Raw genomic sequence first — 72089 nt, 5'->3', positions numbered from 1 at the left:
CTTTACTTATAGTCTGGGTCTGTGGGCTTGGTTAAGCTTCTTAAAACTTTTGGACTTTTATTTTGTTTTCATTTGTACAATTCACATGATAATACATACTCCAAAATGATAACTATAAGTATCAAATAATTTTTTTGAAGACATTTAGTACGATGACCAGCTATAATAATTGCTCAAAAGCAGTAGCTTTCTTTGGTGTATACTTACTAACACCTAGTGCTTTTTCTACTAAAATACATTGTCTAACAAAATAAAAGGATATCATAAAACTATCTATACTGCATGTGGTGAGCCATCTTTTATTTAAAAGTTCTTATCAGAAAACTTAAAATGTTAAGAGTGTATAATTTTTCAATGGGGAAAATGTATAGTCTTGAAGGATGCAAATGAGAAAATTGGCACTAAAAAGTTAATACTGGGCGGGCCACAGTGGCTCAGCACGCAGAGTTCTTGCCTGCCATGACAGAGATCTGGGTTCGATTCCCGGTGCCTGCCCATGCAAAAAAAAAGTTAATACCTAAGCATATTTGGTAAGAAATCACATGGAGCCCTTTTTCTCATTTTCATTTGTTATCCTTTTTAAAATCCAAAGACTAGTTTCTCTTTTTAAGCAACACTCAAGGTAGGTTTTATTATCATGCTCATTCTACAGATGGAGAGCTCCAAAACTCTGAGAGGTTAAATATCTTGTAAATGTTCTCTCCGATATGTTCAATTTACTCCTGGCATATGAGGCTCCCAGACTGATGATCAGAAAATAAAATAGGGGAAAGCACGCTGTTTTGATGTGATTCTAACTTGGAACCTCTTTTTAGGAGGATAATTTGGCTGTATCTATCAAATTTAAAATATACATGTATTTTGACTTAGCAATATCCATTCTGTGAATTGATCTAATGAATGTACTCACAGTGCATATATAACAATTGTTCCCACATATCTGCACACACACACACACAATTCATTGCCAATTGCAGTATTTATAACCAGAAATTGAGAGATGATTAAATAAATCAGTATTGCTTGTATAACGTAATACCATGCAGCAATGCAGCAATGAAGAAGAATGAGATGGCAGAATAAGGGCTGAACTGACATAAGACAATATAAATTATTAATTCATTCATTCAATGAATATTTGAGTTTATACTAATATTGGGCACAAGTGATACAGCAGTGAACAAGAGATAGTCTATACCTTTATGGATTTTATGATGTAGTGAGGGAAGCAGAAAATAAACAGTAAAGCAAATATATAAGGTATGCCTTATAATACAATGTAGTGGTAAGTACCATGAAGAAAATAGAAAAACGTATATATTGCTCAGTAAAATAAAGAAACAAACAAGCAAAAACCCCGACTCTGATATTATACTCTTATTTGTGTTACAAGTAAAGGGAATATACAGATTTAATAATATATATGCATATATAGATATGAGACTATTTTTGAAGAATATATAAGAAACTGTAAAATAATGGATACTTCTGAAGAGTGAAGCTTAGGGATTAAATTACGATAGAGCTTCACTTTCTGTAGTATAAATTGCATACAATTTTGTATATCCAACTTTTTTCCAATCAGGTATGCACATACCTTTTCAAATAATAAAGCAAGATAAATTAGAAGATGCCAGGAGCTTGGATGCATGCAATCCAAAGGCAGCAGAATAGTCTTCATTGGTTTGCAAGCTCAAATGCCATCAGTAGCCATTCCAAGAATAGAAATGTGTATATCAGTTTGCCTAAAAATATAGGGGAGACTACAGGGTAATGATGTACGAAATGCAATCTTTATAGGAGTCATCATTATCATCATTTTTTTCAGAAAAATAAACAGAAATTGTGGGAAGAGATATAATGTTTCAATTCTCTGCCCTCCTCTTGCTAGAATTCTTCGTAGTAGTTCATACTCTTGCCCACAAAGTCCACCCACAAGCTCTTTTGAAGGTATTCTTGCTAGCAGGTAAATTATATCCAATTGTTCACTATGAAAATAAAAATTATTAAATAGCCTTTCACTATAGGCACAACAAAATATCAGGTCATTACAGTGGCCCTGCTCTCCTCTCTTTTCTCATTTTTCCCCACTCTGCCTTTCTTTTTTTCTTGAACCTGCACACATAACATTAAGTCTCTCTGGTATAAATTATTTACAACTCAATCAAACTGATGCAATATTAATTTTTGAGGATTGTGAGAAGATGGCAGGGTATAGAGCCCCAGGATTCAGTCCTGTCAGCAAGATGACTATTAAACAGGCAGGAACTGACTGAAACAACAATTTTGAAACTCCCGAGGCCAGCAGAACATTGTATAGCATCCAAGTGATAGGGAGAAGCTGATCCATGACAGTAAATTACTCTCTCTATGCAGCAGCGACAATCGCCCATTCCTCACTCTTGGGACAGGTTGTCATGGGGTCCAGTCCTTGGCTAGCTCACTGGTGACAGAAAGTGACATAAACATCTTCTTCCCCAAGACCAAGGATGGCCATGGCTGATCACTGATCATGGATTTTCATTGGCGATTTCCTATCACCGAGGGCCCAGCTCTGAGAGAGGCCACTGTTTCAACCTGCTCCAGACCAGGGCCACAACAGAAGAGACTGAGGAATGCTGCGCTTCCTTGGGGTAGTAAGCATCAGCTAGTTGAAGGCCTGCATGTACTGGGCAGGCTAGGAAAGCTCAGCTTTGGGGAGCCATGGAGGAAGCTCTCGGCACCCTTACAAGCCGCCTCCCCAGAGCATTTGGAGTTGGTCTGCAGACCCTCCCGCATCCCTGGCCCTGTTTCGGCTCGAAAAGACTGACTTGGGAAAGTCCTTTTTTGGCATGCCTCCCTCCCAGAATTTACCCTCCAGGCAAAAGCTGCTTGAGGCAATGAAAGGAGTGAAAACAAAACAAAACTGTAGAGACTGACAATCTGGGCCAAAGGCTTGCAGACTTCAAACACCTGGGAGAGAGAGAAATCATTTCCTGGGAAATAGAGGGGACAATCAAACTCCTATAAACAGAAGAACTCCAAAGCAACTAAGTAGCAAAAGCTCAGTAAAAGAAACTGGCCCCAAATGACAGGGAAGACCTTGCACACTGCATCCACCTTGGACAGCTGTTTCTGATAAGAGGACTGATAAGAATACCCCTGTCTTATCACCAGCTGGTTACAAAAGCAAGAAACAAACATCTCAGAGAATAAATCCCAGACGTATCATTTAAAATATATATTAAAATGTACAGTGTGTAACAAGAGTATAAGGCAAACAAAGAAACAAGAAATGATGGTTTATCCAAAGGAAGAGGATAAAAATCAGGAAAACACCAATGAGGAAGCCAGAATGTGAATATACTGAACAAAATCTTTAAAAACCTGATCTTAAAAATGCTCAAAGAGATAAAGGGAGATATAGAGAAAGAACTAAAGGATATCAGGAAACAATATAATGAAGAATATGAGAATCTAAAAAGGAACCATACAGAATTACTGCAGTTGAAAGCTACAATAACTGAAATGAAAAAATTTCCAAGAACAATTTCAAGAGCAAATTGGAGCTGACAGAAGAGAGAATCATCAGAGAACTCAAAGACAAGACACTTGAAATAAGTCAGGCTGAGGAGCAGAAAGAAAAATAAATTAATTATAAAAAGTGAAAATAGCCTAAGACACTTCTGGGAAACCATCAAGCTACCAATATGCATATGGGAATTCCTAAAGGATAAGAAAGAGAGAAAGGGGCAGAAAGACTATTCAAAGAAATCATGACAGAGAACTTCCTAAACCTAGGAAAAGATGTGAAAATGCACATCCAAGAAGTCCAGAGAACACCAAACAGGATAAGCATGAAGAAAAATACACACCATCATATATTGATCACACTTTCGAATGCAAAAAACAAGGAGAGGGTGGGCCACGGTGGCTCAGCAGGTAGAATCTCGCCTGCCATGCTGGAGATCCAGCCTCGATTCCCGGTGCCTGCCCATTCAAAAACAACAACAGCAACAACAAAAACAAGGAGAGCATTCTGAAAGCTGCAAGTGAAAAGCAAAATGTTATGTACAAGGAAGCCCCAATTAGACTAAGTGCCAATTTCCCATCAGAAACCATGGCGTTAAGAAGGTACTGGGTTGAAATACTGAAAGTGCTCAAAGAAAAGAATTGCCAACCAACAATTTTATATTCAATGAGACTTTCTTTCAAAACTGGGGGTGGTGGGGTGGAGGGTATTAGACATTCCCAGATAAACAAAAGCTGAAGGAGTTCATCACCACTAGACCCTCCCTATACATAAAGCTAAGGGGAGTTCTTCAAACTGAAAGAAAGGACACTTGACAGTGGTTCAAAGTGACATAACAAATAACAACCTGTGGTAAAGGTAGCATTTGTGTAATTTTAGATGCCAGTATTATTGTAATGTATTGTTATATATGTAACTTTATTTCTTACTTTCTAAGGGTGCTAAAATACAACTGCATGAAAAGTAATGGTACAATATACAAAGATATTGGACCTACAATATACAAAGATTAAGTGATAACAATTAAACAAAAATAAGTAAGTGGGGGACAGAGAAGTATAGGAAAAGCATATATGTATGCTATTCATGTTAAGTTGGTATCTAACCAAATATGGTTGTTATATATTTAAAAGGTTAAATTTTAGCTCCAACATAACCAAAAGGAAAATAGATGAGACAAATACATCCAGTTAAAAAAGAGAAGGCACTCAATATGGCACTATACAAAAAGTCAAATAAACATAAATGTAGGCATTAATGGAGGAATTGTGGGACAAAATTTATAAGACAGAGGGGGGCCACAATGGCTCAGCAGGGAGAGTTCTCACCTGCCATGCTGGAGACCCGGGTTCGATTCCTGGTGCCTGCCCATGCAAAAAAAAAAATTATAAGACATATGAAGGCTAAATAGCAAAATGGCAGAAGAATGTCTTGCATTATCAATAGTGACTTTGAATGTAAATGGATTAAACTCTCCAGTCAAAAGGCAGAGATTTGCAGAATGGATTAAAAAACAAAACATGATTCAACCATATGCAACTATATGCAAAAAGCAAGAAGGAGGACACCTGCCTTACACTTTACACAAAAATCAGTTCAAAATGGATGAAAGACCAGTACTATCAAACTCCTTGAAGAAAGCATAGGGAAGCATCTTCAGGACCTTGTGTTAGGTAATTGTTAGACTTTACACCCAAAGCATAAGCAACAAAAGAAACAATAGATAAATAAGATCTCATCAAAATGAAAAACTTTTGTGCCTCAAAGGACTTTATACTGACAATAAAACAACAAACTACACAGTCAGAGAAAATATTTGGAAACCACATACCCAATAAAGTTTTTTTATCCAGAACATATTTTAAATATCCTTTAACTTAACAACAAAACCAACTTAAACATGGGCAAAAGACTTGAACAGACATCTCTACAAAGAAATTATACAAATGCCAGAAAACACATGTTCAACATCATTAGCCATCAGGGAAATGCAAATGAAAACCACAATGACATACTATTCCATATACATTTAGAACGGCCACGATTTAAAAAAAAGGAAAATGATGTGTTGGAGAGGATGCAGAGAAATTGGAAAACTCATTCATTGTTTTTAGGAAGGTAAAATGGTATATGTGCTGTAGAAAACAGTTTGGCAGTTCCTCAGAAAGCTAAATGTAGAACTATCATATGACATGGTAATCCCTCTACTTAGATATATACCCAAAAGAATTGAAAGCAGGGACTTGAACAGATATTTGTACACTGATGTCATAGCAGCATTATTCACACTTTCCAAAAGATGGAAGCAACCCATGTGTCTATCAACCGATGAATGGATAAACAAAATGTGATATTTACATGCAAGAGGATATGATTCAGCCATAAAAAAGAATGAAGTCCTGACACATGTAACAACACGGATGAACCTGAAGACATCATGTTAAATGAAATAAGCCAGACATAAAAGGACAAATATTGTATGCTCTCACTGATTTGAAATAATTAGAATAAGCAAATTCATAGAGTCAGAATCTAGAATATAGGGGACAGGATGGTGGTATGAAATGGGAAATAAAGGCTTAGAATGTACAGAGTTCCTATTTGAGATGAGGGGAATATTTTGGTAATGGATGGTGGTGATGGAAGCCCAACATTGTAAACGGAATTAACAGTATTGAAATATATATCTGAATGTGATAAAAAGGGGAAATGTTAGATTGCAAGATGTTAATAATAGGGTAGTATATGGGAATCTTGTATTTTATGTATGATTGTTTTGTAGACCACAACTTCTCTAATAAAGAAGTAAAAATACTTAAAATGCAAAAGTACTTATAATAACCAATATTCCTAAAATGTAAATAGTTTGAAATTATTTTTTACTTAGATGGAACTATCATTTGGGGAGACAAAGGCCCCATGTCCATTAATATTTCCATGTGTCACTGAGTTCCACTGAAATAAGCATTTTTTTAAATGAAGGATGAAAACACATTTTCCTGTGGCAAGCAATTTTTCTGTATTTCTCTGCACAATTACCTGAAACTTCTTTAGATAAATGCACATTTATCATTCTATCAGAATGACATTTAATATATTAAGGAAAAAAGTTAACAAAATATCATTTTAAGGTCCAAAATCAAATTGTAGCAATTCATTAACTTCATGAATCTAACAAGGTTATAGCTCTTCATAAAGCAGCTGATTTTAAACTACAAATTAGTTTTAGGTTAAATAGATGTGTTATTTTTTTGCCTCATTTATTTCTGGAAAGTTGTTTTATGAGAAATGTGGTTAAGATATTACAAGTTTCCTTGACATTTATAGGGTGAATTTAAATCCATGTCAGGATGGGAAAAATAGATTTATTTGAAATTCATTAAGAAATAAAATAAATACTTAACAAATTCTCCATAAATCATTGTTAATAAAGACTGATACTAGAATATTGGTTGTTGGAAAGAAATGATAGGGTCAAATGTGAGAAACGTCAAAATATGGATAATGATAATTAAGCCTTATTGAGACATCTGTTTCTATTGCTTTATCATTTCATTAGGAAATGATTTTTATCATTTTCATTAGGAGTATGCATGTTATTATTAAAATTTTGGGCAATGGAATATCTAAGGAATTTGCAAGTGATAATCCTCAGAATCATCTTATGAAATAGCTACTATTATCTTTAGTTTACAAATAGTAAATGTGAGTCTCAGAAAACTGCCTGTAGTTTGCCAAAAATTGCTTGCCAGCAAGCATGTGGCAGAGATTGAACTCAAACTCAGATAGTCAAAATCTAAAACCCATGATACTATGTAAAAAGATTGAATAAGGGAGGTGGTGCCATGTGAGGCAGAGGGAGTGAAATTGTCTTCTGAGATTTCAAGCCTAGGAGATTGAAAGTATGGAGCTGCCATTATTAGAAATAAGGTTTTCAGTAGTAGAAGGGGTTTGGGTTTGTGAAAATGTTAATTACAGTATCAATACATTGATTGTAATTTGCTTCTGTTGAAGATACAGTTGATAAAATTGATATAGTTGAAGATATTTTGCAAGTAGCTGGAAATGTAAGAGTATTGATTTAGAATATAATTCCAGAGGGGAAAAGATGTAGTTTATTTTATGGAGCGACTGGCAGTTGAAACGCCTTCCAAATAAAATTACTCTCCTCCTTGCTTTATTTGTATGGGCATACCTAGGTTTACTACAAAATTGCTTGTCACTGAAGGTGTTACATTCAGATTTCTGGTTTCCAGAAGGTATGCACTTAAATTTCAACATAAACTTAATAAGAATGTCAAGGGGGAAAAATAACTGCCTGACGTGGACTTTCCATAGCATTGTGAGAAAGACAGGAGTTACTTACCTGCAGACACAGAGGATGTGACTTGATTGGCAGTTAAAATTATTTCTTGGTGTAACAAAGAGTTTTGTAAAAATATTTTCTGCATGACAGACCTAGAAAATATGCACTTTCCTTCATCTTCACATTTTTTCCTTATTTTATTCAAATCCCTTATGTTTAGAAACATTATCTAGAGTAGATCTGTTAAAAGAGCATGGAGGGATTTAAAGGTCCTTGATCCTCATGATAGAATAATCAATATGCTGTTTCTGTGTGAATTTTTCTAAGGAGAGTTAGTTAGATTCTCAGGTGGGTCCACAGTGGCTTAGAGAAAATAAGAAGAGGTCAGATAGCTTGCTTATACTATAAACCCAGTCGTTTTCGACCTGGCCTATTTTGTCCCTAGAGATCGTTTGGCAGTGCTTGGCGATACCTTTGATTGTCACAGCATTGAGGGGGATTGCTACTGGCATCTGGTTGGTAAAGACCAGGGATGCTAAATATCCTGCAGTGCACAGCTGGTCCCCCAACCCCAAAGAATTATCTGACTCCAAATGTTAGAAGTTGAGACTTCTTGCCCTAACCCAGGCCAGCCCCTATGATAATAAAAAAGAGACAGATTCTAATGTTTTGTTTTTTTAACATATGTGCCAGTGTAGGAAACAATTACTTTAACCAGGTCACTGATAAATGTACTTCATTGTATAATGAGCCATAAATGAGAAGGTTATCATTTTCCTAGAATCTTATGATTCCAAATGACCCTTCCCCCCCCAAAAAAAAACACAGATATTTGAGTGGGTCTTTTAGAGGCTGCTTAAAATGTATGGAATTTAAACTCCCACATGCTTTGTTTAATTGGTAAAACTGTAGAACCTACAGAAAGATGGCTCTGTACATCAGGGAATTTGTCATGTGCAGACACTACGGCATGTCTGTGAGTGTCTGCATAACTAAAAATGAAATGTTAAAAAAAAGAAATCCTGCTTAATTATTTTATTTACTCTGATATATAACTTCTCTTCTATTCTGCCATATTTACATAATTTAATATTTTTAAAATATCCCTTGTTATGGTTATGTTACCCAAAAAGCCTGTTCTAAAATTGTTTCATTATATTTTTAATAATTTCATTTACATTTATTTTTGAGCATCTCCATTTAAATATGTTTTGATTTATTTGAAAACTTGAAGAACATTAGAATTTCTATAAAACTACTCTTTTAGTAAGGTAAATAAATATCATGAGCAATGTCATTTATCAAATCCGCAGTTCAGTGTTAGTGCATATATGAAAGAGAATGTTACTGTTGTTTATTTAAAACGTGTCAAGTAATAGCTACTGCCAAACTAACACTGAAAGTTCAACCATTTGAAAAGATTCTCTTTCTGTCTACTTTATTAAAGACTTGGGACTGTGTTTTCCTTTTGGGTGCATCAGTAATTCACTAGACTCAAGTTTTAAAATTATATTCTACAGATAATTTTCAGGTTTACAAAAAGCATCAACTAGATCAGAAATGGTGACATACATTATTCTTCTCATATATCTATGAGGTTTTAAGCTTCCCATGCCATCCTTGTCTCTCATTATTATGACGATGGAAACATGATTATATTTGAATGTAAACATGCCTAATATAATAACACTCCAACTACATTGCAAGATATTTTTATTCAGGAAGGATCACTTCATAGAGTTCAATTCTGCCTACATAATGGGTTTTAAATTGCTCTTTTTATCCTTTTGTACCTCAACTATACCAGTTTGTACAGCATACAAAGAAGATAGAAGAGTTTAGTTTTCAGATCTGACCTTCTGTGTGAGCTCAAACCAATCTGAATCTTAGCTGGATGCGTGATACTTAACACAAATAGGTTTCAATTTCCCCTTGTGACAATCATCAGTTTATATTTGATTTTTTAAAAGCCTACTTCTACTTCTTGATATAACTTTATATATCAAATGAAGAGAAGGCTAAGAGGAGGGAGTGATATGAAAACCATTCTTATAAAGTTTATTGTTATATTTTGCAAGTTGGGTTTATGCTTTACTTGCCAATAGAGAAGAAAAAGTGTATGAACTAGAATGCTCGCCCAGCCCATGCCCTTCCCTGCCCCCCCCAAAGAAAAACCAAGCAAACAAGCAAAAAAGAAAGAAAAAAGCAAACAAAAATTCAACAAATGGTTTTGCAGTAATGGGATACTCACACGGAAAAAGAATGAAATGTGACCTCCACCATACAGCATACAAAAAAATAAAGGGTATGAACAAGATTTAAATTAAACCAGACAAGAAATAAGTTTTTATTCACTAGTGGCATGGGATACAGAGAATGGCATTTAGGGGTTATCAAAACAGATAAGAACTTGGACTTTGAAATCAAAAAGATCTGAAGTGAAATCAGTTCTCTGTCACTCACCAACTGGGCATCTTTGAGAATTCCTTTGCATTTCTGAGTCTCAATGTTCTGGTCTAAAATATCTGTATAATGGTACCTAGTTTTCAAGATAAAATATTTTGTTTATGGTCTAGCATAGTTCCTTGCATTTTATGTAATCGTAGTGAATAACAGTTATATATATTATAAGATTTTCTATAATTAAGACAGTAATAAGGATAAGACTTTATAAAAGAATCTGCCCAATCTATTTTCAGTGGTGTACCAGGAACTATGATTTAAATTTCAAATATTACATTTAAAAAGTTATGTTAAAACCTGTATTGTAAACTTGTGTAATTCAATACAAGTAGGCGAATATTGCTAAGAAAAATTAAAATGTTGGGCATTGGGTGGCATGCTAGAAAGGACACAGCCAAAACTGACTCTAAACAAAAGAAGAAAAACAAAATAACAAAAAACAAAAACAAAAAAAACCTGACTCTGAACAGCTGTGGGGCCATGAGCAAGCTGCTTCACCTTGTTCAGCTGTATGTTTTTCAATAAAATGAGGATTTAGACTGGATAATTCCCAAAGCTACTTTTTGTTTAATTATATAATTCCATGAAATCTAGTCAGCATAATTACTATTTAAGGGACCTTGACAGTTTACCAAAATCTATATACAGATGTTTCTTTAACAAGTAGATATAAAGAATATAAGCATAAACCGGTTATGAGTAAATGACTGTTAAGGTTTGCTTTCCTTTCCCCCATAAATACTAGTTTTCCAAGTAAAAGGCCTTCAGATGATTGATAAGCCACTTCCTGTCTGTTGCAATAGCGAATCTTGCTAAGGGACTGTCAGTGGGTTTGATTCTGGAACGTCTCATTAAATACACTCTATAGGCAATCTGGACAAAGAACACAATGGCAGGGAAGACATTTGGAGTCAAGTTGGAAAGCCTTGTGTCCTTTGGAAGCAGTAGCATTTTATTTTTTTTTTGTACAGAATTAATAATAAGTTCTACAAGCCTTCCAAATCTAAATTGGGCAGCTCTATCTGACATTAGCAGTTTATCAGGTCAGAAGGGGTTGAGGAGAGCACCACTGCATGTGCTATAAATAGTTTGAAAATATTTTCTTTTAAAAATTGTATACAATATTCCCTTAACCACCCCTCACCCCTGATACTTGGGTAAAAGCAAAATGGCACTTCTTTTCAGGTAAAAATTTCCAGCAAAATAAACTAAGGTCACAGTTTTGCACTAGTCTGATTGACAGGGAAAAGGCCTAGAAATAACTTTACGGAGGTGATTTAAAAATATGCAGTGGTGAGGTCATTAAAAAATGCTAAAGCAAATCTACTTGTGTCGGTTTTAATATTTGTATTTTATAGCAACTTTCATTCTTAATATAATCCTCCCCCTCAAAACCAGAGGCCCGGATGTGTACAGTGTTCATATGGATGTGTTCATGTTTCCGGATACCTTTTGGGGTGGGAAAATGACAATAATTTCCAATAATGTATGATAAAATTCGATACAAATACATAGTCGATATACCTTTCAGTAAGTGTTCTTAGTGCTTAGCTACATTTATATACTAAAATGCAGAGTAAGACGATTGTAATTTTTATATTTTTCAGGAACTCCATAAGCAAATTGAAGTGAAATCAAACATAGATGCATTTTTAAGCTAATTTATCAATTATTCTGTTCCTTTGTGTTTATCTTTACTAGCCACAATAAATATTAGTATTTTCCTTAATGTTTAACTTATAGAGAAAAGAACATTAAAGTTTTAAAAACAGACTAACTCTAGGTAGAGCAGAATGAAATAGCAGCCAACAATCCATACAGAACCTCTATAACCAGGCATATATATATATGTATATGCGATAATAATATAATGCGGGAGATGAAAAACAGAAACTGTAAGTGGCTGTGTTCTTTTAAGGTGTTTTTAATGTTACTAAGGAAATAAAGTATATGAAAGAAAAGAGAGGGAGAAAGAATGTAAGAAATATTATATTAACATAAATGTGTATGAATTATTGTTATAAGCATATGTACTCTATATCTTTCAGGAGCAGAAGGACTAAGGGAGAAAACCTAATGGTTGAATATTGCTTTATGAATGTAAAATTATTTTTCCTGTTAATGGTTTCATCCTTTCAGTCACTTCATTGTTTATGCAAGAGAAACTGTCCCGAATGTGAATGGTGGGGGCAAAGAAACCTTGTTTAAATAATGCTTTTAAATTCAAGAAAAATGCTTATAAGATACTTATTTTGATTTTTTTCCTTTGATGAATTTTTTTTTAACATTGGAGTGTGGGATGTAAAGAAGTGTTTTATTTTATTAATGTGAATTATTAATCTGCAGGTACTATTAGTTGACTCACAGCTATTGCATCCTTACTCTCTCTTGCTTTGCTCCCTGGTAGAGAGGCTGAAAATTTTAGATATTCACTTTCAGAGCCTCTTGGGGTCACATTTCATTCTTTATCCACGTGAATATCCTGTTATCGTAGCACCATTTGTGAATGTGTGCATGTGTATGTGTGTTTTTGGAAGTGCATGGGCTGGGAATCAAACCTGGGTCTCCCGAATGGCAGGCAAGCATTCTACCACTGGACCACCCCTGTACCCGCTAAGGTACCAGTTTATGTCTTTGAGGCATATAAGGGTTAGACTATGAAGGGACTTCTGAGACTGAATCTTTTCCATGCAATTGGAGCCACAGATGAGAGAGCTTTGTCTCTTTAATCTTGACTTGCTTCCTGGAGACATTGCAGTTTGAAGATGATGTATTTGCCATACTCAACTTGTTACCATGATGGCTGAGATAGATAACCTGTATTCTAGATTCTCACTGCATAAATTTGATTATTTTGCTTATTTCACATAAGTGTGGTCATACAGCATTTATCCTATTGTGTCTGGCTTATTTCACTCAAAGTGATATCTTTATAATTCATCCATGTTGTATCATGTCTCAGGGCTTTAATCCTTTTTATGGCTGAATAATATTCCATCATATATATATACCACATTTTGTTTATCCATTCATTTGTTGATGGACATATGGGTGGCTTCCATCTTTTGGCAACTGTGACTAATACAGCAATAGCATATGTGTGCAAATATCTGTTTGAGTCCTTGCTTTCATTCCTTTGGGTGAATATCTATAAGTGGGATTGCTGGGTCATATGGGGATTCTATATTTAACTTTCTGAGGAACCACCAAACTGTATTCCACAGCTGCTGCACCATTTTGCAATCATACCAATAATGTACGAGGACTTTTATTTCTCTGCATTCTCTCTAACACTTATTTTCCATTTTTTTAAAAAAATAATAGCCATTCTAGTGGGTGTGAATGGTATCTCATTGTAATTTTTATTTGCATTTCCTTAATAGCTAATGATATAATTTTGTTCTTTCTCTTTTTCCTTTGGCAATTTAAACATATTGAAGATCATTTTTAAAATGTCCTTGTCTGGTGTGTCCAAGGTCTGGTTTTCTTTGTTGATGGTTTCTGAAGTTTAATCTTTTCCTTTGGATCAGGCATACCTCATTTCTTTGTTCATATTTTAATCTTTTGTTTCACACTGTGCATTTTAATATTTTAATGTAGTAAATCTGGGAGTCAGTTCCTGAATTATCTTTTATTTAAGTTTTTACACAGCTGATGATATGACAGATGTTTCCTTGGGTGCAAGGAACTAACAAAAACAAAAAACACCACTCACTCTTTGCAAATAGTCTCTGTTTTGACCAGTGCTCTCCTTCAGTGTTTAGCCCTCTTATAGAAGATCAACCCAAGGAGAAAGCATGGGGTCCCCTCTGTCTTTACTGAGCCTGTGTCTTGTCCTGGGTATGCACTTGTGGCCTTAGGAATTCCTCCATTTATAGGAATCCTAATGCCCCCACTATTCTCTATGATATAGCCTCCCCCACCCTCCCTCACCCTGCTCTGGATGCTTTATTGTATTTCTTGAAGCCAATAATCCTTTGCTCCATGCCGCTTTGATTTGATTGTTTCTTAGAATGTTTTAACTGTATCCAAGCTGTTTTAGCCTACAAGGCTAGTTCTGGAAGGGTTAGAGACCAGTGATATGGCTCAGTCTTTGACTCTGCCACCTGATGTGTTGGCACCGGCAGAAAGACACTCTAGTGTGCCCACAGGGGTTACTCTGCTCCCTCCGGAACTGAATCAGGGGCCCACAATGAGGGTGCAGACTGTTTCCTTATGTGGTAGGGAGAGGGTCGGGGACAGGCCAGCAAGGCACCACAAACTTCTACCATTTTTAAGCTGTGTTCTCTTGATTCTGCACTTGCCCAGTTACTACCCTTTAACTCTTTTCTGGTTCTCAGAGGAAGAAGATTCTGGCAGTTTTTGCTGGTTGTGGGGAAACAGAAACCTGGAACATCTTGTGCCCCCATTTTGATTGACTAGAAATCTAAGATACAGTTTTTATGAAATGGTTGAAACGAACTTTGTAATGGATTCAAGAAGCATAGGCAAAAAAAAGAGTTGCAAACAGCTAATATACAAGTATTTTGAGGATATTAGCTATAAAAGGGGGCATAGAAATTGGGAAGTAATTAAAAGGAGGAGAGTGGAGTCAAAGGAGGTATTTTTTTTAATGGGAAATATTACATTGCTTATTTGCTTATGGGAATAATATAACCAAGAGACAAAACTGAAAATGTAGGACAACACTTGGCAAACATTTTTTTCTAAAGGGCCAGATGTGAGATACTCTGGGTTTTGCGAGTCATACGGTCTCTCAGTCACAAGCACTGAGCTCTGAGATTGTAATACAAAAGTAGCCATAGATAATACATCAATTAATGGGCTTGGCTACTTTCAGATAAATCCTGATTTACAAAAACAGACAAAGGGTAGGGTCTGTGTTGTATTTGCTGATCTCCAATGTAGAGAAAATAGGATAAAAAACAGAAATGAAGCTCTTGAGGAGGCAAGCCTCAATAGGTTCCAGTGAACAAGTGTAGAGATGGTCATTAGCTGGAAACACAGTTCATTCACTGTAATACAATGTAAAGTGAAATATGGGTTCTGATGCAGGTAAAATGATAGCTTGTAGTCATAGAAGTAAGTAGAAAGTTTCTTCTGATTGCTTCTATTTTACCATATTAGGAAATATTTGATCATCCACTAGACCTTAATTATTCAATCCATCTCTACTGGATATCTTTTAGCTTTGTCTACCCCAATTGCACCCCATGCTACCAGTAACAGAATCACTATTTTCCCTTTGAAACATTTTTGTTCTACTTATAAGGTTGTAAATCACGAATTTGGCCTTATCAAAATGAAAAACGGTAACTTCAGATCACCTTACTCTTTTTGTCACATTTTGGCTCTAATTTTCTCTGTATTGGCTTTGGTATCAGGCAAGGAGTCACCAGTAACAAGCATGACCACTGGCTGTTAGAGCTGACTTCTATTATTCTTATAGTAAGTGCTTCAGAAAAAGTAAAGCCTTTCCTCTACTTGAAAAAAAGTCAAGGATGGGTCTGAGTGGCTCGTCTTAAGGCATGAAGATAAGTATTCAGATTTCCTGCTTGCGTCCTATGATCCCTTTCCATAATCTATTAGCCAAATTTAATTGATGTTTTTCTTCACTGCATGCTTTACGCATGCTATTATAGTATATATAATTTATGTATATACTAATTTTAACTGATTAATTGAATCTATATCTACTTTGATATTTGATATATATTTCTACTTCACTGAAATGACAGTGACTTGAAACATCACTGGCCTAGAAAACCTAAATGCCTGAGCAGTCAAGGAGAAATATTGCTGGTGAACTTGGAATGGTATTTACTGCAATGAATATATTGAAAGCCACCCTTTTCAGTTTGTTTCTTTCTAGTAAGCTAATTCATTTTTTTTTAGGATAAACAGAACACAATGCAAAATAATGCCTTATGATGGGTTCTCACATACCCCTAACTCTGCTCCTTATTCATTAAGTCCCTAGAAGAGGCCCAGGTTGGTTTAAGAAATCAAGATACTAGAATTACTTTTAACCCTTAATTGCAACAAACCGGATTGTAAAAATGTATGCTAGCCCTTTAGGTTTGTTCCACCTGAGACTGTGCTGAAGGTGTACCTAACATGTCTTTTTTCCTAAGTTCACATATCACAAAACATAAAGAAACTTGCTCAGCAATTCTTTCCCTAGCCATATGTTTTCAACTTCAAAGACCTTTTCTCTATGTGTGGTTACATTAGTAGAGAAATGTTTATGCCCATCATATAAAATGAGTATTTTTCAACATCACTAAGATGTTAGAAAGTATTTTATTTCGGTGGAGTACTTCTTTGGCAGGCACCATTACATTACAGGAGGTGCTGTAAATTACAGATATTCCAGACATAATAGCAGTAAGCAGATATTTGAGAAAATCGTGTTTTCTGAGAAATTGAAAATATTGACAAGTACTTTCCTATCTCTCTAAATTTTGAAATAATTGCAAATTTTGGTGCCCTGAACACTATTACAAATATTGGTGGTCTGTAAACTATTAGGTTTGAGGATATATTGGATCAACCTTATAGGTAAGTAGCCTGCAGTCACCTTATAAAGCATGCTTAAAGTAGAAACAGCATATATAGATATCAAAAACTTCAAAGGCAAATTTTTCTGGGTACAGAAAGAATTTTCTGAAAATAACTCCTCACCTGCATCCTTAGGTCTTGAAATGCTTTTACTGTGACACTAATATATTTTCCCACGATGCTCCATAATTCCTAAGGAAAATAACACGTTTGGTGGGAAATGGAAGTAATAATTAGCTGATATCAGATTCATTCTTGGTATAATAAGTGGAGCTTGGAAAAAGTATTAAAACACCAAGGGACTTTTACTTAATAGGTGTAAGCGCAGGTTCTGGAGCCAGATTTGTAAGCTTAGGAAAGTTACCTAATGTCTCAGAATTGCTGTTTTCTCAATAGAGATATTAATAATACTCCTCTCATAGGGTTATTACAAGGAGTAGTGTTTAATATTTGTCAAACACTTAGAACAGTACCTGGCATAATGTGTCAGATAAATTTTTTAAAATTATGTGTGAGAGGAAGTTATTGATGCAAAAGAAAGTAGCACAGGAGAAGAGTATCATGGCGTCTCTACTGCAATCTATGTCATAATAAGAACTAAGCATATGAAAACTGAAATTTTTTGTTTTTGCTCCCTGGTCATTTATGCCTCCATCACTTCAGCCACAAGTACATCCAGACATCTCAAGATGCCTAATGGTAGATTAATGATATATCCCTGCCTCAGAATGGATAGAAATCTTTTGTGCTTTTCTAAATCAGAGTTTTTAGCATTATTATTATAGAACATTTTTGAACCACACATTTAGAAACTTACATTCCCTTTTCATTGGTATCAGATAAGGTGAAATGCCATGGACTCAGCTGCTTTATTAACATTATTAAAAAATCTGATTTAGACCTGCACTGAAACAATTTATTTGATCCTGCTAGGAAGTTGCACTGTTAGAGAGGACCATTAACTCTTTCAGGATATGGTGAAATCAGGGAGGAAGTAGCTAATTGCTACTGGCACAGGTGAGTGCCATGGGTACCAAATTATGCATGGCAGCAGCAATTTCCTAAAAGACTTGAGATTTCTAAGTGGTCAATCCTTTAACGTGCCTCCAGTGCCAGAGTCATTAACAGAATGATTTAGGCACAGTGAGAAACTAACTGAAATGTAAAAGTGTGAAGGCATTACAAATAATAGTGTACCCAATAAAACTGTTTGAACTTCAGTGTCAAATGGAAACATTTTCCCACTAGCTATTGTATGTCAAGGCAATTGAAAGGCACAAAGTGAAACTTTGTTGTAAAATTTGTTTACACCTTCCTCATATTTGTAAAATCTTCAAGAATTTAAAATGATTTCACAGTCTCAATATTATTCGGTTTCCATACCTTACCATCAGCTCCTTTAGGAAATGTTCTATTCAATTTTAAAAATAAGGGAAACAAAATGCATATACAAAAAAAATTTTTTTAAATAAGGGAAACTAAAACTATATGTATTTCTTAGGCTGTGAAACTTGGGGTATAGAACTATTGAATCTTATTTAGAAATACATTTATTCTTAAAACAATTTAAAATGAAAATTAAAAATATATAAAAATTTTACTGCCATAAAACAACAATTTGTATATATCTATGTTCTTCTTTTGTTCTCCATTGAAATGTGAAACTTTTTTAATGGTTACAGTCACAGCATGCAGTATTCCAGATACATTTTTTTATTCCACCATCTTCATGAGTGCATAATATTTCATTCAATTGAAATGCCATAACGTGGTCATTTCTTTAGGATGAAATGTTCTATTTTTAATCTCATAAGCAATTCTATAATTGATATTGTCTATTTCCCAGCTTCATTGAGACATATTTACATACAGTAAAACTCATCCATAATAAATGTAAAGTTGGATGAGTTTTGGCAATTGTATGCATTTGTGTAGCCATCAGACAATCATGATACAGGACTTTTAAATTAACCCAAAATTTCCCAAATGACTTCTTGGATTTGATTTCTTCCTCTGATCCTCCACTGGAGGCAACCCCTGATCTGCTTTCTGTCACTATTGGTTTGCCTTTTTAAAAATATCACAAAATGGAATCATATTCTATATAGTTTTTTATGTTTGACATTTTACAATTTTTATAATTATTCAGCTTCTTATTAACCAATGAGAATATAAACTAAATAGACATGGAATACCCAAGTCATCCAAAATATTATATAGCTGAACTCTATTCAGTTATATTAATTGGTGATATTTCTGGGTAGAGGAGCATCATTGCCTGATATCTCTGGTTTATATAACCTACATTGCTTCAGGTTTTATCTCTGTAGTTTTCTTCTTTTTTAAAAAAATGCAATTTTATTGGGATATATTTACATACCTTATAATCATCCAAAGTGTACAATCAGTGGTTCACAGTATCATATAGTTGTGCATTCATCACCACAATTTTTTAACATTTTCATTATTCAAGAGAAACATATAAGAATAAAAATAAAGTGGGCGGGCCATGGTGGCTCAGCAGGCAAGGATGCTTGCCTGCCATGCCAGAGGACCCGGGTTCGATTCCCAGTGCCTGCCCATGTTAAAAAAAAAAAAAAAAAGAATAAAAATAAAGTGAAAAATAACACCCAAAACACCCCATGCCCCATTGTCCCCCCATTATTTATTTATTTTTGCCCCTATTTTTTACTCATCTGTCCATACACTGGGTAAAGACAGTGTCAGCCACGAGGTTTTCACCATCACATGGTCACATTGTAAAGGCCATATAGTTACATAATCGTCTTCAAGAATCAAGGCTACTGGAAATAGTTCAACAGTTTCAGGTATTTCCTCTAGCCATTCTAATCCACCAAAAACGTAAAAGGGATGTCTATATAATGCTTAAGAATAACCTCCAGAATGACCTCTCAACACTTATTTGAAATCTCTCAGCCACTGAAATTTTGTTTCATTTCTTTTCCCGGTTTTTGGTCATGATGCTGGGTCCAGTCTCATCTCCAGAAGTCATGTCCCATATTGTCAGCTGGATTTACACCCTTGGGAGTCATGTCCCACGTAGGGCAGAAGGCAGTGAGTTTACCTGACATGTTGGCTTAGAGAGAGAGAGAGGCCACATCTGAGCAACAAAAGAGGGTCTCTGGTGGTGACACTCAGGCATAATTATAAGTAGTCTTAGAGTCTCCTTTGCAGGAATAAGCTTCATAAGTGTAAGCCCCAACATCAAGGGCTTGGCCTATTAAATTGGTAGCCCCCAATGCTTTCAGGAATATCTAGAATTTCCTAGTTAATATTTCCACATTTCCCCCCAGTCCCTCAAAGGGGCTTTGCAAATACATTTTTATTCTCTGCCGAAATTACTCTGGGATGTGTCGGGGCATCACACTAACCTGTACAGACCAACAGGATCTCACTCCCTACTCAAGGTTCCATGTAATTATGGTATTCAAATAAACAGACCATACAAGGTAGATTAGATAATGTGCTATAGAAAATATAAATTTTGCACCAAATAAACATGTCTACCTTTGGTCTCACATAGAAGTTGAAATTTTAAAACACAGTCCATATCATCCTTTATCCTTTAGTCTGATTTACCTTAATCATAACCGATCTGCTTCATTCATATATCTAAAGTCTAATCTCTTTTTCAGCTCTTTAAACAGTTGCTGTTTGGGATAATGCTGACTTTCTGAGCTTCAGAGCTCTAACGCTGAGTCTCAGGTGTCACAAAGATAACTAAAGTTCCAGGGACTGACCAGGTTATACACAAAGAGCTCAGCATCTCAGTATTTCAAAATAACCATTAAAACTCAGGAATAGCTGTGACTGCTGTAAAAGCATACAATCTAGGAGCATTTACAATAAGCCTTCCCTTGATAACCTGTGCTCTCCGATTTAATTATCAGAGTTCGCACATTACAGCTAGTCCGTGGCAAATTGTGAATACTGCCGTTATGAACACCAGTGTGTGCAAATGTCCATTCATGTCCCTGCTTTGAGTTCTTCCAAGTATATACCTAATAACAGGGTTGCAGGATCATATAGCAACCCTATATTTAGCCTCCTGTGAAGCCACCACACTGCCCTCCAGAAGGGCTGCATCATTCTACTTCCCTACCAACAGTGAATAGGTAACAGTACATCTTTCTCTCTACATCTTCTCCAGCACTTGTATATGTCTGCTTATTTTTTAGACAGTTTTATTCACACACCATATAATGCATCCTAAGTAAACAATCAATGGTCCCAGGTATCATCATTTAGTTATGCATTCACCACCACAATCTGTATAAGGACATTTCCATTTCTTCTGCAGAGAAAGAGGAAGATGAATAAAGAAGAATAAAAAGTAAATAAATTAAATTAAAAGAAGAAACACCAACACCAAGAATCCCATACCCCTCCCTTATATTTCCCTTTTACTGACATTTGGCATTGGTATATTGACTTTGTTACATTTAATGGAAGCATATTATAAGATTACTGTTAACTATAGTCTCTAGGTTGCATTGATTGTATTTTCCCTTATACCATGTCATTTCCAACACCTTGCCATGTTGACATTCATTTGTTCTCCCACATGTAAAAGCATCCTTATATTTGGTACATTTAATCACTATTAGTGACCACTCTAGGTTTTACTAAGTCATACACTCCCATTCTTGATCTTCTGTCTTTCCTTCCGCTGTCATACATGCCTCTAGCCGTCCGCTTTCAATCATCCTCACACTATCTTCAGACAGTATTGTGCTATCCATTTCTGGATGTTTGCAATCAATCCTGTTGAACATTCTGTACTCCTTCAGCTTCAAATGCCAACCTCTGCCCTCTTTCTATTTCCAGAAAACCTGTGTTCTCAACTTTAACTCTCAAACTTCACTCATTAATGTTAACTCATATTAGTGAGACCATACAGTATTTGCCCTTTTGCTTCTGGATAATTTCACGCAACATAATGTCTTCAAGGTTCATCCATGTTGCTCCATGCTTCATGACTTTGTTCTGTCTTACCGCTGCAGAATATTCCATTGTATGTACACACCAGTTTGTTTATCCACTCGTCCACTGATGGACATTTGGGCTATTTCCATCTCTTGGCAATCGTGAATAATGCCGCTACAAACATCAGTGTGCAAGTGTCTGTTCGTGTCCCTGCCTTCATTTCCTCTGAATACATACCTAGTAATAGGATTGCTGGATCATATGCCAATTCCATATTTAGCTTCCTGAGGAATCACCAAACTGCCATCCAGACTGGTCGCACCATTCTATGTCCTCTTTCTTCACATCCTCTCCAACACTTATAATTTTCTGCTTTCTAAATAATGGCCATTCTAGAAGGTGTGAGATGATAGCTCATTGTGGTGTTGATTTGCATTTCCCTACTAGCCAATTAATTTGAGCATCTTTTCATATGTTTTTGAGCCATTTCTATTTCCTCTTCTGAAAAGTTATCTGTCCATGTCATTTGCCTATTTTTAAACAAAATTCACATTTTATTTAGATTGAAATAAACCATACAAAATTGATTTTCTTCACCAAAAAATAACAGCAATATTTTCTGTATTATTCCTTTATAAACCACAAACACTTATTTTTGTAGGCTTTCCATGTTTTGTTTGTAAATCAAGATGAGGCAATAGATATATTCATGGAAATAGAAGAAAATAGACAAATCAGCTGTCAGTATGCATGGTCTCTGATTCTGTCTTGACCATGAAACAGTAGTGTTCAACACATGCCCACTAAAAAGCCTATGATGATTCACTACACTGATGTGTAGGCTCAACAAATGAATGTAAACAGCAGCAACCAAAAGTGGAAAAAGGCATTAAAACTTCAACTGTAACTTGTTCCTTTAGGTCCTTTTGATAAAGACAAAATCTACACTAAAATTTTTGCGTGGCATGCTCAGTTTCTCTCACTTTCTGGTAATTCCCTTAACTGTCCAATACAAATTTTTAACATACTTAAAAGTCCTACTAATTAAAGGCCAATTGTGAGCCTCATTTTAACATTTTACAAAATAAATTTCTCCCTTCCACACCTCCTTACAATTTATTTCTTCAAGGTACTGATAACTGAACTGACAACTGGGTCCACAGTGATGATTAATGTTATGTCTAAAATGACTTCAGGTAATTCCAGAGTGCCACTAACAAAGACCATGCGAAGATAAAACATGGCTCCTTCAATGCTATCTACTGGAGGAATAGATGGGTCTTCAAACCATGAGAGTTCAAACAGGGGCCCTTTAAATAGGTAGATTATTAATGACTTATGTATTCAATGGGAGACCTATAGGTAAAGATAGTCAGTGATTAAGGAGCTTACATACAGCTCACAGCTTTGCCTCCAAATGTAAGATGAAAACATATTTTAAAATTTCTTAAGTATATTCAATGGTTTCTGAATTACCTGCTGGAAGCTCTGACTTAGTTGTATAGAGTTTGATATGTGCCCATCATTAAATCCAAAACATGTTGTTGTTTTTTTTTGGGGGGGTGGGGTGGGGTGGTTCATGCTCAGGGAATTGAGCCCGGGTCTCCCACATGGAAGGCAAGTATTCTACGACTGAACCACCCATGCACCCCAAATCATGTTTTATATCAAAATTTATGTTAAGCAAAGCCAAGTTAGTTGACCTTTGATCTGTCAAAGTGTTCCTCAGGTATGCTTTGAGACACTTTTTATGTTTTTGTAGCTTTGATTCTCAATGTTCATCACAGGAAGAATACATAAGGCCTTCAACAAAGCATAAACATTCGGAAAGAACTTGGTGTCAGGTAGATGGAGGGCTTCATAAATGGTAGATGGAAGCTCTGTATCTTTCCCTCTGTGTTTCCACTTGATTCTCCAACAGGGAAGCTTGGCTGAGAGTGTGTCCGGATTGGGTAAATTACTTTTGTACATGTTAGTATGGTGTTCCTCCCATGCATTGAATTTGAGCTGTCCCATGATAGAGGGTAAAAGAGATAAGTATTTAAGAGCTTTGAGGTGCTCTTCTGAAAATATAGCTTCAAGTTCCTGAATGATGTGCTCCACTGTTGGAACACTTAGGGTTTCTTTATGGTAACCCCCAGAGGTTAACTGAGATTCCAAGTTACCTTGCTGAGCTCTATGGAATCTGCCAGAGAGTTTCATGTGAATATCAATTTGGTTGCCAAATCTGTGGCTTCCTCAAACCAAAATGAATGATCAACTTCAATATTTTCCATCACTTCATTTAGTGAAGGCAGTGCTGCAGTCAAGCTGCTAGCTGCAAAGAAAACATCAGAGGTTTGCCCCTGGAGATTTTCCCCAAAGGCTCTTGTAAAAGATAGGACGTTCTTAAGAACAACAATAGTAACAAGGAAATCAAAATCTGTTATTGCGCTACAGCGTACAAATGCTCAGCCAGCTATACAGTTATTCCATCTAATATTTGTGTCACTATTTATACCATCTAAACATAAAACAAGCGCTTGCAGGAATTCCGCTAAAATTTCAAAAGCATCATACCTGCTTGTCCGCTGAGAATGACAAATTTCCTTCAGTCCATTACCCCTTTCTTCATTGCTCTGAGAAAGGACCGAAATTATGTTGTCAACTTCTAAAAGTAGTTGCGGTGATCCATGGAAAAAAGAAACTTCCTCAATGGTTCCCAATGCAACAGATACTCCCGTAACAGTCACTGATTAGTTAACCACCTACTTAAGGCACAGGAAGAGCATAGTTTGTAGATAGCTTGGGAATATTTCTCCAGAAGTCTAGAAGCAACAACTTTCATTTTGGAAGAAAATGCATTGGACACAATCTAAGCCTGTCCATGAGAGTATTTCTTGTTTAGTCCCCACTTCTCAGTTATTGCAGTGTGAAATTTCACAGCCCAAATTTCTGCATCAGCTTCATAAGGGAAGAAGCCCACAAATTCCTCTCTCAGGTTTTGAGATTCATCCACAAACCTCACCAACACAGAAGCAGGTGCTGTTCCCTGCTGTGTCCATTCAGAGATATGTTTTATTTTCCCATAAGAATCAAAATTTCAAAGATTTTAGGTATTCTTTCTTTGCAATGGTTAAAGATAAAATATCTTCAGCCTGTTCTTCATCCCCTATGTCTGCATTTGGGTGTGAGCATTGCTGTTTTTTGTTTCTTTGTTTTTGTTCCTGTTCAGAAGTTTCATCGATTTTTTTTTCTGTTTCAGTGTCCTGATCTTCACTCAATTCTTTTATTCATTTTCTGTGTCTATTATGTGGATCGTTCCAATGTCTGATAAGATCAAATACGTTGGTATAGCATTATCTCAAAGAGCTCTCCGATAAGGACCAGTTCTACAGATCATAGAGGTCTCAAAGCATTTGGCACATAACTGATAATGTTTATTTAGTTGATGAGGTGTTTTATCTTCCAAGTCTGCTCTCCTACAACTCCCCACCCACTTCTGGCATCTGGCTGGGTCCTGTTGATAATTATGGAATGGGGGATGGAACCAGTTGATGTCCTGTTGATAATTATGGAATGGGGGATGGAACCAGTTGATGTTCTGGCCTCTCAGCATTTCAGGACTTATCTGGTCCAGGGATCCATTTGGAGGTTGCAGGTTTTTGGAAAATTATCCTAGTGCATGGAACCTTTGTAGAATCTTACATATTGCCCAAGGTGTTCTTTAGGGTTGGCAGCAGTGCTTTTGGTTGGGGTTTGGCAAGTTATGATAGGTAGCAATGTCTAACTGAAGCTTGCATAGGAATGACCTCCAGAGTAGCTTCTCAACTCTCTTTGAACTCTTTTAGTCACTGATACCTTATTTGTTCCACTTCTTTTCTCCCTTTTGATCAAGATGGCATTGTTGATCTCACGATGCCAGGGCCAGGCTCATCCCTGGGAGTCATCTCCCAAGCCATCAGGGAGACTTTCACCCCTGGATGTCATGTCCCACGTAGAGGGGAGAGCAATGGCTTCACATGCAGAGTTGGACTTAGGGAAAGAGAGACCACATCTGAGCAACAAAAGACATCATCTGGACGTGACTACAAGATTAGTTTTTAACTGAAAGAAATGCTTTCTCAAAATGCCTGTACCATTTTGCATCCCTGCCAGAAATGCATGAGAAATACAGATTCTTAATATCCTTGTCAAGACCTGCTATCTCAAGTTGTTTAGGCTATAAGCATTCTAGTAGATGTGTAGTGGTATGTCGTTGTAATTTTAATTTGAATTTCCCTGATGACTTTGAACATTGTTTGATATGTGTATCTTCTTTTAAGTACATGATCAATCCTTTTTCCTTTAAAAAAACATGCTACTTGGTTTCTTAATATTGAGTTTAATGTGTTCTTTATAAATTCTGAATATAAGGCACTCGTCAAATAAATGATTTGCAAATATTTTCTCCCATTCTGTGGATGGCAATTCCATTTTCTTAACTATGCCTATCAAAGAAAAAAGTCTATTTTGTCTTTATTTTTATTTTATGCATTTCAATAAATACAATGAGCATAAATGAACTAATATTTTTTAAAGTTTCAGATTGAACCCCAAAGCAAAACTTAACTTTAGCATATAGGGGGACAAAAGACAGAGACCACAAGCAGAAATTGAAAACAAATTGATGGGCAATGGAAATTAAATATTTAAAAAACAAAAACTACAAAATTAAACAAAGACTAGAAAAAATCAGTAGAATAAACCATTAGCATCCCTAATAAAGAAAAAAGGAGAACACATAAATATGAAAGTAAGAAATAATAAGATTAAATATTCAGAATCACTAATAGAACTAAAAAATTTATTTATAAAATACTTCATATAACCTCATGAAAAAAAAAAAAAAACCCTAAATGAAATAGACAATTTTCTGGAAAAAATAAAACCTATCAAAAGCAATACCAGAGAGAAAGTTGAACTAGGAAAAATTCCCTAGAGAACTGGGGAACTTTGTAAATAAAATAAGGTCTTTCTCCCTGTGAATAACTCCAAGCTTGAATAGTTGCACATGAAATCTTACCAAATCTATAAAAGAAAAACCAGATCATTGTGATGGTAATTCACTTTCTACAGAGTGCATAAAAAGAATTATTTTCATGCAGCATTAATACTATTTAATCTATAGCTTGAAAAAGAATGCAAAAAAAAGAGAAAAGTTCAGAACATTTTCATTTAGGAACATTCATGCCAATTCATATTATTCTTATCAGAAAACGTAAAAAAGTCATTTTGACTGGACATAAATCTATTCCTTCTTAAAAGAAAGGAAACCAAACAAAACATCCATCTTTATAAAATAGCATTCATATGATACTCTATTAAGATGAATTTATATATATATTATATATATTAACTATGATCCATATTAAGTATATGTAAAATATATATTTAACCTGGAACCAAGCATTATATTTAGTTCTGATACAATGGAATTGTTCCAGTTAAAATCAGGAACATGAAAAAATACTATCACCACTACCATTTAACATTATATAGGATGCACTTTCCAATGAGATTAATAAAAGAAAGAAATTAGTGATATAAAAATGTAAAATGAGGAGATACATGTATCTCAAATGACAGATGCTAAGAAAGTGGACCTGTTATCTCAGGAGAATGAACTGAAAATTACTAGAAAAAATAAGTTATTGGGATATAAAATTAATATTGAGAAATCAGTGGGCTTCCTCTACACAAAAACTCACTAAAAAAATAAAAGACTCCATTCATTTAAAATAGCAACAAAAAAGAGAATATGTCCAGAAATCAACCTAAAATGAAATCTGTATGTTTTTTGAAGGACCTAAGTAAAGTTGAACTGGGAAAATATACCATATTTTAGATAAAAAGATGCAACAATATAAAGACGTCCATCGCCCCCTTAAGTTAATTTATAAACATCGCAATTTCAGTAATTTTACCAAAAGATTTGTTGTTGTTGTGTTTGTTTTTAAATTAGGCAAGTGGGGTTGAAAGTTCATAGGGAAAATATGAATGGGCAGAAATAGAGATAAAAACATTATAAAAGAAAATTAATAAAGGAACATTAGTCCTACATGAAATTAAAACATGCCATAAAGTTTCAATAATGAAAATCACATTGTATTTGCTTATAAATAGAGAAAGCAATTGACTAACATGGAAATAGATTGCAATGAATATGGGGATTAATATATGATAAAAGTGGCATCTATACATAAGTGGCTGAAAGTGAAATTTTAAAATAAATGTTGTCTGAACAACTGGGAGCCATTTAGAGAGAAAATGATTTTGAATCTATCTCTCACACTATATATCAGGATAAGTTTTATTTGACTAAAGATTTAAATGGAAAAAATAAATGAACCATGCAAGTATCAGAAGTAAACTATTTTTTTTTGTAAGTTTGTAGTTAGGTAATGTTTTCTAACAAAGAGCCAAACTCCAGGAGCCTTAAATGAAAAGAGTAATAAATTTTACTAAATTATTTTAAAATCATAATCAAAGTCAAAAAATGAGTGAAAAATGTTTGCAGTTTATACCACAGACAAAACACTAACTTCCTTAAGGTATAAAACACTTCTAGGGATCAACAATAAAAAGTCCAACATTCAATTATAAAAATGGGCAAAGAGCATGAACTAGCAGTTCTCAGAAAAGAAAATACAAAGGTCTTTAAAAATGATAAATGATTTTCCAATTTTTCACTTATTGTAAGATAAACGCGAACACAAATTATAAAGATGACTTTTCTCAAATATCAGATTCCAAAAGTTTAACAAAACATGGTTGGTGAGGCTGTGCGGAAATAGCATTCTCATACATTGCAGGTAATAGTGAAAAATGATTCATTTTGGGGGGGAATCTGACATTATTTATCAAAATACAAATGCAAATTACCCTTTCACCCATATGTTCAATTTCTGGGTATCTGTCAAAAAAAAAAAAACCTACATGCAACATGTATTCTAAATGATATGTGAATAAGGTTTACTACTACAATCAAAGCATTGTAATAGTAAATAACTAGAAACAAACCATTTGTACATCAATAAAAAAATTGATTAAACAACCTGGGCTACATCTACACAATGGAATATTATGCATCTGTAAAAAGAACGAGGAGAGATCTTTATGTGTCAAGATAGAGTGATCTCAAATAACATTTTAAAGTGTGCAAGATGCAATACCATATATGTTCCCTTTTCTAAGAAATGAAGCTAGCTAATCTACCTTCCTATTTGCATGTATTTATATAAAATGCTGGGAAGATTAGAAAGGGCTAATATAAATTTTACTGGTACACAATGCAGTAGAATGAGTTGGAAGTTTGGGATGATACCAAGACGTCCAAGCATATTTGTATTATTTTGAATTCTGAATTGCATAGCTAAATTATCTACTCAAAAAAATTGTGTTAAACATAATCAGTAGGAATACGTACCTGCTGTCTACATTTGAAGTTTCATTGTTTAAGGAATAGTTTAAATTTACTTTTCTACTTGATTATAGATCGCATGGTTTTCTGTAGAGAAAAAAATTACTGGAGAAATTTGATATTAAAGGATTTATATGCCTCCCAAATATGACAACATGTTCTATTAATTATTGTCTCTATCTCTTTTAGGAAACAGTGTTCCTTGTTTTAATATCATCGAAGACTGAGATAAGTTACTGGAAAACTGAGTTTGTAACAGTTTGCTATATAGAAATTGTTTAATTTTCTTCTAGGAAAACAAAGGAAAAAAACTTCTTTACGCCAGCGAATAATTACAGTACAATTTTGTGGGTTACTCAGCTACTAACTTTGCTGGAATATGGTAAATTCATCAGGCAACAGAAAACCAGGTAATAAAACTCATTTTCTAAAAATTCATATATATTTTTAAAACATAAAATACATAAGAAAATTTAGTCATTCACTGCTACAGAACAGGTTCTCCATAACAGAACTATATTCACATTTATTAAGAAGTTGATAGACTGTTAACAGATTTTTATCTAAATGCACTTGATCTGCTTGCATCTTTTAGGTATATTTCTATATATTGTTAAATGGGAGGAAAACAAGTAATAGCTTAGCTAAAAGGAAGTATCTTAGAAAGAAATGAGAGAAAATGGAGTAACAGCTTGCACATCTAAATATATCTAACTCTAGGTAATTATCAAGGAAAAGAAATAAAATATTAACATTGTGATAAGATTCAAAGCAAATATTTATTCAGATTCTGTGCTTACAATTTCGTATTCATAAATCTTTTTTTTAAATCAGAGACTTGACGATAAGTTGTAGCACATACTAATTGCAGGATAGAAAATTTTCATCCACAAGGGCAAAGTGCATGGATTGCATCATAATCTTTAGCTGAATCTTTCAGCAGCCCTGTGGAATTCATACCTAGTGACAGTTAATTGGTAATATGTAGGAAAACATAATCAAGTTCTAATCTCATTTCCAAAGGACATGCAAACTGTCTAAGGGATGTATTCCCTTCAAAAATACTTTAAATGCTAGTGAAGTATTGAGATAAAGGCTCAGATCAGCAATCCTCAAGCTGAGGCTAAACTGAGAGAATTCATAGTGGCTAGTATTAATACTTTTTTTGCTCCCCCCCAAAAAAAAGATTTATTTCTAACAATCAAAAATAATAAGTTTTGCCTGAAGAATATAGATGCTGGCACTTTAACAAGCTAATGCAATTATATTTAGCTCTGATTTTTTAAATTTACATTTCACAAAAGACAAGATAAGTCCCATATTTATGGTTGCAAATTGTAAAGATGAATACCAGAGAAAAGATACATACATACATATACACAAACACACAGTTTGGATAGTGTTACACAGAGAATGATAAAAATTTGCTGTATGGGCTGAAAGTATTATGCACCCTAGAAAAGCCGTGTTTTAATCTTGATCTAATCTTGTCAGAGCAGCCATTTCTTTTAATCCCTATCCAGCACTTTAGGTTGGAAATTTGATTAGATTATCTCCGCGGAGATGTGGCATGCCCAATTGTGGGTGTGACCTTTGATTAGATGGAGATTTGATTCTACCCATTCCAGGTGGGTCTTGATTAGTTTACTGGGTCCTCTAAAAGGGGAAACATTTTGGAGAAAGCCAGAAATGACAGAGCCTAGAGAAATGACAGAAACCTCAGAGCCAACAGAAACTTCACAGCAGTGCTGACACAGGTGTGGACATGTGGAGAGCAGAGACACGGATATTTGCAGATGTTTGGAACTGAGAGATGTTTCTGTGTGCCTTCCTATGAGATGTTAAGCAACCCAGAACCTGAGGAGAGCCAAGGGAAGTCAAGAGATGAAAGGTAGCCCCAGAGAAGCAAAGTGAGGAACCCCCACAGAAACAGAGGCTGAAAGCAACGGAGCCCAGGAGCAAGGGACTGGCAGCTGCCAGCCACATAACTTCCAAGCTGACAGAGCTATTCTAAACCCATCGGCTTTTCTCGAGTGAAAGTAACCTCTTGTTGGTGTCTTAATTTACTTTCACTTCTTTACAACTGTAAACTTGTAATCTATTAAATTCCCCTGATAAAGGCTGTTCCAGTTCTGGTATATCACATTCTGGCAGCCTGCAAACTAGAACAGATTTGGGACCAGAGAAGTCAGGTGCAGCTGCAGTTTGCAAATACCAAACAGGTTGGAACAGCTTTTGAAATGGATAAGGGGAAGATTCTGGCAGAATCATGAGCAACTTGATAGAGAAGGCCTATCATGCTTTGAAGAGACTGTTGGTAGAAATGTAAACTTTAAAGATATCTCTGATGAGGCTTAAGCAGAAATGAGGAATGTGTCATTGCAGGCTGGAAGAAAGGCAACCCTTGTTTTAAAATGGCAAATAATTTGGCCAAATTGAGTACTGCTGTTGGATGGAAGTTGGAATTTAAAGGCAATGACCAAGGACACTTAAATGAGGAAATTTCCAAACTAAGCGTGGAAAATGCATCCTGGCTACTCCTTACAGCTTATAGTAAAACATGAGAGAAAAGAGATAAGTTGAGAACTGAACTTTTATTTCTGGTGTAAAGAAACCAGAAATTGATGGTCTGGAAAATTCTGAGCTTCCAGAAAGTGAGACCCCAGAGAATAGTGCCCCACATGAGGATCTGACCAAACATGGAAGCAGTCAGCCATTACAGGACAAGCGAGGATAGGAGATGAAGTTATCCAGGAAGGATTTGTGTAAAGTCTTTTGTCAGATGGGCATGATCCCAGTGTACTGCATGGAAAATCAACAAGAGTGTTGTGGGATTGGTATAAATGGAACCACTGCCAGTCTAGAGTAAAAGGGAAAGAAAGGAACAAAATGAAGGAAAAATAACTTCAGAGGCAGAACTATGGAAGCTAAGAAGTCAAAAACCTTGGCCCAAGAAACCCAAGCACTTGGAGATGGGTAAGTTTGCCCCAAAGGCAGAGGGTGGGCCTTCCACCTCGTTGCTCAGGAAGGGTTATGCCACCTCAGGCCTCAGAGAGGGTAGAGTGCATAAACAGGTAATTGGGGGGAGCCTGGCTACCCCCCTATTGTTCTGGAGAGGTTAAGTGTGTGCCCCAGAGATTGAAGAGAGCATAGGTGTGATCCTGATGTATGGAGAAGTTAGAGTTGAGAAAAAGATGATCCCTATGGGCCCCAGTGTTGCAACTCACCCCAGCATTTGGAGAGAGAGCAAAAATACTGCATAGGCCCTTGGAAAGGGTGGCACTACCGCTTTCTAAAGTCCCAAGGGTAAATGACTTTCAGACTTTGAAATCTAATGGACTTTTCCCTGTAGGTTTTCAGAATTGTATGGTTCCAGTGACCCCAGTTTACCTTCTGACTTCTTCCTCTGGAAATGGAAATATGTTTCCTATGACTGTCACTCCTTTGTAGTTTGGAAGCAGATAATTTGTTCTGAGTTTTACAGGTCCAGAGCCAGGGGAGAATTTTTGCCTTAGAGAAAACCATGCCTGTAATAGACTTTGTGAGATTTTGCACTGGTTTTAAATTTGTACTATATTTGTATTGCTACTGAAATGTTTTAAGGCTTTGTGATATTGTAATGGAATGAATATATGGTGTATATGGAAAAAAATCATGTCTTTTTTGGGGATCCAGATGGTGGATTGTGCCAGTTTGAAATATTATATACCCCAGAAAAGCCATGTTTTAATCCTGATCCAATCTTGTGGGAGCAGTCATTTCTTTTAATCCCTACTCATCACTATAGGTTGGAAGCTTGATTAGATTATCTCTAGGGATGTGACACACCCAATTATGGATGTGACCATTGATGAGAAGGAGATGTGACTCCACCCATTCCAAGTGGGTCTTGATTGGTTTCCTGGAATCCTTTAAAGGAGGAAACATTTTGGAGAGACAGCCAGAAACAACAGAGCCTAAAGAAATGACAGAAGCCTCAGAGCCCACAGAAACTTAACAGCAGAGCTGACACAGATGCAGACACATGGAGAGCAGAGACACAGATATTTGGAGATGCTTGAAGCCCAGTAGACATTGCTGTGTGCCTTCTCATGAGATGTTAAGCGAGCCAGAACCTGGAGAGAGCCAAGGGAAACCAAGAGATGAAAGCCAGCCCCGGAGAATCAAAGTGAGGAACCCCCACAGGAACAGAGGCTGAAAGCAACAGAGCCCAGGAGCAGGGGGCCAGCAGATGCCAGCCATGTGATTACCCAGCTGATAGAGGTGTTCCTGATCCATTGGCCTTTCTTGAGTAAAGGTAACCTCTTGTTGGTACCTTAATTTGGACACTTCCACTCCTTAGAACTTTAAACTTGTAACTTATTAAATTCCCCTTTATAAAGGCTCTTCCAGTTTTGGTATATTGCATTCCAGCAGCTAGCAAACTAATATACTTGCAAATTAAAATTATTATAAATTAACTAAATTGAAAGTTAAAATACGTTTCTCAGAATAACACAAAGTACATGATGAGATGGCTCAGAACAAGAAATCAATTGCCAATCTTTTAAGTGTAAATACGTAAGATAAATATATATATGATAAACACATATGAGTAAAAGTAAGTTAGAACCTCTGTTAAAAAATAAGATACCATGGAAACAAATGTCCTTTGAATTTATTTTCTAGCAATAATGCAGCTATCTTTGAATAGAACAAGAGAAATTAGTTAGCAGCCTTTTGTAATGGTTTTGTATTATCCAAAACAATTTAGCTCTATCCTCTTTTTAATGTCAGAAAAATTGGGTAACTTGCTTATTACAACATATACCAAAGACCGCTCTTTATTATTAATGTTTCAAAGCCGCCCCAGATATCATTTTGCACTCCCTTCCCCCATAATAGATTTTTTTCAGGGGCAGTTAAATGATTATTTCCCCCCTTATCAACTCTTACAACCTCTTAATTCCTTTTTAAAATGAATGAGATTTGAGAGAATCAACTTTTAGCAGCTATTCCTTTCTCCAGACTAATTCACAGTCCTACTTAGGCCAAAGGTTAGGTAGTCTTTTCTTTATATCATTAGCTAACATTGATTATATGCTTACTATGTGATAGTGAAGAGAGATACATTTTGTCATGTCCTTTAAGAATACAATAAGGTAGGTGAAAATTTTTGATAAGCTATTAAAGTTTAAGTATAACATGTGCAAAACTAAACAAATCATATGTGTACAGCATTTTATTACTGAGTGAGCAGACCTACATAAAGCACTCAGGCCAAGAAACAGTCAATTACCATCACTCCAGAAGCCCCCTAATGTCCCAAACCAATCAATGCTTTTCTCTTAAAGGGCCATTTTTATCCTGAATTACCAACATATTAATTTGCCTGTTTTGGAATATTTTACAAATGGACTTCTTTGCCCAATATGTTTTTTTAGATTTATCCATGGTGTTATATCGCATAATAGTAGTTCCTTTTCTTTGCTGTATAGCATGCCATTATATGAATAGACAACTCATTTATCCATTTCATTGTTGATTGACATTTAGACTGTTTCCACTTTGCAGATAGTTTGAATAATGCTTATGAGCATTCTTGCCTATGATTTTTAAACTTTTATTTTGAAGTGATTTCAAACTTACATGACAGTTGAAAGAATAATGCAAATCCCATTCAAGGAACTTCAACATACCCTTACACCCAGATACCCAGAGCCACCAATTTTAACATTTTGCTACATTTGTCATGTATTTGATCGGTCATCTATCTATCTATCTATCTATCTCTAACTATCCAATTTTCTGAACATTTGAGAATAGGTTGTGACAATATACTCCTTGAACACATGATATTTTCATGTACATTTCCTACAAACAAGGATAGTCACATATGTAATCACCTTAAATGCTGTTATCAAGTTCAAGAAATTTAGCATTGACATAAAGCTTATATTCTAAATTCCAATATTTTCTTTTGTCCCAGTAATGTCCTTTGAGCCTTTTTTCCTTCCATTCTAGATCCCATCCTGTATCATGCATTGCAGTTAATTGTTATTATCTCTTTGATTTCTCTTTCTTTCTATGTAAATTATGGAAACATATATACAACATAAATCTTCCCCATCCCAACCCCTCCAAAGCATTCTATTCAGTGGGATTAATCACATTCACAGGGTTGCAGTACGTACACCACCATCTATTACTTTCACTTTCCCTTCCCCCCAAACAGAAACCTATACTCATTTTGCCTTAATTCACCATTGCCCCTGCCACCCACCCTGGTAACCTGTACTCTGCTTTTGATCTCTATAAATTTTCATATTCTATTTTCTTTGTGGTTACCACGGAGCTTAAATTTAACATCCTAAATCTATAACAATCTCAGTTGCTTTGATACCAACTTAATAACTTCAATAGCATACATAAACTGTGTTCATATAATCAGGCTCCTGAATATATTCTCCTATGACATCTTTAGTGCACATTTTTTTTATCATCTGAGCATCCTAATGCGTGTGGATGTATTCTAGACTCCATTTTGTTCCATTGACCCATTTCTTTATCTGCATTTATCCTTGTATTAATGCCATACATTTTTAGAGAAGTTGTAGGTTTACAGCAGAGTCCTTGCTAAAATACAGAGTTTCCATATAACACTCTATTATTAACAACTTGCATTAGTGTGGCATATATGTTACAATTCTGGAAAAAACAGCTTTTGTAATTGTACTATTAAATATAGTCCATTATTTGCAATAGGTTTCACTGCTTGTGTGTTCTTATGTTGTTCTTTTTCATTTTTATTCTAGTAAGGTATATCTGATCTAAAATTTCCCCTTTTTAAACATATTTGTATATTTAATTCACTGATGTTAATTACATTCACAATGTTGTGCTATCATAACCACTATCTGTTACCAAACTTTATCATCAAGCCAAATAGAAACTCTATACAACTCAAGCATTAAGTCCCCATTTCCTATCCGTAACACACCGCTGGTAATCAGTACTCCAGATTCTGATTCTATCAGTTTTGCTTATTCTAATTATTTCATATTAATGAGCTCATTCAATTTTTGTCCTTTTATTCATGCTTTATTTCACTCAATATGATGTCTTCATGGTTCATCCATGCTGTGACATGTATCAGAACTTCATTCCTTTTATGGCTGTATAGTATTCCATTGTATATATATACCACATTTTGTCTATCCATTCTTCAGTTGATGGACATTTGAGTTGCTCCCATCTTTTCTCAATTGTGAAAAATGCCGCTATGAACATCAGTGTGCAAATATCTGTTGGAGTCCCTGCTTTCAATTCTTTGGGGTATATACCTTGGAATGGAATTGTTGGGTCATATGGTAATTGTATACTTAACTTTCTGGTAACTGACAAACTGTTTTCCACAGTGGTCCATTCCCACCAGCAATGAATGAGTGTTCCTATATTTCCACATTGTCTCCAACACTTTTAATTGTCTCTTTAAAATATAGTAGCCATTCTAGTGGACATCTCATTGTGGTTTTGATTTGCAGTTCCCTAATAGCTAATGATGTTGAGCATCTTTTCATGTGCTTTTTGACCATCTGAATATTCTTTTTTAGAGAAATGCCTATTCAAGTCTTTTGCCTTTTTTTAAATTGGGTTGTTTGTCTTTTTATTGCTGAGTTGTAGGATTTCTCTATATATCTTGATATTAAACCCTTATCAGATATGTGGTTCCCAAATATTTTCTTTTATTGAGTAGGCTGTCTTTTCACTTTCATGATAAAGTCATTTGAAACACAAAAGTTTTAAATTTTTGTGAAGTCTCATTTATCTATTTTTTCCTTTAGTTGCTTGTGCTTTGGGTATAAATTCTAAGAAACTATTGCCTAACATAAGATCTTGAGGATGTTTCCTTAAGTTTTCTTCTAGGAATTTTATAGTCCTGGCTCTTATATTTAGGTCTTTGATCTATTTTGAGATAGGTTTTGTATATGGTATGAAGTAAGGGTCTTCCTCTCAATTCAATTCCTTTGGTCTATATATCTATCCTTGTGCCAGTACCATGCTGTTTTGCCCACTGTACCTCTGTAATAAGCTTTAAAGTCAGGAAGTGTGAGCCTCCAACTTTGTTCTTCTTTGTCAAGATGGTTTCAGAATTTTGGGGCCCTCTTACCCTTGCAAATAAATTTAATGATTGGGTTTTCCATTTCTGCAAAGAAGGCCATTGAAATTTTGGTTGGGATTGCATTGAATCTGTAAATCATTTTGGGTAGAATTTTCTTCTTGACATTTATTTTCATCCATGAGCATAGAAAGTCCGTCTATTTATTTAGATTTTCCTTGATTTCTTTTAGCAAAGTTTTGTAATTTTCCATGTATAAGTCCTTTATGTCCTTGGTTAAACTTATTCCTAGATATTTGATTCTTTTAGTTGCTATTGTAAATGGAATTTTTTTCTTGATTTCATTCTAAGATTGCTCATTACTAATGTATAGAAATACTACAGATTTTGCACATCGATCTTGTACCCTGCCACTTTGATGAATTTGTTTATTAACTCTAGTAGCTTTGTTGTAGATTTTTTGGGATTTTCTCTTTATAGGATCATGTCATCTGTAAACAGTGAACGTTTTATTTCTTCCTTTCTAATTTGTATCCCTTTTATTTCTTTTTTCTTGCCTAGTGCTGTCATGCTATCTTAACTATAATCTTGATATCTATGAGTGTCTATCCTCCAATTTTGTTGTTCTTCAATGCTGTTTTAGGTGTATTTGTATTCTTTATAAATTTTAGAATTGTTTGTCAATTTCCTCATGTCTTGTCCCCCCTCCCCCCAGACATATTCACCGTGCTGTGAATTTTATTTAAATTGTATTGAATCTATAGATTAATTTTTGGGGAATTGAAAACTTTTCAATAGTGTGTTTTCCAATTTATGAACATGTATATTCCTTTATTTATTTCCATCTTTTTACATTTCTTATGATAATATCTCACTCAATTATAGTTCTCTACATAGACGTTTGGATATCTTTATTTTTATTCCTAGGTCTTTTAATGTCATTTTATGGTGTTTTCAATGACATCAATATTATATTTCATATCCTGATTATCACTTGCATATAGAAACACAGTTGTAATAACCAGTTCTAAGTGAGCGCCGACCAATTTCATGTAATAGTAACCTAGTAGCATTTCACTTCAGGCTTAGTCTGAAGGCCTCACACCTTCTACCTTAGGCTTCTTTACTAAATCCAGGTATGAGATGCAAAGGTCAATACATAATACAGAATTGCATATGACCTAATACCTCTTGAGGCAGTTTAACTAAAGGCTGGTAGAATCTAGAGGATAAAGCTTCTAGCTTTTATCCCTTCCTTGGACACTGCTGAAGCACATTTAATACAGTTTCTCAAATGATCCCATGGATTGAAGCCAATAGTCACTTTTAGCAGTGGCTAAATCAATAATATAATTTTGTATTGGCTCTCCTTCCTCCCCTGCTTGGATTCCCCCATTCCTCGCTGCTGTTTCTTGGGGCACACTGTTCATTAAAGGACTCACACATAGACATTTTCCCCAAAGTTTTCTTTCTTGCCAAGAAATCCCCCCATGAAATTTAAGGGAAAGCCACAGCCCTTTCAAATGGGCCATATGACTCTTAATGATCTGGTTTCCTGCTACCTACCTTACTTCATCTCTATCTACTCTTCCCTTATTGCAGTCTTTGGCAGCCATACTGGCCCCTTTGCTAGTTTCAATCATTCCAGGCATCCTTTCTTCTCAGGAAAATTATACCTACTGCTTTCCCTGCCTAGAATGTTTTTAGCATATATATCCATGTATTTTACTTATTCTTCAACTTAAAGTCTATATTCAATCAGTAATATTCTCCATGATGTTTTTGTTAACTTTTTATCCTGAAATAATTTCAAACTTACAGAACAGTTGCAAAAATAATACAAAACCCGTACAAAGACCACCACACCTTTCACGCAGACACCTAGATCCATTAAGTTTTAAGATTTTGCCACATTGGCTGTATCATTTATCTGTCTATCTATCTATCTATCTATATCTACCTACCTATCCATCCATCTCTATCTATCTACCTATCCATCCATCCGTCCATCCACATCATGTCCTTTTTTGGTTTTGCACAGACATTTTTTAAATTGCAAAAAAAAAAAAAAAAAAAAAAAACTTCTCTCCCAGGCATTCATTCCTACCTCCTATCCTGCTTCATTTTTCTAATTAGCATAAGTTGGGGAAATAAAATAAAATTAAGAAACAAATTCTCCTGCCAACTCAGAAGACTTCTCTACAAAGGCAGAAGAGAAAGAAAACAATTTTTTTATTGAATAAGCACTGAACTAATCTATGCTGCACATCATAGACAATCTGTTAAAGAGATTGCAAAGAGAGAAGTAAATCTCACCATTTTATATAGCCAGGAAGATACAACACAAAACATACATGTTATCAAAATAAGTAACTCATTCTCAGGTAAGAATACCTGATACCATCATTTGTCATACATAGTTCATCATCCTAAATTCACCTGATAATTGGGGTGGGCATTTATGTTTGCTAATTGTCTTTATCCAAAGGAAAAATAATCTCACATCTTTATAACAGGAGGTAGGTTAAGAGCTTGGAGCCAGGCACTAGTCAAAGTTCAGCTCCTACTTTCCCAGGGAAATTGAAAGATACCTTCTTTGATGATTACATGTCCATGAGAAAGGCATTCCCGGATTGTAAAGCTGCAAGTGCCTTATTTAGCTTTTAAAAAGATTTATATACATCTCAAAGGATCAGAGAAAGAATTTAGAATTACAAATTTCCTAAAGTAAATGCTGTAAGAAAGAGGGGGTGGGGTGGGTCTTTTATATCCTTCCCTTTTTTTTCAGCACCAGGAAGAATTATATTTTTTTCTTACTATATATTGTATAAAAACAATAAAACATATTGTATTCACCCTTACAAATATGGCTGTTAGGTCTGGGGAATAAGGGAGGGTTCTATGGCTGGAATCACTACCGTCACTCCGGAAAGGGAGGTGAACCGCTACAATCAAGGTCTTTGCGCAACAAACATCTATTTGGATTCTAACCACCCCTTGCTAAACCCACTAGCATAATAATCCTTTGTTTAATGTCCCACCCCGCCCAGTTTCATGTCATCACCTAACCCTTGCCCTTAAAAACTGCACTCGCCAAAGCCCGTGTGCAGACTCACCTCACTCCCTCTTGGGTTCAGTGAGCTCTGCAGCCCAATAAAGCACACTCATTTACAATCCTTTCGTCTATTTTCCTTTCTCTCAAATACCTCATATCTTAAAACCTTTCAATGACCTTATATTTTATATTAGGACAGGTTAGGTCTTCTTTACTCTTGCATCCATAGTACCTATAACATTGCCTGACATTTCATAGGTATTCATTAGATATTTTGTTGGAGGAGTGAATTTTTTAATTGAAAAAGTCTGAAGAGCATCCCTCCATTTATGTAAGAAGGTAAGATAAGAATATGTTTGAATCAGTAACTATTGAAGAATAAATTAATAAATTTTAATTAAAAATAAATGAAATAGACACTATAAAGCTCCCTGGGGATAAGCAGGAAGAAGTAACTTTGCTTACCTAGAGAGTACTATAAGACACTTCATGTTTAGCAAGATGAAAATGAGGGGTCTTTGGTTCTCTAGGGGGTAGGAATGATGGAGAGTAGTAGAAAGTAGCTTTAGTGATGTATAATTTATAATCAATACAATTTGCCCATTTGAAGTGTTTGATGAGTTTTAACAAATGTATTATCATATTACTCCCATCACATTCAAGATATAGAATATTTCCATCATCCCCCAAAGTTCCCTGTTGTCACACTGCATTCACTCCTCTCCCCAGCCAGTACAAGCAGTAACCGATTTTTTTTTTATCACCGTACTAAACCAATTTGGATGCTGTACTCTTAGCTAGGTATGGAGATGAAAAATACTGAATTCTAAGAAGTATATCCATGGCTACCCAAATTGGAAAATGGGGGTTCCTGGTTAACTTAAGCTCTGTAGAAATAGGTTAGCCTTCCTTGAAGATTCTCACTGGTGACCTTTGTAGGTATTAGCTATAAGATTGTAGGACTAATTCTCAATGCTGACTTTATGTGAATGTGATAAAACAAAGCATTAAGGAACTTATCAGATAATCTTTGTTTGAGTTTAGAAGTTGAATTGACCTACCTTCCCCATGCCACCTGATAACACTTAGGTCTCTACAAATCCTAAATTTTCAACAAATTGGAGGTGGAAGGTGATTCAAGCATGAAGTATGATGTTGGATAGTCTGCTAATCTATTCTTACAATTTATAAAACCACTATTTTACTTTTTTAAAACCTAAACTTTAACTGTATTTGCAATTCAAGCTGTGGAAGAGATCACAGCATGATACTCAAATACTTAAAGTATTTGCAATGCTGGCAAATATTTGGCACATAAACCATTGTGTTTTTGAGCCTAAATATATTTCATGCCATTGGCTTTAGCCTACCATCAGAGGTATAGCTCACAATTTTATATCACTGAGCTTTAATTACCTTTAATTCAAGCTGTTGGTACAAATGTTGAAATGTTTAGAATCCAGTAGAGAACCTTGAACCTTGTGACCACAGAAACTGCTTTAGGCTAACACTAATAATAATGAGAGCTAACCTTTACATAGTGCTCACTATGTACCATGAAATGTTCTAAGCACTTCAAAAATATTAATGTATTCAATATTAATTAAATGCTTAATATTAGCTAATATTAATGTCTTTATCCAAAAATTCTCTTTGAAGTAGTTGCTTCATTAATCCCATTTCACCTATGGGGACAGACAGAAAACACACAAATATCAAAATAGCTTGCCTAAAATAATACAACTAGGAAAGGGCAGGGTTAGGATTCAAACCTAGGTCCTGGATTCCATGATTATAACTACCATGTTTTAAGCACACCTATTTTGAAAGCTGCTGGCACACATTATCAAATACTTTTAACTTTTCATTTTGGCTCACAAGTATTTTAAAGATGCTGTGAAATGCCATGCTGAGGTTAATACACACGTGCACCTTTGTATTAATTCCTATTCTTCCTGTTAACAAATTATCAAAAACCTAGTGGCTTAAAACAACACAAATTTATTATCTTCCAGTTTTAGCAGAGAGAAGTCCAAAACAGATCTCAAACCAAGGTGTCAGCTAACTAGTTTTCTTTCTGGATGCTCCACTTCCTTGCCTTTTCTAGTTTCCTGTGACCAACCACATTTCTTGACTCGTGACCCCTTCTTCCATCTTCAAAGCCAACAGCATAGAATCTTCAAATCTCTCTCTGACTTTGATCATCCTGTGTCTCCTTTTCCCTTATATGGACACTTATGATTACATTGGACCCAAGCAATCTGGGAAAATCTCCCCATTTCAAGACCCTTATCTTAATTACATCTACAGACACCCCTTCTGCTATGTAAGGTAATTTATTCACAAGTATTGGAGATCAGCATGTGGACATCTTTTATGCGGTATATTATTTTGCCTACCACAATTCCCCTGCTTCATATCAAGTGAAATTGCATCACTCCAGAAAATGAGGTTTGATTGTCATGCACTTAAAACATTTGTGTATGGTTTCCTTACAGTTTTAAGAATATTTAACAAATATTGGAAATCTTTTCTTCAAATGATTTTGATTCTTGCCCTTCTATGTGAATCACTAGCCTGAAGAAAATGTGTCTGTCCATTCCTGAAAAACAAGCTTTGGGTATTCTTAATCCTGTGGCTTTGTTTTACCTTTGCCAGGAAGACCCTTAGCTTCCTTTTGCCAGTAGCTTATTCTCTTTCTTTCAACTCTTTCAAGTCGATTCCCCAACTGCCCATACCTTAAGGATCCCTCTCTTTGAAACTCTCTGATCGCAAGTGCCTTTTTCAGCTTACTTGGTAGTGAACACGTTCTACTTTAAGTCATATCCCCTTGGGATGTAAATGGTGGAACTAAAACGAAGGTTCCATGTGTACTAATATTTAGTTAATGAGTTCACTAAAATTTTTCTGATCCAAATGAATCCTAACGTCCAAAACCATCACTGTGGAAAGCTATGCATTTATTCCAAGATTCTGACGTTACTCACATTATATTTGTAGTCACACTTTTGAAATTGACAGGGTTTATTTAGATGTCAGATAATAAAATCAGTCATGTGGCTTCATAGCTTCAGCTTGTATTTTACTAAAATAGCACTACTTAACTTTAATAAGAATCTACATTTACAGACTTAGTGTTAATAATATAGCTTCTATTCTTAAAAATTAAATTTATTTTTAAAGAATAAGAATAGAGCTATATTTAAAGATTTTTAAAACCAGTCTTTATTTCATACATGTATGTCTAAAACTCTCAAGTGGACTCATTAATATTTTAAAACATTTTATGACCTTCCTAAAAACGATATTCTCCATTAAAGTTGGACTGGAAAACATCAGGAAGGTCTGACGTCAAAGTGGGGGATCACCTTGATTTTCACCTCAAATCTAAATCTTGGAACAGAATATTTGGGGACAGGAGAGAGAAAGATGAAAGAAATATATATATATATAAGCAGGCAGTTCATGAGACCTACAGAGCAATGAGTCTATGTATCCAAACAGCACATGAACAAGGATTCTAAGACCAGCTGATAACACAGATTCAGAAGTGAAAGAGAGCACCAGCAAGAACGATGGCCAGCACTTTACTAGAGACAGACCCTGGGCACTGGCCAATATGCTTCTGGCATGTTGAGAGAATGCTCAAGGATGGTCACCATGCATTGAGGCCAAAGAGTGGCAAGAGAACAAGAGGATGTGTCACATATGAGCAGTGACTCTGCCCAGTTAGGAAATGTGGTCTAACACATTTCAGAGTCTGATATATCTCTGCTACAGTAACGGTGGAGAGACCAGAAGTATTCCACAAATGGAGAAGAGCAGAAATTCCCTCCCATGTGGAAATGAGAGGAGCAAGATACAGTGGTACTACTCCCAATAATATGTTTACTAAAATGTGCTTTGGTTACATTTAGAACTAATGTTTCTTTATTTGAGGGCCAGGGCAAAATAGATTGCACAAGGATATTTTTGTATTTTAGTTTTAGAGTTGTATTTCATACATTATGAATGCCTATCTTACAGATGCTAAGAAATAATATTCTGCTTTTCATTTAAATTGTATAAATATCTCTACTGATTAAGATGCATGAATATCCAGTTTTCTAAGTTCAATATGTTCTTTGTCAAATGCACAGTTAATAATTGATAAGAAAAAAATAGATGGTTGTGCTGGTTTGAAAGGATGTATGGACACTAGAAAATTAAAATTCCATCTCATAAAGGCAGAATAATTCTTATTCAATACTGTATGTTTGAATCTGTAATTAGATCATCTCCCTGGAGATGTAACCCAATCAAGAGTGGTTGCTAACCTGGATTAGGTGATGACATGTCTCCACCCATTTGGGTGGGTCTTGATAAGTTTCTGGAGTCCTATAAAAGAGGAAATATTTTGGAGAATGAAGTGATTCAGAGAGAGCAGAGCAGAATGACATAACCACAAGAAACAGAGTCCACCAGCCAGCGACCTTTAGAGATGAAGAAGGAAAATGCCTCCCAGGGAGCTTCATGAAACAGGAAGCCAGGAAAAGAAGCTAGCAGATGACGCTGTGTTCGCCACGTGCCCTTCCAGATGAGAGAGAAATCCTGAACTTCACTGGCCTTCTTGAACCAAGGTATCTTTCCTTGGATGCCTTTGATTGGACATTTCTATAGACTTGTTTTGTTTAGGACATTTTCTCAGCCTTAGAACTGTAGACTAGCAGCTCATTAAATTCCCCTTCTTAAAAGCCATTCCATTTCTGGTATATTGCATTCCAGCAGCTAGCAAACTAGAACAATGTTTTTCAAAATTTAGTTTTTCTTTTTCTTGAATGGTATAATTTCTGGAACTCATTGAATTATGCAGCCATTATAAATATACGATATACACCAAGTGCTCAAACTTTTACAAACACAATTTTTTATTTGAAGTAGTGAAAAATAATTAGAGTTAGGGGACTCATCTCAGCTTTTAAGACAGGTGGTACTCATTAATTCTTTGGGACATTGCACATTTTTCAGCATAAATAAAAGAAAGACAAATAGATTAATTATAATGAGATGACTGATATTTTCAACCTATGCAGATGCTTCACTTCCTAACTTTAACGTGATTCATGTCCTCCTAGAATGGGAACCATTAGGCTTCCAGGGTAGATTGGAAACAAAATGTAAAGACCAAGATGGTACTCAATAGAAAAGTACTGGATAAAACAGCAACTCTGACCAGATCAAAAACTGTTTGGTAATAAAGTACACAATAACTGAAACTCTTTAATGTCTAATATGTTCCTTTCTGTCTATTGAGGCTAACCTCTTGAAACTTGAAGCCAGGTAGTTTTGTTGCGTTCAAACCACCCTGTTTGCATAATGCATCTTTACTTTATTATTATTATTATTTTGCATGGGCAGGCACCGGGAATTGAACCCAGGTCTCCGGCATGGCAGGCAAGAACTCTGGCATTGCACCACCATCACCCTCCCAATGCATCTTTATTTTGAATCACCTAATGCCTATGTAGTTGATTGTGAATTACTAAAATCTGTGCTTGTTGATAGCCATTCTTTTTAACGCATCATCAACCCTAGTGAGGTCTTTAGACATAGGTCAGGTACAGGAGATGTGGTTAGTTTCTGAGAACGGTAAGACAAATGCTCTTTTTCCTATTTTCTACCACACATACATATTAAGAGTTGGGATGGAAGTTTCCTTCACACAGTTTTTAGGGGAATTTCAGGTTCCCACATTCTGGATGGAACTTAGAAGTACATTATAGTGAATTTGAAAACAAAATAGAGTCTACTGTCTAGTAGCCAAATTCCCACTGGTTTAGCAGAAATATATACCCACTAATATAACTGGAAATTTTAAAAGCAAAAACCCAAGAATTCTGATTAAATATTTAAAATACCAAGACATTAAAAAGAAACACTAAAACAGATACTAAAATATTGAAAGCAAATACTAGAATATACTGTGGTCTTTACTTAATTAGATAAGACACTTATATAACTTTAAAATAGCCGAAGGAGGGCGGTGCAACGGTGGGTCAGTGGCAGAGTTCTCACTTGCCATGCTGGAGACCCGGGTTCGATTCCCAGTGCCTGCCCATGCAGAAAAAACAAAACAAAACAAAAACAACAATAGCCTAAGGTGCTAAGAGAGGCTCAAGTCCCACAAGCACCTGAAATTCACTATGTTTGAAATGAAACCAACAGTGACCCCTTCAAACTCCACCCATTCTGTCCCTCCTGCATTCCCTGAATTAGGGTCATACAAAGTAGGTGGCTGTCTTGATGGGGCTCCTTGCCTTTCCTTCACAGCTGTCATGATGGAGCTCCTTGCCTTTCCTTCACAGCCCTTATCCAATAAGTTAGAAATTACTTCATCTTTGTTGCCATTACATTGGGTGGGTTTAAGGCCAAGTCATCATTTATCTGCAATATTTTGATAGTCATTTAGTTGGTTTTCATTTTTTTCAACATATCTTTAGCCTACCCTATGCCAAAATACAAAGTTGTACCTGCTTTCAACGTACTCTTGAGTAGAGGGAACAAGGGAGTACCACCAGGATTATACATGTGTTTTAAAACCAGCTCTTCCACATAGAATGTGAGAAATTGTTAAAATGTAATCAGTTTTCAATTATCTAGTCTTTCTAATTTATTACCTATTCTGAGAGCAATCATTTCTAAAATGCAAATCCGATCATGTCACCCCTTGCTTAAATTATTGAAATTGCTATTTATCACCAACTGGATTTAATCCATTTTCTCCTCTACATGCCTTTACAATAAATCAGCAGTACTCAAATTGTGATATGAGGACACTTGGAGAGTGTCAGTTGACCTTTAGTCAAATGGTCAAAATTATTTTCATAAAAATCCTAAAATGTTATTTGCTTTTTTCACTAGCATTCTCTCACAAGTATATAGTTGGGTTTTCTAGACACTGCATAATGTGTGATATTGCAACAGATTGCATGAAGAAGCAGATATGAGAATCCAGATGTCTTCTATATAAACCAGAAACTATAAAAAAGCAAAAATGTGAAACTATGCCCATCAGCTCATTAAATTAATTTTGCTTGGGAAAAATAATATTTCATAAAAATGTATTACTTATATTAACATGTAATGAATTTATTATCCTTGTTTTAGATAAATTAATTAAGAAATACTTATCAGCTTTAATTTCTAATATGGAAAATATCAATAGATACATTCACACAAATAGAGCTCTTCAGGAGTCTCAATAATTTTTAAGACTATAAAAGGGTCCTCAGCCCCAGAAGTTTGAGCCCTACTGCAATAAAGCATTCCCAGATACTGGCTGCCCTTGTTTCTTACTGCTGCTTATACTTACACTGGTTCCAACTATATTGAGTCCATTTTCCAGAAAATGTCATGCTCTCTCCTCCCTCCTGTCACAATCCATGTGATAACGTCCACCTGGTTCCCACCTTGTCTAGGAAGCACATTTAAACCTAAGTTCTGCAACATCTTATGAAATCTTCCCAGGGGATTTTCTAACAACCTTAGCATGTATCTCACTTCATGATCATTACTGTTTTAGAGTCTATCTTCCTCACTGGGGTGTTATTTCCATGAGGGTAGAAAATGAAACAAGCCCATTATGTGAGGGAGATAACATAGCATTTTAGAACTGATTGTCTCTTGAATCCCCAACCCACTGAGGCAATCAAGTTAGGGCCTCATTTTTTTTTTTTTTATTGTAAATTTCAGAATCAGACTGCCATATTGCTGGTCTGCAGGAGTAATTATGGTAATATCCCAGGATATTCAAATAGCACTGGAAGGTTTCTTCTAAAAAAATGTCTCCCTCAGAGTAGGAAGTTCCTCTGAGATTAAGGAAATGGCCTCTGGGAAAATTAAGCTTATCAGTCAGCCATGTCTTAGAGTGAGTTATTTTAATCACTTAATCAAATTACTTTTGCTTTAATAGCTTGGGTACAGATGATAGCGTTTGGGGTCACCCTGTCTTCTTAAGTTTCTTATATACTGAGTGTCTATAAGGAAGTAAAGCATAAATGAATTCCTCTCTAGTTGAGCAAGCTTGCTGATCATGGCAAATGTTGACACCATGGGGGTCTCCAATCCACTAACCATGCTGCATTTGCCCTCTCCATCTTCCCCCTCATGTCCTTAATTTTTAAACAGATTTTCAGTGTAGGCAACACAGCCTTCTATGGGAAGAAGATGCCATTTAGGGCTTTCACAGCTAGAGGGGAGAATTTAATGTCTGGTTTCAAACTTCAAAGGATAGGCTGACTCTCTTATTAGGGCTAATGCAGCTGATGACTTTAAGTTGAAGCCAATGCTCATTTGCCATTCTGAAAATTTTAGGGCCCTAAAGAATTATGCCAAGTCTACTCTGCCTGTGCTCTATAAATGGTACAACTAAGCCTGGATGACAGCACATTTATTTAAAACATAGTTTATTGACTATCTTATGCACACTGTTGAGGCCTACTACTCAGACAGAGAGATTCTTTTTAAAATATTACTGCTCAGTAACAATGCACCTGGTCACACGAGAGCTCTGATGAATATATATATGAGATTAATGTCGTTTTTATTCCTATTAACACAGCATCCATTCAACCCATGGATCAAAGAGTCATTTCGACTTTCCAGTCTTATTATTTAAGAAATACATTTCATAAGGCTGTAACTGCCATAGATAGTAATTCCTCTAATGGATCTTGGCAAAATAAATTGAAAATCTTCTGGAAAAGATTTGCCAATCTAGATGTCATGAAGAACATTGGTGATTCATGGGAGAAGGTCAAAATATCGCCATTCACAGGAGTTTGGAACAAGTTGATTCCAACCCTCTTGGATGGCTTTGAGGGGTTCAAGACTTCAGGAGAGGAAGTAACTGCAGTCTCATGAGAAAATTTTAGTGGGCATGGAGTTGCTTCTTATCAATGAGCAAAGAAATTGGCTTCTTGAGATGGAATCTACTCCTGGTGAAGATGCTGTGATCATTGTCGAGATGACAACAAAGGATTTAGAATATGACATAAACGTAACTGGTAAAGCAATGACAGGGTTCGAGAGGATTGACTCTAATTTTGAAAGAGGTTCTACTGTGTGTAAAATGCTATCAAACAGCATCACATGCTACAGAATTGATCAGTGAGGCAAACTTCATTGTAGTCTTATTATAACAAATTGCCACAGCCATCACCTTTGACCTTCAGCAGCCACCACCCTAATTAGTTAGCAGGCATCAACATCAATATCAACATCGAGGCAAGACCCTTCACCAGTAAAAAGATTACAACTTACCAAAGGCTCAGGTGAGTTTTTTTTTTTAACAACAAAGTATTTTTAAATTAAGGTATGCACATTTTTTTTGTAAACATAATGCTATTACGTACTTAATAGACTATGGTAGAGTGTAAACATAATTTTTATTTGCCCTGGGAAACCAAACTGTTCGCGTGACTTGCTTTATTGTGATAATTGCTTTTTTGTTGTGGTCCCGGAACTTAGCCCACAATGTCTCTGAGGTATGCCTGTACTGTCTGTAGAATACTTAATAACAATATTAAAACTGACAAAAAAACACAGTCTGATTTTATTATCTCTATGTGCCAGCATGATAAACATTGTCCGTGATAAAAATGCCTCCACAATAAGTAATTTGTCTAACTTCTAAATATTTGCTATGACTACTATTGAGACTTAAAAACATATATGTAAGCTTCACATCAGCCTATTGATATTACATGTCCTTTACTAAACAATATATCCTTTTGAGATTAATTCAGAGAACTCCTAGTAATGTCACTGGCAACATAAAACATGCCACTCAGCCATGTGCATTTGTTTCCAGTGTGAGTTCATAATGATTTGGAATGATTAACCTTAATTTTTAATGTATTTTGTGAATCCAACACCTGTGCTATTTCATACTCCTATGTAAACAATAACAGGCAGAACTCAGTTCTGTTATTCTGCGTGGATACTTGTAGTTTTTATTTGTATTTAATTTTTTTTTTATTGTGCAGACATTTGAAAACCACTAGCTTCCATCTCAGAGAAAGAAAGAGGAAAAGTATTACAATTTCTGATGAAAAGGGAGGTTTATGAATCTCCCAAATCTATCTTTATGTTTAAAACTTTCCCTAATGATTTTTATATCTGTTACTTCGAATAATAAAATAAAATTTTTAAAATTAAAATTAATTTAAAAGTGTTTTATCAACTATGAGCAAATTCGGCTATATTCTCTATTGAACAAAGCTGATAAACTTTCTATTGAATCTGAGTATATGAAATCCAATTGTGACAAAGTCATTGACCAATTAGCAAAAGTTAAGGCTTGAAAACATAAATGTAATGTTACCATTTACTACTAAGATAGAACAAAATATTAGTATACATATTATCCCTTTTATCAAAATATAAAAACTATTCATCTATTTCTTTTGGCCTCGTAGTATTTATTTTCTTATTTTCTTTATTATATTGTTTTACTTACATGATTATATACATGAAGTCCAATATTTGTTTTCCTCTCTGTACTTCCTTTATGACCGTTATTAATATTTTCATTTCATGATTATTACTGAAACTAATTTTGTCATATAGAGGAAGAGGTGCTAAAAAATGATCCTTTCCAGGTATTAGATATGTGAAAATTACCATTGTAAGATCATATTTTTTTCTCATTTAACTTATTTTATTGCATTAGTAGCTTTGTTAATGATAACTGTGCATATATTTTTCAAAGAAATTTAACATGACCATGATATATATATTTTTTCCATATACTTAGTTTAAGAGTTCTACTTTTTAGTTTATGAGAACATTTTTCTGGAATTTTCATTTCTTTCATCGTCTTTTTTGTTTGCTTCTTTCTATTTGGTTCTGTTTTTGTTTTTACCAAGTTTATACTAATCTCATAAAATAATTTGTGAGCATATCTTTGTTTTCCAGGCTCTAAAAAAATTTGAATGAAAATGAAATTATGTGTTCCTTGAAAGTTCAGTGGAACTTGCCTGTCGAATTTCCGTGTATGTTATTTTTATTTCAATCATTTGTAAGCTATGTATATTTAATCTGACACAGTCTATTTACTATTAGCCTTAGAACAGTTCTCCCTCTTTAAAAGATGTTATGCTTCTGTTTTGTCAATTTTGCATTGATCTTGCAATTACTCTGAAAGAAATCTTGTTTTCTTCATTCTGGCATTCTTAGACATAAGTTATTGTAGCCCTTAGAAAATTTACTGACATCATCATAGATAATCTTTTCAGAGAAGCCTCTGAAATCAACACAGCAATGCCATTTAGCTGTCTCTGTAGAACTGTTTTCTTTTCTTCAAGGTCGCTAAGATGCCCCCAACATACCTATGGGAGATATATAAAATATCTTGATAGTTTTAAATATATCACAGGATAATTTTTCCTCATATTTTCCAAATAAATATATAGAACCTCTGTGTGTGTGGGGGGGGGGGAGAAGAACGTTAGACTTCCGTCTCAACATGGTAGTTACTCATTTTAATGTCTACTTTAAATTTACCAGTCGATTCCGGTCTTGATTGCATTGAGGGACTAACTTCCTCTTTGCACTAATATAACATGTCATATTTAACAAAAATACAGGATGCTCGGTTAAATTTGAATTCCAGATAAACAATGACTATTTACTTAGTATGTCTCACGCAATATTTGGAACAAATTCATACTAAAAGAATATTTGTCGTTTATCTGAAATTCAATTAACTGGGTGCTCTGTGTTTTACTTGGCAACCTCATATTCAATTCTACTAACTAGAGCTCTAAAGGTTTCCTTGAAGCTGTTTGATTTCCTGAAGGTATCTTTTGTATGTCAGGAAGTCATTAGCTGTGAGGATTTTAGCTAGCCTTCCATTGCTTTTGGTTATTACTTCATTTCATACTATACATTATCTTTTAGCAAAGCAGAGAGGCTTATGAAAATTGTTTTACTTAAAGAAGGATCACTTTTACATATGGTTTTCTGATGAGAATGTTTTCCAAGGGCAATATGTTTCTGGCTTTGAAAGAAAAGTACACATAGCCGCTGACAGTACAGGGTAGCAGAAAAGGGAAGGGACTAGGCTGGAACTATCGCGAGATGAGATACTGAGCGTTGTGGTCTAGGAAGAAGCTTTCTGAGCCTCATCGGCTTCCGTACTAATAACGGTTTCCCCCGTACGTTTCCTTTAACCTTTGGACTACGGCGTTTGGGTCTTCCCAGTAGACTTAGCGTCCTCTCCTCTGGCTGGTAATCGGTCAGCGTGGGCCTGACGCCTTCCGGTGACTACTAGGGCCCAGCTTTTCCCCAGTTCAGACCGGCTACAACAAACATCATTCAGGATGTCGCTCAGAAGGAGCAGCACCGATGGTCCATCAGATGTAGCGAGTGGAAGCCAGTCCAGCATCCCACAGGAGAGGTCTGGAGCCCAGCCTGGGTGGGATACAGCCTCAGACATTGAAATGGAGGCCTCAGAATTGAGTATGACACTGATCGGAGATGGTGGTGGTTTCGGGGATGGTGGTGGCCCCAAACAAGCTAGCTCCCCAAAACAAGGCACAGTCCCAGAAGGAGCAAGTGGTGATCCCAACTTTGACAGCAAGGAGGACACTGATAATTTCTCCATCAGTAATGAAAACCGTGTCCGTTACTGTGCAAAGGAAGGAGAAGAGATGGTGGGGGAGGAGGGGGAGGAGGGCGAGGAGGAGATGGAGGAAGAAGAAGAGCCTCAGGTGCCTGTAGAATGCAGTGAAGCCAGCCGTGATTCGTTTTTATCAGATGAGGATCAGGCCCTGGAGGATTGGGTGTCCTCAGAGACATCGACCCTTCCTCGACCTCGCTGGCAAATCGTCAGTGCCCTGAGAGAGCGGCAGCTGGGTTCAAGTGCCCGCTTTGTATATGAGGCCTGTGGGGCAAGAGTCTTTGTGCAGCGTTTGTGCCTGCAGTATGGGCTTGAGGGCCATACCGGTTGTGTCAATTCTGTGCACTTTAACCAGCGTGGTACATGGCTGGCCAGTGGCAGTGATGACCAAACAGTGAAAGTGTGGGACTGGATATGGCAGCAGCCAGTACTGGACTTTGATAGTGGCCACAAAAGTAATATCTTTCAGGCTAAGTTCCTTCCTAACTGTGGTGATTCCATCCTGGCGACATGTGCCCGTGATGGGCAGGTCCGGATAGCAGAGCTGTTTGCCATGCCACTCAGCAGTACCAAGCGTGTGGCTCAACACAGGGGAGCCTCCCACAACTTGGCCCTGGTGCCAGACTCCCCCTTTCAGTTCCTAACATCAGGTGAAGATGCAGTTGTCTTCGCCATTGACCTCAGACAACGCAGAGCAGCTTCACAAGTGGTGGTTACAAAAGAAAAGGAGAGAAAAGTGGGACTGTATACAATATATGTGAATCCTGCCAATATCCACCAGTTTGCAGTAGGTGGACAAGATCAGTTTGTAAGGATTTATGACCAGAGGAAAATTGATGAGAAAGAGAACGATGGAGTACTCAAGAAATTCTGTCCTCATCATCTGGTGAACTGTGATTCCATAGCTAGTATCACCTGCCTTGTGTATAGCCACGATGGCACAGAGCTCTTGGTCAGTTACAATGATGAAGATATTTATCTCTTCAACTCCTGTGACCCTGAAGGATCGCAGTATGTTAAAAGATATAAAGGGCACAGGAATAATGCCACAGTTAAAGGAGTCAACTTTTATGGCCCCAGGAGTGAGTTTGTGATAAGTGGTAGCGATTGTGGGCACATCTTCTTCTGGGAGAAATCTTCCTGCCAGATCATTCAGTTCATGGAAGGGGACGGGGGAGGTACGATAAACTGTCTTGATGTCCACCCTTCCCTACCTGTGATGGCAACTAGTGGCCTAGACCAAGATATCAAGATCTGGGCACCTGGAATTGAGTCTTCTGCTGATCTTACTGGATTAAAGGATGTGATTAAGAAGAATAAGAAGGAACGAGATGAAGAGAGCTTGCGCTACACTGACTTGTTTGACAGCTACATGCTCTGGTTCCTCATGCGTCACCTGACAGAGGGAGGTCATCACAGGCGCCAGGGAGCTTCTGGAATTGAGGTCGGAAATGCAGATTCGGATGAGTCTTCCAGCACCTCAGATGCATCTGAAGAGGGAGATAGCCAAGACCCAATGCAGTGCTTGCCGTCTTGAAGGTCTCATACCTAGTCCAGCTAGATGTCATCTAATAGTGTGGACTTTAAAATTCAGTTTGAATAGAGTTTTACCTTTTGCATTGTTTTCCAAAAGATAATTAAAAATCATCACTTTCCTTTTCTTCCTCCCTATCTTCTTTCCTTCTTTCCTACCTTTCTTACATTCTTCCTCCCTCATTCTTTTCCTCTGAATTAGTTTCATTTCCTCACTTTTTTTTAAACCTCTTAATCTACTTGAATGTTAAGCTGTTTATTTATGCCTCTTTTCTGTTGACTGTTTCCTTATGGTTGACTTCTAAAGTTCTTAATTCTGGTGAAAAAATTAATAGCTTTATTGGATATATCTTTTCATTTCTCGTGCTCTGGAAACTATCACCAATGTATTCTAAAGATAAGTTCTTCATTTGTTCAGAAATGTATTTATGTTATAGAAGTAAAGTACAACATTGGTTTTTACCTGAATGCTTACACTTGCACACACATACTTGCAGAAAAGGAAAAGAGGAGAAAAATGAGTAAATAGTTTCCTAACCTGATAATTCATCCTCTTGGAATAAATAACTTGGTGCTCGCCACATTTTCTGCCTCCTTGAGTTAATGGTATAGATTACTTTGAGCACCTGAAGCTGGTAAGAAGTAAATTAAATTTAATTATATGATGTTGGTGACTTTGCACTTTCAATTTTCTTAAAGTTTCATGTCTGAGAACTTTGAAGGAGTCCACCTGGGAAACTGTCTCCTTCCTATAAATTGTCAGGCAGGAATAGAAGGATTCCTAATATTTGAAAATATATAGTAGAATTAACTTTGAAGAATAACTTAATGTTGCAATAAAGAGTTGTTCATACTTACAGATAATTTGATATCACTGGAAGAAAAATTTAGACATCTGTGCATTGCTCAAAATTCTTTCAGGTTGTTACAGAAGTTAAATTGCTTTTTTAAAAATACTTTGTTTTAAGCCTTATTTAATCTAAATTTTGGGTGCTGGGAAGTAAAGTACAACATTGGTTTTTACCTGAATGCTTACACTTGCACACACATACTTGCAGAAAAGGAAAAGAGGAGAAAAATGAGTAAATAGTTTCCTAACCTGATAATTCATCCTCTTGGAATAAATAACTTGGTGCTCGCCACATTTTCTGCCTCCTTGAGTTAATGGTATAGATTACTTTGAGCACACTGAAGCTGGTAAGAAGTAAATTAAATTTAATTATATGATGTTGGTGACTTTGCACTTTCAATTTTCTTAAAGTTTCATGTCTGAGAACTTTGAAGGAGTCCACCTGGGAAACTGTCTCCTTCCTATAAATTGTCAGGCAGGAATAGAAGGATTCCTAATATTTGAAAATATATAGTAGAATTAACTTTGAAGAATAACTTTATGTTGCAATAAAGAGTTGTTCATACTTACAGATAATTTGATATCACTGGAAGAAAAATTTAGACATCTGTGCATTGCTCAAAATTCTTTCAGGTTGTTACAGAAGTCAAATTGCTTTTTTAAAAATACTTTGTTTTAAGCCTTATTTAATCTAAATTTTGGGTGCTGGGAAGTAACGTACAACATTGGTTTTTACCTGAATGCTTACACTTGCACACACATACTTGCAGAAAAGGAAAAGAGGAGAAAAATGAGTAAATAGTTTCCTAACCTGATAATTCATCCTCTTGGAATAAATAACTTGGTGCTCGCCACATTTTCTGCCTCCTTGAGTTAATGGTATAGATTACTTTGAGCACACTGAAGCTGGTAAGAAGTAAATTAAATTTAATTATATGATGTTGGTGACTTTGCACTTTCAATTTTCTTAAAGTTTCATGTCTGAGAACTTTGAAGGAGTCCACCTGGGAAACTGTCTCCTTCCTATAAATTGTCAGGCAGGAATAGAAGGATTCCTAATATTTGAAAATATATAGTAGAATTAACTTTGAAGAATAACTTTATGTTGCAATAAAGAGTTGTTCATACTTACAGATAATTTGATATCACTGGAAGAAAAATTTAGACATCTGTGCATTGCTCAAAATTCTTTCAGGTTGTTACAGAAGTTAAATTGCTTTTTTAAAAATACTTTGTTTTAAGCCTTATTTAATCTAAATTTTGGGTGCTGGGAAGTAAAGTACAACATTGGTTTTTACCTGAATGCTTACACTTGCACACACATACTTGCAGAAAAGGAAAAGAGGAGAAAAATGAGTAAATAGTTTCCTAACCTGATAATTCATCCTCTTGGAATAAATAACTTGGTGCTCGCCACATTTTCTGCCTCCTTGAGTTAATGGTATAGATTACTTTGAGCACACTGAAGCTGGTAAGAAGTAAATTAAATTTAATTATATGATGTTGGTGACTTTGCACTTTCAATTTTCTTAAAGTTTCATGTCTGAGAACTTTGAAGGAGTCCACCTGGGAAACTGTCTCCTTCCTATAAATTGTCAGGCAGGAATAGAAGGATTCCTAATATTTGAAAATATATAGTAGAATTAACTTTGAAGAATAACTTTATGTTGCAATAAAGAGTTGTTCATACTTACAGATAATTTGATATCACTGGAAGAAAAATTTAGACATCTGTGCATTGCTCAAAATTCTTTCAGGTTGTTACAGAAGTTAAATTGCTTTTTTAAAAATACTTTGTTTTAAGCCTTATTTAATCTAAATTTTGGGTGCTGGGAAGTAAAGTACAACATTGGTTTTTACCTGAATGCTTACACTTGCACACACATACTTGCAGAAAAGGAAAAGAGGAGAAAAATGAGTAAATAGTTTCCTAACCTGATAATTCATCCTCTTGGAATAAATAACTTGGTGCTCGCCACATTTTCTGCCTCCTTGAGTTAATGGTATAGATTACTTTGAGCACACTGAAGCTGGTAAGAAGTAAATTAAATTTAATTATATGATGTTGGTGACTTTGCACTTTCAATTTTCTTAAAGTTTCATGTCTGAGAACTTTGAAGGAGTCCACCTGGGAAACTGTCTCCTTCCTATAAATTGTCAGGCAGGAATAGAAGGATTCCTAATATTTGAAAATATATAGTAGAATTAACTTTGAAGAATAACTTAATGTTGCAATAAAAGTTGTTCATACTTACAGATAATTTGATATCACTGGAAGAAAAATTTAGACATCTGTGCATTGCTCAAAATTCTTTCAGGTTGTTAAAGAAGTTAAATTGCTTTTTTAAAAATACTTTGTTTTAAGCCTTATTTAATCTAAATTTTGGGTGCTGGGTATGGCAACTATTTAATAATATATTCATTTTTGTTAATGTTACTTGTTTAATTGAATAAAGGAGCTTTTCTCCTAGTGTTTGTCAGCTGTCACACACTATTGCAGATATTTGTTGGAAAAGAAGAATGCAATTAAACATCCTATGGCCTGACAAAAGGTTTTCGTTTTATTTATTTCTAGAACTGGTATTATTTCTGGTCTCTTGGGAGTAGGTAGAGAAATTTGCATACGGCATTAGACCTTGGAATGGAAGAGACCTCAACCAGAATTCCTACTCACTGAGATTCAAAGTTAGGGATAACACTCTAGGGGTATTGAATAGCCCCTACAGAGGTCTACTGTTAAGAAAGGATTTTTAAAGCAACAAAAGGGAGCACATCTGCAGAACCGGGTGAGTCAGCTAAACTAGTTTGTAATAGAGAACACAATGAGAAGAGCATTATAAATCAGAATTCCAAGTATTGGGATATGAAGCATCCCACCCAACAGGCTGGGATGTATACTAGCAACATCAACAAAACACTGAAAAAGCATTTGGAATTTTTAGTAACACTGGGTGGCAGTGAGAGCAATGGCAAGATAAGATGAATTGTTTAGTTCTCTCTCCATTTGCCCTTTGGGAGCAGGTCTGCCCCTGTGGTAGAGTTGTACTTCACCAGTTTAACTAAATTAAAGCTTTGTTTGGAGTTCTCAGCATGGTTCTTGAGATTGCTTGGTCTACAAGAGACATTTGCTGAGAGAATTGGAAGGCACAGGTATAGTAGTAGCCATATTTATCCTCAGGAGTTTGGTGCAGGGTCATCAGGACTGCTGCAGCTAATACACATTGTTACTTATATGCTGGTTTACCTTGTTGATAGGGGCCAATGGCTAGGCCTACAACTACTCCAGCACGTCCTTTTTTCTTCCTTCAGCTTCATCAACTGCATAAGGCAGAGTGTCCACTTCTCCTGCCGGGTTCTTGTCATCAAAGTTGGAGGTTCAGAGGCAGTGAAAGATCAACACAGATTTCATTTGTCCTTGTTAGTTCCAGATATTCCTTGTAGATTCCAGATTGTCCTTTCTTCCCTCACTTCACATCCATCTTCCCTTCGTAACTGCCCTGATAACTTCAGGCTCCAGCACCTGAAGCAAAAGCAAAAGCTTCAGAAAGCCTGCTCAACCAGATTCCACAATGACATAAGATCAAGTCCCTATTATAAGTACCTTATTACATGTACATCACATCCCACTGTTCTGTTTCTCTTACTGGACTCTGACTGAAACACCCTCCCCTTCCCACCTTGGACAAGGTGAGCTCCCAGATTCCTTGGACAAATTGCTATTTGGAGCAGTAAAAGACCTCCAAAGGAGATTTTGGACTTGAGTAAGATATATATGGACTTAGACAAATAATTTGAAAAAAATAAATAGCCATGATTATAGTTGAAAACCAAGCTGGTGAATGAGGTCCTAGAAAAATGAAGCAATCATTACAATTTTAATTGATGCAAATAGTGGCTCTAATAGCATGTAGAAGATAGCAATACAATATAACTACCAGCCTTCCATGAGATGGTGGGCAAAACTAGCATTTCTATCAATGCAATAAGCAGGCAAAAACACACCTTTAGCATTAAATTTTCAACAGCAATTATTTTCAATCCAATATAGAATGTCTATAGGACAATTCTGGGTAGGCCCTCATTGCCTCTATATAATATTATAATTGTTTAATTATGCACAGAATTTAGCTGCATAAATTTGTGACAGATGCCAAACTATACTTTTAAAAAGACATCTTCTGGCAGCAGGTCTTCAAAAGGACAGGTGTGGAAAAATAATAAAGATGGAAAAAATATAATAGAACCTAATTGCTAAGTGGCAGGCCAAACATTTTTTTGGAGAGTTCTGCTAGTCCAACAGTGATCTTCAGCAGTGCTCGCTCAGCCTGTTTAAGTTGTTAGCCAAAAGTATAATGCAATAAATTTAGAATAGACTGTACTGGATCTTAGCCATATGTGACCAACTTCTGTGAACTTCGCTGTCTTAATCTGCCTTGACTTCCGTCTCTTCGACAATAAAATGCAAAGTTTGGATTTTAAGATTCAGGGCCTATGTAATACTTAATACATATCTGTTTCTTTGCTGGCTAGCGAAAGTTCAGATAGTTCAAGTTTGCAAGGAGCCTAGTGCCCTATTTCTTAAACTGTTTTCTGGGAATAACTATGGGTTTTTTTTGGAAGTTTGCATTGGAAGATGGCTGGGAAAGACCCTCCCCAAGTAGGTGTCCTCTGGTCCATATGCTGCTGCTTCATTCAGATTACTTCTAGCTTTAGCAGTCTCTATCTCTAACCATCTGCAGAAATTAAATATGCATATACTATGAACAGTATATTCAAGTCTAACTTCTCAGTTGTTCTTCATATGTTCTAGTTTGCTAGCTGCCGGAATGCAATATACTAGAAACGGAATGGCTTTTAAAAAGGGGAATTTAATAAGTTGCTAGTTTATGGTTCTAAGGCCGAGAAAATGTCCCAATTAAAACAAATCTTTAGAAATGTTCAATCTGAGGCATCCAGGGAAACATACCTTGGGTCAAGAAGGCCGATGAAGTTCAGGGTTTCTTGCTCAAGTGAGAAGGCACATGGCGAACACAGTCACGGTTTCTCTCTGGGCTAGAAGGGCACATGGCGAACACGGTGTCGCCTGCTAGCTTTCTCTCCCGGCTTCCGGTTTCATGAAGCTCCCCGGGAGGCGTTTTCTTTCTTCATCTCCAAAGGTCACTGGCTGGTGGACTCTCTGCTTCTCGTGGCTATGTCACTCTGCTCTGCTCTCATCTGAATCTCATGACTTTTTCTCTTGTCGTTCTCTGTTTGGCTTTCTCATGGCTCTGTCATTCTTCTCTGCTCTCTCCAAATGTCCTCTTTCTCCAAAATGTTTCCTCTTTTGTAGGATTCCAGTAAAGGAATCAAGACCCACCTAGAATGGGTAGAGACGCATCTCCACCTAATCCAGTCTGACAACCACTCTTGATTGAGTCACATCTCCAGGGAGATGATCTAAGTAAAGTTTCAAACATACAGTACTGAATAGGGATTAGAAGAAACCGTTACTCCCACAAGGCTGATTAGGATTAAAACATGGCTTTTCCAGGGTACATAAACCTTTTCAAACCACCACATCATAAAAAAACAACAACAACAAAAAACCGAAATATTAAGAAGGAGCAGAAAACAGAAGTGCAGAGAAGATAGTATATTTCCCAAGGTCGCTAACTAAAAAGGGGCAGAATAGGGGCTCAAATAGGATTTACAATAAAATTAATCCAACAAATAGTGATGCAGAGCATTGCTGTTTTGGCACATGGCAATTTGGTATTTGGTATTTGGTTCTCAGTTTCTTGATAATAGAAACTGAGAACTCAACATTTCAGATTTTTTAATGATAGTTAAGAGTCACCTTAAGTCTGGTAGACCCCAGAGCAATATTGAGGTGACTGCAGTTGTGCTTGGACTTTTTCTGTCAGTTGTATGAAAAAACAGAAATGACAACCATATAAACTCAAGCCATTAAAATTGAATTACAGGGCTCTGCGGAGAATAAACAAATTCATAAAAACAGAAACAACAACATAATTAGCAGAAGACACACACACAAAAAAAATAAAATGAAAAACACAAAAACAGTTAAGTGCTAGAATAGTGACAGTCCTTCTGGTCTTAGCTACACATTAATCTGGATGACATTAGCTAGAAAAGTTTGTTGCTTGTGGATCCTTCTCTAGAATCAAATTGAAATCACATCTGAGCCTTGGTGATTGGTTCTTTTGACTACTCTGCTAAAAAACTATAACGGCCCAGATATTAGAAGCTATCTTCCTCAGCTTAGTGGAATGACAAACACTGAGGTGCTGAGACTTATGATAGATAATCATTACAATCTTGGATCATTAAGAGGAGCTCCTCTTTTCTACAGTGTGAGTTATTTTCTGCATAAGAGATGAGATTTGAGCCTTAGGTTTTGCCCTCTTAAGAGTAGTAACTGGGGGGTGCAAGGGTAGTTCATTGGTAGAATTCTTGCCTGCGATGCAGGAGACCTGGGTTCGATTCCTGGCCCATACACCTCCCCCCACCCCCCAAAAAAGATAACAAGAAAACAAACAAAAGAAATTCAACAAATGATGCTACAATAAGGGGATATTCACATGGAAAAAAGAATGAAATGTGACCCCTGCCATACAGCAAAAAAAAAAAAAAAAGAGTAGTAACTGTAACCGATAGTCACTTCTCATGACTCATTTTTTTTTATAAAAAGCAATTTTGAAACATAGTGGTTAACATGTAGACAAAACTTAAATTTTTTTTAGGAATATGAAAATAAACTTTCCTTAATGGCATCAGATAGAACCAAATACTTCAGGGAAATATTTTGTTCCATGTGCATTCTCACAGTAGATCCCCCTCTAAAAATTTCCCTGGAGAATTTTAGGATGATGGAACTACTTGTATAGTACCAGGGATGTGGACATATGACTCAATACATTTCTCAAAATGCATTGAACTGTACTTAAAATGAGTAAACTTTAAAATATGCAAACTAAATATTCAACTAGGATGTCAGGGAATCTCAGGAGAGAATGCAGACTATGACAAACTAATCTAATTCTATTACAAATCTATCATATAACCTCACTAAAGCAGATGGAGGAAAAGGAGATGGCTTAAATAAATTTGGAGAATGGCATTTGAATGGAAATTGTAAGACTAAAGACAAAAGGAACTATACGTAAACACTGCACTCTAGTTGATAAATTGTTTCTCACCAGAGGTTCAGGTTAATAATTCTCAACCTGCTTTATATGTATGTCTGGGGTTGAATAAATAAGCAGATGGAGTATGGATGGGGAGAACCAGGTTTCTCACTGTCAGAGAGGGAAATTATAGATAAGCAAGCAGGGAATGCTAGAATGGACCCTGTGGTGCTGGATTAAAGTTGGAAACAACAGAATGAACTCACGATTAGCTTAACATACATACAGATGGATAGATGCAGAAATAATTATAGCAATATGTGAATAGTAGATTAGTATGAATCATATATTCCCTGGCTCTCTCCACTAAGAGGCCCCAAAACATCTTGTAGTGCCAGAAAGCAGGCACATGCTCAAAAAACAAAAGGAGGGGGATATCAAAGGGACCCAAGAACCAACTGAAAGAGCTCCTACTGGCCAGAGCTGAAACAACTTATGCAAAAAACAACATGGAATTAGATTACAACCTACAATATAAAATAAATATTCATGAGTTCATACTGACATAAAGAAATGATTGAATTAGTAAATAAATGGAGAAAGGACACATTTTCCTAAAGAATAATTCCAAAATAATAATAAAAAGATAGATACTAGATACTCCCTTCTCCAGAAGGTGGAGTTTGTCACTTGCATTCAAGGAAAAGGAGGAGAATATTAACTTAACAGTGGAGAAATCTGAAAAACACTACTTAATCAAGTGACTGAGGTTAATGTCACCAGTGATAAGTCACTTTGATATTACATGCCTCTGATGTGATATGATGAAAAGACATTCTTTCCCCAAACCCATAACCCCACTCTAACCATGAGGAAAATGTCAGACAAACCCAAATTGAGAAGCATTCTACAAAATACCTGGTTGGTACTCTTCAACATTGGCAAGGTTTTAGGAAACAAGGAAGGGTGAGAAACTGTCCCAGATCAGAGGCGTCTAAGGAGATATGATGACTAAATGCAACGTAGTATCCTCAAGGGATCCTGGAACAGAAAAAGGACATCAGTGGACAAACTTGTAAAATGTACATAAAATGTGTATTTAAGTTAACTAACCATCAGTATGAACTCATGATTAGCCTAACATACAGAGAGATGGATACAAAGAAACACATGCTTTTTTTCTTTTAGCTTTAACGAATAATGGTAATGTAATACATAAACATTAGAAGAAGCTGGGTGAGGGGTATCTATACTATAATTAGAACTATTCTATAAATCTGATATTTTCACAATATAAGTAAAAAGTTTATTAAGTGCCAAAAAACAGAAAGAAAAAAAGAAAGAAAAGTCACTGACAGAGAATAAAAAAGTATTTGCAACGTCTCCTTTGCAAATCCCTTGGGGGACTGGGGAGAAAGGAGGAAATATTCAACTTTCCCATCTGGGGAATTCCTGATATTCTCACAAGAAGTGGGGACAACCAAATTAATAGGCTGAGCCCGCGATCTTGGGGTTTGCCCATACAAAACTTATTCCTGAAAAAGAGAAGCTAAGCTTGCTTATAATTATGCCTAAGAGTTATCCCCTAGAGAACCTCTTTTATTTCTCAGATGTGGCCTCTCTCTCTAAGCCAACTCAGCAGGTGAACACACTGCCCTCCCTCCTATGCGGCACGCGACTCCCAGGGCATCTCTTTGACAGTTTGGGACAGAACTCTTGGGATGAGCCAGGATCTGGCATCATGGGATTGAGAAAGCCTCCTTGACCAAAAGGGAGAAGAGAGAAATAAGACCAAATAAAGTTTCAGTGGCTGAGAGATTTCAAACAGAGTTGAGAGGTTATCCTGGACACTACCCTTATGCATTATATAGAAATCTCTTTTTAGTTTACGGCGTATTGGAGTGGATGGAGGGAAGAACCTGAAACTATTGAGATGTGTTCCAGTAGCCTTGATTCTTGAAGGCGAATGTATAACTATATAGCTTTTATAATTTGACCTTGTGAGTGAAAATCTTGCATCTGATGCTCCTTTTATCCAGGGTTTGAACAGATGAGTAAAAAAATAAGGATAACAAATAAATAAATAATAGGGGGAGATAAAGAGTGTAAAACTGAGTAGATTGAAATATTAGTGGTCAATGATAGGGAGGGGAAAGGAGTATGGGATGTATGAGTTTTTTTTCTTTTCTTTATTTTTCTGGAGTGATGCAAATGATCGTGGTGATGAATACACAATTATGTGATGACATTGTGAGCCACTGATTGTACACCATTTATGGACTATATGTGTGGGAAGGTTTCTCAATAAAAATATATTTTTAAAAAACCATGGGGAAAAAAAAGCCATGGGAAAAAAATCTGTAACTATAATAGCCACAATAACTCAGGTAATGTTTATCATATGAATAGCAGTAAGTCAGTTCCCCTGGTTTTGAAGTCACTACTTACTTGTGATTCATGCTGAGTAACTTTCCTTATTTGTGACCTTTTGAAAATGTTCTTTCTTTTATCCTTTCTGGTTATTTTGTTCAATGAGGTGCTTTCGGTTAGTTACTTCTAATAAAATGCAATAAAAAATGTGAATTGAAATAAAGGTGAAAATTTCAAAGAACAACATTAAGTAACCTTTTAAAAGAAAGAAATTTTCTTAAAGGATGGGCTGGTTTCAAAGTGTTACATACCCAAGAAAAGCCATGTCCTTTAATCCTGATTCAAACTTGTAGGGTGGAAATCTTTGATTCAGTGTTTCCATGGAGATTGACCCACTCAATTGTGGGTGTGACATTTTGATTAGATGGAGATGTGACTCAGCCCATTCAAGATGGGTTTTGATTAGTTTACTGGAGTCCTTTAAAAGGGGAGAGATTTTGGGAAAAACACAGTTGCTTCAGAGACAACAGAGATACAGACGTTTGGAGATGCTTGGAGTGCCAACTAAGATAGCAGGCACTTACACAAGGATGTTTGGAGATGCAGAGCCCAGCAGACATTGCCATGTACCTCCCCATGACATGCTAAGCAATCCCAAACCCAGAGTTGTGCCCCAGAGGAGCCAGGTGAAGGCCAACAGTTGCGTAGAAAATAAACCATTGTCATCAGAAGCTGGAAGCAATGGAACCTGGAACAAGGATCAGCAGATGCCAGCCACATGCCTTCCAATGTGACAGACATCGTCCTTTCTTAAGTCAAGGTATCCTTCCCTGGATGTCTTAGTTGGGGTAATTTTACAGTCTTAGAACTGTAAACTTGTAACTTAATAGATTCCCTTTATAAAATCTGCTCCATTTCTGGTATATCGCATCATGCAGCATTTAGAAACTGAAATAAGCGAGATATATCACCAAACTAAATTGTAAAATACTTGGTATTTAAGAAGTATACAACATATTTATGCATGGTGATTTCTTTCAACCACTGAACATTTAAGATGAAACATCTCTATTTTCAGTAAATATAATTATATTGACATCTTCAGAACAGAGGCTGAGTGGAAGCCAGATTTGACTTGGTTAGAATGTATTTGTTTTCTTTTCTTGTTTTTTTTTTTTAATTAGAGAAGATGTGGGTTTACAGAAAAATTGTGCATCAAATACAGGGTTCCCATGTTTTTTTTTTCCTACCTCATTAATTTCTGCATTTATATTTATTAATTCTTCATATATTTCCTTCAGTTTTTCTTACTTTTATGACTTTTCTTCTTAAAGAGAAAACTTTGTTCTTTATATTTAATTGTTCTTTTGCAAAACAAATCCATCTAACTCTATAAAATTTCTTCTGCATATGACTTAGAATACATGCAGTAAGTTTTAATATATTCTTTTCCAAAGAGAATGTAATGTTAGTATGTTTTCCTCATTAAGATAATGAGCATGGGCAGGCACTGGGAACCTGGGTCTCCAGCACAGCAGGTGAGAACTCTGCCACTGAACCACCGTGGCCCGCCCTAATTTTAAGTAGTTATTTTATTATAATAATTAAAATATGATCCATTCTCATAGCAAAATATATACACGGTGGAGAACAGTATATAGTGCAAAAGAAAATTAATTCTTCACTTCACTCTGAAGGCAAGTAGTGTTGCCAACTTCTTGTATCTTTTTACAAAACATACTTAATGCATTTAAGAAAACTAAAAGAGACATCCTTTCATAGATTGTTATGTATCTGATGCTTTCCAAGCACTACTAGCATGATGGCAAAGATGCAGTAAACAAGCAAACAAAGAAGCAAATAACTGAGGACTTGTTTTTTTAAACATCTTCAGGTATGCTTACTCAGCACATGTGAAAAGTATATGGCTATTGGCCTCAACACTCGTTTCAGATTTGGCCAAGTAGTATAGTGGAGCAGCAAGATCTTCCTGAGGATGAAGCTAAAGGCCCCAGAGAAAATGGAAAGTAGACTTCCTCCTGTGAAAGCAGAGGAGTCGGAATGGATACTTAGTAAGTCAGAAGTGTAGAATGTGGGAGCGATTGATACTCGTTTGCCAAAAATGCATTTCCTCTTCTTTCTGTGCACACAGCTCAACTTCATTTTTTCAGCCTCCTTTTTAGTTATGAGTGATAATGTGACAGAACTCCAGCCAGCACAGATGCAAGCAGAAGCAATATACTCAGTTTATCGACCCAGACCGCAAGAATGTCCTCGATGTTGCTTTTCCCTGTTCTTTTCCAGTTCTTGCTGACTAGGTTGTCAGGGTGGAGATAACAGACCTCCTATATGGAATGGAACCTTTCCAATTGAAGACTCAGAACTTTCTTCATTTGCATCACATTATTTTATTATTGCTGTTTTATTCCTCTTCCTGAAATTCCTATTGAATAGGTTTTTGGAACATCTGGTTATATCATACTATTCTCAGATTTTCTACCATCCTTTCCAACACTATCATTTTAGGATAATTTCTTGGTTTATTCTTCCCCTTGTCTATGAGATACGTGATTACCATGGCCTGCTTCTACAATAGTGCTTGATCATGGATCATGGAACATTTTCATAGAATATGAAAGTAAGTAGTCTAAGGGGAATGGAATTGCTCTTTATTTTTAAACAAAAGACCTGAAATCATAAGGGGGCAAATACTCCTTTTCTCTAATTCTCTTACTCAAGTTAGGGGTTAGGGACTTAGACAAGAAAGAGGGTCTAACTTCTCCTGCACTATGACAAATAATCACCTTATTGGCTTTTTCGGAACTTTCTCCTTGTCCATTTCTACCCCCTTCAGCCATAGAACCCCTCTGAACCAGTTTCTACCCTTTGCAGCAGTCTTCCTTGCATATATGATCTGGTTTCCCTGATGTTTTTTAGTATTCCTTTACTGACTCTGTTCCACCATGGGTACCCTGTATATTTCTCAGAAGAACTGTAGACTTTTGGGGTGCTTTTTGTACATCTACCTTATCCATAGCATTTCATTAATGACCTCTAGCCCATATTATAAAAGTTCTCTGGTTTCCTATACCATCATTGTGCATTCTCTTCCTCTATTAAATAGAATCATTAACATGAGAAGTATAGATTACTCACCTCTCATGGAGTGACCATTCACATTTTTTATCTCCTTTTGGATTTTTAGAAATTTCATGGTTAGCAACAACTCCAGGTGCTCATCAGGATATTTCGAAATCCTACTATCCTGTCATCAGAACAGGATGTTATAAAAAAACATTTGTATACCAAAACCATTGTATATACCATTATATACAAATGTTTTATGAGCACTTTATTTATTTCTTTATTTATATAAAAACATATTTATAATTCCACCTCCATTTTGGTCTTTTAAAAAAATTACAAATAAAATATTTGTTAAGCTCAGGGAAGTTATGATCATGGCCTGAAACAGAGGTATAGCCTTTTCCTACTACTATTGAGTGGGACACTGCAGTGGGAGCTGGGGAGAGATAATAGGTTAGCATTTACACCGATTGGATCATTCGGGTCCAGGGGGCCCAAGAAGAAATTAGATTTAATGTCTGCAGGACAAGTAAGTGAGGACTTTCATTTGTTGCTGTTTTCTCAGTTTGGAGTTGTCTTTTGTGCAATTGGTTATAGCATCATGATAAAAAAGACAGGGATAAAATATGAAAAAATAACTATGTGAAGATATTAATTCTGAAAAAAGATAAAGCTTCCTGTTCCTTAATTGTAAAATTGAAAGGGTTATAGAAAATGAAAACAAGGTCAAGGAAATGAATTATATCTCTGTTTTATCAGTGCAAACAAATACATCAGGAAGAGTGTTGAATCTGTTTGGGGCTTGTCAAAATTACTTGAACTGGCTAAAGTTGGGTATCACATGTTTAGAAAGTCCTAGGAGATATTGATCTCCTAAGTTAGATAGCCACAATGAAAGACTGAGGTGCTGAGCTTCTGGCTATTCAGCCTGAGACATCATCTTTATTAAAGACCTCAAGAAGATGTCTGAACAGGGAGTGAATAATGCAAGAAACTGAAATTCCTAGAGAGTCAGATTATTCAAAAGTTAGGCAAGCCGCTGAGACTTATATAGCCTTGGACAAGGCTGCATCCTCTTTTTTTTGAGGCTGATAGAACTGCCCTGAAGAACTTCAGAAGACCATGTGAAAGATCGTTGGGTAGGGGGTCCATAAAGAGTGGTCTTTTGGAATAGATGTCCATGCATCCTTTCATTACACAGGAAAAGAAGTCCCAGGACATGCTGCATCTGCATTGTTCTAGTCTGCCAAAGCTGTCAGAATGCAACACACCAGAGATGGATTGATTGGCTTTTAATAAAAGGGGATTTATTTCATTAGTTCTTCAGAGCAAAGGCTGCTAGCTTTCATCTGAGGTTCTCTCTTTACACGGGAAAGCAAAGGGGGATCTCTGCTGGCCTTCTCTTCAGGCTTCTGGGTTCCAACAGCTTTCCCCAGGGTGATTTATTTCTGCATCTCCAAAGGCCTGGGCTGAGCTGCAAGTGCTGAGATGAGGGATGCTGAGCTGCTTGGGCTGCGCTCTCATTTAAGCACCAGCCAATTAAATCAAACATCATTCATTGCAGCAGGCACTTCCCCTAGTCGACTGCAGATGTAATCAGCGACAGATGAACTTCACATGCCATTGGCTCATGTCCACAGCAACAGAACTAGGCACCTTTGCTTGGTCAAACTGACTCCTGAAACTAACTACCGCATGCATGATTTTCTTTATTTCTTGGCAAAAGAGAAAAACCTGGAGATAAATAAACTTAATCACTTTCAGAGGTATTATTCACAAACATGGTGATTTAAAGCTACTTGAAAATATGTTTATAAGAGTTACAAATAATTAGTTAAATGAAATCTTGCCTAACCCCATATAATTATTATTTATTTGCGTAATTTTATGATAAATAAAATGTATCATGATTTCATTCCAAATATTATCTCTGGCCTAAGTATGTGTAGTGGCTTTTTCCATATAATTAATGAAAATAGATTTCAAAGTTCTTAAACTTTACATTAAAAAATTTCTAAGAAAATTAGCATGGCAAGACTATACTAATGTTGGCTGTACAGCATATAGGAGGAAATTAATCCCTGCTCTTTATTATCACACTACCTTGTGGTAGGTACAGAGAAAAATACAGCATATGAAGCTAAAGGTTTCACTATCATAAAACTTTTCATTTTGGAAACAACAAGGTATCTGTTAAGTCCTATGAAAAGAGTGCACTTTTCTCTCCTCTGCTGATTCACTTCCTGGCTAGTGCACAAGAATGACAGGTAAGCAGAATCTTAAATTTTATGCCAGGTTCCAATCCAAATAGTTTTATGCAAAACTGTTATTTTAGGATAAATTTACAGGAAAAGCAATCAAGGGAAACATGATATATGAAAAAGAAAGTCTTTGTCATACATTTCCAAGATGCCCTCCATGTATTTGTTTCAGTTTTGACTCCCATCAACAATGTAAGAGATTACTGGTTTCCATACACTATATACAAAGAACTTTTTTGAAACTTTTCATGCAGTATTTACTCTCTTTATTCTTTATTATTTTGTTTCTATCTGCTATTTTTATAATAATCACAACTTATTATTTCATTTTATTTAAAGCAGTAAAAACAATCCATACTATAAAGTGGAGAAAATGAGGAATGTTCTTCTCTTTCAGTCATCCCATTACATGCTTTCTTGGGCCTATTGGTGGTTCCCTACCCCATTTAAACAAACAAACAAAAGACATAGCTCTACAAAGAACTTCACTGTCGTATCTTGGATAGTCAAATGATATTCCCCCCCCCCAGGGTCATTAACTCTAATGTACAAATGGCATCTTTGATTTTCTAAATAAAGTTGTTTACTGACAGCACATCATTATATTGTTATGTACTTATGTAAGAAGCTACATTCTTTAAAATCATATTTAACTACTAGATTTGGACAACCATCCATTCAACTGCCTGCTCTGAGACAGAAGAGGATATCATATCATAGGGTCTTCTCAGAGATGGATTCATCAAATGACATCCTCAGTCTTTCTCTACAAAGCCTTTTCTAGGTACTACTATCACCCATAGGCTTAATACGAGAAAAGCTGGGCTGGCCATGGTGGCTTAGTAGGCAGAGTTCTCACCTGCCATAATGGAGACCCAGGTTCATATTCCCGGTGCCTGCCCTTGTTAAAAAAAAAAAAAAATGAGAAAAGCATTAGTGATTGCAGTCAGATGTTGGCAACAGAAACCCAAAATATCAGGGTTAAATACAATTCAAGTGTATTTTCTCTCATTTAAGTCCAAAGAAAGGAAGTTCAGGGCTGTCATAAAGGCTTACATGATGCGTCAATATCTCAAGCAATTCCTACTTGCATGCACTGCCATACTTTTCACAGTGCTAGGATGATCTGTTACACTTCAGTAAGCTATTGTGTTCCAGACAGGAAGGAGAAGGTGAGGAAGCAAGAAGTGGTAACTAAATTAGGGAATAAAAATCTTTACCACAAATGCTTAGTCAACTTATTACATCTCAACACTTCCCGAAATGCAAGAGGTCTTAGAATTTATATACTTTAGCTGATTACATGGTGGTATCTATTATACAGAGTTTCCATTAGTAAGGAGATAGAGAAGAAAACATACTGGGCAAACTCACTGCCAAAAAAAAGCCAAGGAGAGAGAGTGTGTTTCAAAATGCAGGAAATTTACAACGGTGCCAAGGACAGCTGAAAGTTAAAGTAAGATAAAATTTAGAAACATCCATTAATTTTAACAACAAAAAGGTTATTAGTGACCGTGGCAAGGGAATGTTCAGTGAAGGATGTGACAGAAGTCAAAAGGAGTGAATTAAGGACTAAGAGGTGAACAAGTGAGCACAATGATTCTTGAATAAACACAGAATTTAGACAATAATTTTGTAAACTGCATAAGGGCTTGAGGGAATATTTTGAGGTGATGGAAATGTTTCTGGATTGTGCTGCTGTCTGCATAAGTCTATAAATTCATCTAAAAATCATTCCATTTTATACTTACAATGCAGCCTCAATAAAGTTGAAAAAATTAAAATAATGATAATAACCTTTATAGAAATGTGGCTATG

General features: G+C 35.9%; 2 pseudogenes; one reads left to right on the top strand and one right to left on the bottom strand.

The window, feature by feature from the left end:
• Nucleotides 1-23235: 23235 nt before the first annotated feature.
• On the bottom strand, nt 23236-41452 carry LOC143672114 (52 kDa repressor of the inhibitor of the protein kinase pseudogene; annotated as a pseudogene).
• An 11158-nt stretch (nt 41453-52610) lies between these two features.
• LOC143671610 (DDB1- and CUL4-associated factor 8 pseudogene) lies at nt 52611-56063 on the top strand (annotated as a pseudogene).
• The last annotated feature ends 16026 nt before the right edge of the window (nt 56064-72089 follow it).

Source organism: Tamandua tetradactyla, chromosome X (assembly GCF_023851605.1).
Source record: "Tamandua tetradactyla isolate mTamTet1 chromosome X, mTamTet1.pri, whole genome shotgun sequence".
NCBI classification, from domain to species: domain Eukaryota; kingdom Metazoa; phylum Chordata; class Mammalia; order Pilosa; family Myrmecophagidae; genus Tamandua; species Tamandua tetradactyla.
Note: the sequence above shows the minus strand (reverse complement) of the source record. Positions and strands in the feature narration are given on the sequence as shown.